Raw genomic sequence first — 72,089 nt, forward strand, 5'->3', positions numbered from 1 at the left:
TAGAGTTAACCCCCTGCGCCTACTTGAACAGTTTTTCAAGCTTATTGACTTTGAGCAGGGTCAGATCAAACTTGAACTCAAAAGGTGCCTCAGTCTGGTGAACTGGAGCTCTAGACATTTGGACTTGGATAGGATCTTCTTGGATGGGAAGAATAGGAACACCCTCAGCCGGTGGATCCTGAGCAGTATTATTTGCAGTGGTACCGGGCATAAGAGTAGCCATGTAAGGGCATAAGAAGCAGAAGCCGCAGCTGGTTGTTGTTGTTGTTGTTGTTGTTGTTGCAACCTATTCGTGCCCTTGGTTTGACAGGCCAGGTCGTGCTGGAGTGAATCCACTAATTGCTACAATCGGATTAGTAAGTCCTCTAGATTGATGATGGATATTGCACCATTATTGGAGTAAAAGACTCTGCTTGGAGTGTGCTTGGGGTGAACTGAATAGAGGTGATCTAACTGGTGAACCCTATCTAGCCCTTTTTCACCTTGCCATCGGCAAAAGTGAAGCAAACACTGGCTGCCCTTGAACTAAAATACGGCTGGCTGGGAGGGTTGCGAGTGGGAGAGTTACGGGGCAGCGAGTGGGAGGGTGGGGGGAGACGGGGAGAGGCAGAGATCGGGTGGAGGGGGAGAGGCAGCGAGCGGGAGGGTGGGGGGAGAGGGGGAAAGGCAGAGATCGGGTGAGAGAGAAGGAGAGAGGTAGCGTCTCTGCGAAAGGGGGGAGAGGGGGAGAGGCAGCAAGTGGGAGGGTTTAATATATGTACGTACATATTAACTGTTTCAATCCCAAAAGATTCTGTATATTGTTGTTCTCAGTGCTTATCTATATATGGAGGTCTATCTTGTTGTTTAGAAAATCGGTACAACAAAATCGGCTTGGTGAGAGAGAAGGAGAGAGGTAGCGTCTCTGCAACAGAGAAGAGATAAAGATGGAATGGGGAAGAAGACGTGGGTAGGTGGGAGAGAGCAGAGAAGGTCTGAGCGGGAATCAAATTGATCTGCACCCTTAATATATTTTTAGGATTGATCTTGGCCATTCAAATGAAGTGTATCTCTGATACATTTTATATATTTTCAAAAATCGTTCTGTCTTATTATATAGATTTTTTTATTTTTTTATTTCTCCGGGAATCTTACTTAGTACATTCTACACACATGATCAATTGTATGTGGGATCCTATAATTTGCATCTTTTGTGTTCCAAAACTGGAGAATTGTTTTCCTGGTTTTTTGCTTATTGTTAGATGGATTGGGATTGTTTGTCTTTCAGGAGTTGCTGACAGTTTAACAACAGCTTGCATGAAGATGTGAATCAGTGACCTTCCTATAAAATTAGCTTCAAGGACTGTCCATGTTTGGTTATTACCGGTGCATAGTATTTGTGACATTTTTGTTTAAAAATCATGTAGGAGTGCACTTTCTTTTTATTCAAAATTCCCATTTTAGGATGGAGAAAAAGATTGAGGAGCAGTGGAATGTATCTCATAATTTACATATTAATAGACCATATCCGTAGTTCCTCTGTGATTAGTGTTTGTTTGTTGAGCAATAGGTTGCACATGAGAAATGCGGGGGCATGGTCTCCCCTCTATTACTCCGTTCTTTTGTTTCTATTTCTATTATATGTATATACTAGCGTATGCATGTTGTTCTAGATTTTTTGTCGTTTGCATTTCTAAATTTGATATCATAAGAATATGTACAAGAATCCAATTCCAGATTACTTTTTTATGACCTCTCTTATAGATTGGTGTACTGAAATATTATAAATGATTTGTCTTTAGGATTCACTAAATTCTAATGGGTTCCTTATTTTAATAGTCCGATATACACACATATAAAAATACTAAGAAACTTGAACGGATCTTATGAAAGGGTAGATCTGGAGCACATGAAGCAGAAAATTGGAGAGGAAAAAAAATAAATGATTTTCAATTTGAAGAGCTTTGAGTTTATAAAAATTGAAAGAAAATCTACTAATGTTGAAATGTTCATTCGTAGGTAAGATGTATCTCATAGATGAAAGAGAATGAGTGGTGAATTAATGGACAAAGTGTGGGTTCTGTGTTTTTAACCATTAAATTGATTTTTTTTTTTTTGATGTCTCTGTTCTGTTTGTTCTTTTATTTATATAGATTTTTTTTTATTTATTTATTTTTAATGTAGCTTATGGATTTGGATTTAATTTTTTAAAAAGTTTTAGGTTTGAAATAATGGTTGATCTTTATAAAATAAGTTTTGATTTTAGAAATATATTTTTATTTTCAGTTGGATTTACGAAATGGATTTAATTTCTTAATGGAAAATGAGTGTTGATTTTTTATGATTTTGAACAAAGTTTTTGAAATGGATGTTGATTTTTTTTTTGATTTAACAAAATCAAATCACAAATTTAAGATAAAATAGAGTGAAAAAAAATACAGAGAGAGGAAGATCGAACAAAGGAAATAAAGGGTTTGTTATTTGAGCACTGAGAGGAGATGTAGTGTTTGTTAAGAGATGAGAGAGGATGAGAGGAGGAAATGAGAAAGGGAGACGTTACAGAGAGAGAGAGAGAGAGAGAGATAAGTATTTTAAATATTATACTTTTTTAGATGGTGAAATTCTATAAAAAGTTTAATAAAAATTTCAAATACAAATTAATATTTTGATTTAAAATTTTACTAATGAATTTGATAAATTATATTTTAACTTAAACAAACCGCCATTGTATGATATCTTAAATTGATTTATTATAATTGATTTCTATAACAATGAAATTATTATCATTTTGAATTGATTTTTTTGTAAAAGATGTGATACTAATATTAATAATTTATGTTAATTGATTTTTTTAAAATATGTGTATCAATATTATTTATGCCGTGCCTTCAGGCACGGGCATATGCTAGTAAATAAATAAATAAGAAGAAGGAGGAAGATTTCCATATGAAATAGACCGGTTAAAGATTCTAATAAAAAACATGAAAAGTGCTCAAAACTGAAAATGAAGAATGAAAAATGAAAATCTAGAGAGCAGGTATGTCCATGTGAATATATATATATATATGCATAGATAAACAGAGTACCCTATCTTCTCAAACAATTAATTTATGAAGATAAGTAGACTAAGATATCAAGACTTTCTTTAAATAAAATTAAATAAAAAGAAATAAAAACAACATAAAATTGGTAATATAGGGCTTACAGAGGATGATAATTCCAGCAACCCATTTGCCAGTTCTTTCTCGGATTGCCGGTTGGCCTTGCAAATCAACACTTCCATCAAGAGTACACTCTTCTTCTTCTCCCTTGAACTTACCCTAAAATCCCAACAACATTTAAAAAAAAAATAGAGGAAAAAAATTAAATCAGATAGTTTAATTTCAATTCTTTTTTCCTTTCCCTTACATCCCTTTTGCCTTTTTTTGCCCCACCATTTCCTCCGATTTCTTTTCTCTTTTTGGGGGTTTTGAGAAAGAAAACCTAGAAAAATTAAAATGAGAAACCACAATTATTCCCAAAATCAACCGGGCAAAATAGAAAAGAAAAGAAAAGAAAAAAAATGGTGTCAATTTAAATTCATACTGATTATGCAAAGTAATCCCAACACTATTTAAATTTATTATAAATTTAATCCCAATGCGGATTAAATTGAAGTTTAATCCCAACACTATTGAATTTAATCCCAACAATATTTAAATTTAAATTTATTCCCAACACTATTTAAATTTAATCCCAACACTATTTAAATTTAGATTTAATCCCAACACTATTTAAATTTAAATTTAATCCCAACACTATTTGAATTTAATCCCAACACTATTTAAATATTTTTTAATCCCAACACTATTTAAATTTAATCCCGAGATGTAGATTCCTCTATAATATTGTTCATTTGGTAAAGAACAATCAACTGACTGCCAACACAATACAATCATTACAGTCACAAACATATTTATAAATAAAAAAAATTAAAAAATAAAAAGCATAGATCAGCTGGGAAGAGTCAAACACAACTGTCACCCCAATCCATTTTGATAGCAGCAGCAACAGCAAGCTCATGAAAAAGGAAGACACTCGTCTTCACAACAACAGTTGGGATGTGATAACCACAACACCAAAACCATGTTCCCAAAATGTTTTCTGATAATAAAATTTGAAACTAACCGCATTTCCTTGTATCACATTGTTATCCCAAATTAACATTTGAAATTAACCACAACACCAAAACCAAGAATACTATACACAACTCAAAAGCCTGAGAAAATTAACTCTTTTCATCATAACAAATAAATGTATAACAATGGTAATGATTTTGTGTTGTAAACAGCACTCTAATTTACATTGCATCATTCTGTGAAAAATTACAATAGGAAGGATACAAACTCAAGTATTACAATTTCTATCCTTCGGATAGCAAACAATCGAAATGTGGCTAGAGTGAAAGGGAGATATATTATGATGCAGCACTATTTCATGAAATATATTATGAAATATAAGGAAGCTAGTTAAATATTTTTTAATCCCAACACTATTTCATTACAAAAATTCAATTAAATCAAAAACAGTTCACCAAACAAAACACCAACCTTTTTACCTGTTTTCTGAAAACAAAAACAGAAAATGAAAACAAAAACAGGCCTGTGGGATTGCAAGGCTTGCAATGGTGAGACCAGAGATGACATCAGACCTTAGAAGATTTAGACTATAATTGGGTCCCCATTGAAAAACAGGGAAGAAAAATTGAAGACCAAGAAGCAATTAAATTTGAACATTCACGTCACCAAAGAAGATAAAATAAAAAAAAAAAAACAAAAACAAAAACCTAGATTATAGTAATCTAAATTCAACCAACTAAATGTGAGAATTAACATTATGATGGAATGATCGTTATTCCGTTCTATCTTCATTCTAGTGAACCAAACACTACCTTAACATCTCAAACACATGCACAAAGATGGTATTTTGATGGCTTTTTGTAACCTATCACTAATATTTATCATTCAATACATGCATTCGAACTAACCTACACATGCTGATGCTGGTGAAGTAATAAGGAGAAAGTTTCATCAACTTTAATGAAAAAGACAGAAGTGAAACAGGTAATTATGATACTATGAAATCAACATATCAAAATTGCGAAAACTAACCATTTTTAAAACTTCTAGGAATGGTGCTCTGATATGAGAATCGAGCTTCCAAAAGGTTATTCTGACCACACCAAACAATTAATTAATTAATTAATTAATTAAAATAAATCAAACATAGCTCTAAACAATAAATTAAGAATGAATTTCTAGTTGACTACAGCTTCAAACCAGAAATTTTTTTTAATTTTTTTTTTTTTTTAAAATAGTAGGAAGAGCATCTCCAATCCTTCTTAAAGAGCTAAAAAAGCGATCCAATCATTTCATCAAACTTGTATCAAATCAAAAGAATAAGACCAAATCCTTGGCCAAATTTCTAATAGTCACACACTTCAACTCAAATTTGATGAAATTATAAAAAGAGAACAGATTTCAGTGTTAAATAACTGATCAAGCTTTTAACCATATTTTCACTCAAATTTGATGAGGGGAAAAAAAAGGATTGGATCAAGATTACAAAAACCCAATTGGAATTTCGAAAAATAACACACACATACACAAAATATCAAAGAATGATTATTGATTTTCTTTACTGTTTGCAATCAAAAGAAAAACCAAGAACTAATGAAATTTACAGTAATACAGGAATTGAGAGAAAGGAACGTACAGATCTTTGCTTTAGCTGAATTAGGAGAAGAACCCTAAAAAATTGAAACACCAAGAAGCAAGTTAAATTTCAAGCAAAGTCTGAAATCACAATTCAAAGCAAACTCAAAATTGCAAGAGAAGAAACGAACCTGGAGAGCTCCAATCAGGGTTCGAAGCAAAGAGAGAAAGAAAACACGGCAGCGGCGGCTGGCTGGGAGGGTTGCGAGTGGGAGGGTTGCGGGGCAGCGAATGGGAGGGCGGGGGGAGACGGGGAGAGGCAGAGATCGGGTGGAGGGGGAGAGGCAGCGAGCGGGAGGGTGGGGGGAGAGGGGGAAAGGCAGAGATCGGGTGAGAGAGAAGGAGAGAGGTAGCGTCTCTGCGAAAGGGGGGAGAGGGAGAGAGGCAGCGAGTGGGAGGGTTTAATATATGTACGTACATATTAACTGTTTCAATCCCAAAAGATTCTGTATATTGTTGTTCTCAGTGCTTATCTATATATGGAGGTCTATCTTGTTGTTCAGAAAATCGGTACAACAAAATCGGCTTGGTGAGAGAGAAGGAGAGAGGTAGCGTCTCTGCAACAGAGAAGAGATAAAGATGGAATGGGGAAGAAGACGTGGGTAGGTGGGAGAGAGCAGAGAAGGTCTGAGCGGGAATCAAATTGATCTGCACCCTTAATATATTTTTAGGATTGATGTTGGCCATTCAAATGAAGTGTATCTCTGATACATTTTATATATTTTCAAAAATCGTTCTGTCTTATTATATAGATGTATCATCAAACAAACACTTCACAAATGAGCTCCAACTAATTTTTGTTAAGTAAAATCATGCAATCAAACGGCAACAAATTGCTAGAAAAAAATTAGTTTGTCTGGTAATATGGCACTGGAGTAATTCAAATTCTTTAGCATTGTATTACCGAAAGCTATCAGTGTAAAGAGACAAAGCTGAAAGGGTTTGAAGAATTTTTAGTTTAGGATTCGTTTGGATAGTATAATGAGTTTAACGAGAATCACATTTTTTTTTTAGTCGTGTAATAAAGTAGAGGATGCAAATAGATATACTAGTGGTATAAGTAGAATAACTCTTTTAAAATTGTAAACACAAAACGTGTTAATCACAAATCACCCTTCCATCCAAATCTAACTAGTTGCATTTTTTAATTTATATATAATTTTTCTTGTAATTTTAATAGAATAGGATTCGCTACAATGTTTTATAAAATCATTTACTAATTTCCTATTTCATCAGTATTTTATAATATATATTGAGATGATCTCTAACTATTTCAAATTATAATTAATAATATCAATTTTAATAACTTAATTATACAATATATATATATATATATATATGTGTGTGTGTGTCACTTATTTTATTTTTTATTTTAAAAATTAAAGAGATATGCATACTTTTTATTTACTTGATTAGGTCAACTAACAAAATGACTTAAAATGATGGTCTAATAAGTTAAATACAAGTTCTAATTCATAGTTTAAAATTTTAGAAAAGAATGAAAAAATGACTTGGTAGATTTATGTAATGTTATCCTCTATGAAATATTATTTTCACAATGTTTGTGTAAAAAATTAAGTCAATTTTTTTATATACACACCTCGGCCTCTTAAATAATATTTCTGGCTCCGCCCTAAGTGCAAGGATAATAGTGTTTTAGACTTCAGGAAGATACCTACCTTACCACAAAGTATATTTTGACCTTAACTGCTCACCTAAACTACTATTACAAAATTATATCATGGTTGACTATGATAGAAAATCCTAAGCGCCTTACATTACCACTGAGTATATTTTGATATTAACTACTCACCTAAACTATCATTACAAAATTATATCATGGTTGACTATGATAGAAAATTCTAGTCCGATTTTAATATCTATGATTTTATTTATGTAAAATTTTTGATATAGTTATTAGATATACTGGTTATCTCTTAATCTGATTTTTTTTTTCTTTTTTTTTCAAGTTTATTTAACTATTTGGATTTCAGAATATTAATGTCATGTTTAGAGAATGAATTTAGATAGAAATTTGAAAAAGAAAAGTAAAAAAAGAAAATATATGAGAAATGTAAGTAAAATGTAGTATAGTACATTATTCATATTTTACCTAATATATATATATATATATATATTTTTAAATTCTTATCATAGATTTATAATCTAAATACAATCCAATAAATTGTGGCTGGAACAGCAGTACCATAACACGCAACTTCAATCCGAAAATCACAACTCAGTCAAATCGTATGTGAAATCAAATTAAAGATTAAGTTTTGTGCAATGAATTACCTCAAAGAAAGAAAGAAAGAAAGAAAGTACCACACACTTTCAATTTGTGAAAAACTAATCAATTTATTTGATTTGAGTTTTTTGAATTATGTTTTTTGAAAATTGAATTTTTTGATTTTCATATTTTTTTGATTTTAGTGAATATTTTTAAAATTTTAAACATTTTTTTATATTTTTTTAGATGCACCTTATTTAGATGTATCTAAAAAATAAAAAATTTATGAAAAAATATTTTAAAAAATTAATAAATACATAAAAATACAAAAAATATATTGAATTCTCGTATTTTTTTTGTATTTTTGGTATTTAGTGAATTTTTAAAAGTTTTTTCACAAATTTTTTACTTTTTAGATATATTTATGTTAGGTATGATTAAAAAGTAAAAAAAAAAAAATTGCTTAAAATATTAAAAAAATTCAGTAAAAACAAAAAAATACGAAAAACAAGGAAATAGAGTTTTTTGAAAAGTGTTTTTGAAAAAATGGAACCAAGGAACCATGAAAATAAGTTATATGAAGGCAAATTTAGTTAAAACATTTTTATTGGATCCTTTATTTTGTGAAGATAACAGTTTAATTTGTTTATTTTTCATAAATTTCTTAAGGAGAAAACACATAATTAAGTAAAAAAAAAAGTAAATATATATATATATATATATATATTTTTCTTTCTTAGATAATGAGAAGGAGATTTGCGCCGAACAAGTGGGCCGAGTTACGGCAAGGTGGGATATGGTGTTGGGCCCTGCGAGTGCCAAAGACCCTGTGCTTGACCGAACTAAACCAACGCGACTTCCCAGCCTATTACGTTAGGCCGGGCAGACCGTCGACCAGAATGCGGAGGCAAGCAGACGTTCGACTGAGCTATGATTCTACGGAACCCGATATTTGGTTAGAACCGCACGGATGTGTTGGGCCGAGCGACAGACAGTCCGGACTAACGTAGGGTCGAGATGTCCTACGAGATATTAGGGTGAAGCCGAGATGACGAACCATGCATCTTGTGCCCAGTCAATTTAGATGGATCGGTTTTGATATAGCTCGGCCGTTCCTGTCCGTTGTAATCTGTCTCTCTCAGTGATGGCCCGGTTGAGTAAGCTACCTGGACTAGTGGTAAAGAAAGGGAAATACACTCCTGGTATGCGTCAATACCGTTTGGCGGTTTTACAAACACTGTTTGGAGGTTTTGGTCTCTACACGTGCAAGGAAGGTAGAGGAGAGCATAGCCACCTGCCTAGAGAAGGACAACAGAGGTAGTGCACCCACAATCTCTGAGGCTGCATGGCCAGCCTAGAAAAGGAGAAACATGAAGACGTTAGAGGTAAGCAATCTGAAGGAATTCCCAACTCTCTCTCTCTCTAGAGTGTTCTCTCTATTCTTCTTCTTCTTCTCTAAGTGTGTTGACTTGATCGTTGGAGGGTTTATTCGGCAGCACACCGCCAAGCTGCTCACTATCTTTTGGTTTTCAGGTTAAGCGACGTTACATGAAGCTTGGGTTTAAGGAGTACAGAGAACTGAGAATATTTCACCCTCGTACAATTGGCGTCGTCTGCGGAAAAAACTTTAGCAGACAAACCTTGCTCTTCGAGCTTCTTCAACCGTTTCCCATGGCAAACAATGATAAAACACCGCTGTCTGTTGTCGACGGTATCACACCAGAGTCTGTCCGACGGAGAGATGGCCCTCTTGCTATTCCAACTATGGCGGGCCTGGAGACCTCTTCCAGAGGTGCGCGAGTCAAACGCACAAGGAGAACTGAACATTCCAAGAGTCCAGAGGGTCGCCGACGACGAGAAGAGTCACATGCTCAGTGCCTGGAGCACAAACTCAGAGACCAGGACGCCCTCATTCGGAAGATGGCGGCCGAAATGGAGACGTTGAAGTGCCAAATCAAGGGGAATGGTGTTGCTGGAGTGGGCAACCACGATGAGCGCACCCCACCTCGTTGCTCTGAGAGTCATCGCTAAGATGAGATGCCCTCTCTCTCTATCACTAGAAGCTTTGGAGTTGGAGACTCCGACCCACTAATGGAGAGATCTTACACTCGTGACAGCAGTTATCGTCTCTCGCGTCCGTCAACGACGTCGAGATACTCTTACTCCGCTCGTTTAGGGGACTTGAGAGATGTGTTAGAGGAGCGAGCTCGCCGTAGAGAGACCCAAAGATTGCCGGCGCTGCAAAGGTTGAGTCTCCAAATCCATTGCAGTGAGGAAGTGGCGATGCCAACGCCTAGAATGATGGCCCTAATGCCGATAGACAGAGAGCTGGAAAGACTTTCTGCTACCCCACTATCCCTAGAGATCGAGAGCACACCACTCCTTGCCGGATTCCACCAACCCAAGTTCACGCTATACAACGGCAAGACGGATCCGTATATGCATGTGAGTCATTATCGGCAAGTAATGGCAGGCCACTGGCGCAATGACGCCTTGATGTGTCTCATATTCCCAGCGAGTTTGGGAGAACTGGGCTTGAAGTGGTTCGAAAGGCTCTCGGAATGGAGCATCGAGGGGTGGCAATAACTAGCAGAGGCCTTTGTCACCAGGTTAAAAACCAACACTCGAACACCGAAGGAGGTCGACCACCTCCTGAGCATCAAGATGGAGTTTGGAGGTTCTTTGAAGGCATACAATGCCAAGTATTGGGAAACCTACAATGATATCCTCGATTGTCCCACCAATGTAGCGATCGCCCAATACAAGCAAGGTCTTCCAGTCGGGCATAGGCTGCGAGATTCGCTTACGATGCATTAGCCCACAACCATGGAGTCCTTAATGCAGCAAATCTACGAACATATCCGAGTAGAGGATGATGCCACCAACGCTACCACAACCGCAACCGCAACCGAGAAGGCAATCTAGTTGCGGCGGACATAAGAATGGCTGGGAAGGTTCACTCGGTGGGGCAGGAGGACAACCGCCCTAATGATCGAGCTAGAGACCAACATCGTAGTTCAAACCGCAATGATAGAAACGAAAGTCGCGGAAACAACCTAGCTAACACTCCTCGTAATGAAGAGGAAGATGCCAAGAGGAAGTTAAAAGCACGAACTGGGATCACCACTGTCTTTAAGATCCCAATTTATTGCATCCTCAGTGAAATCCAAGGTGAGCCATACGTATGTTGGCCGGCCAAATTGGGGGACACGCAAAGGGGCTTCAACTCGAGGTACCGCTGCACCTTCCATGAAGAAAGGGGGCACCGAACAGAGGATTGCGTGCCGCTTAAACAACACTTGGAGGAGTTGGTTGTAGCTGGGGATTTGGATCAGTACCTTGACAGAGGAATGAGGGCTTCTCCACAAGGACAAGCCTAGCCAAATGGTCTTGCCGCCTTGGATGCGGTGCCCCAAGGAGTAATCAATGTTATTCACGGCATCATCGAGCCAGCGTGGGTTTGCGAGCTGAGGAGGATGATCAAGAAGGCCGAACACATGAGGGAAATGCTCTTTGTTCAGCCCACCGTGAAGAAGGAGAAGACCGAGATAAAGGATATCTTGACCTTTTCAAGCAAGGACTTGGAAAGAATTCAAACGCCTCATAATGACGCCTTAGTTGTGACACTTCGCGTCAAAGACTTCGACATCAAAAGAATTCTGATCGACCAAGGGAGTTCGGTCAAGATCACGTACTATGATGCGTTCAAACAGATAAAGTTGGAGGACAAAGACTTGGCTCCAGTAACGTCTTATTTGGTTGGCTTCAACTCTCAACCAGAATGGCCAATTGGAAAGATCATATTACTAGTCAAAGCTGGGTTAGTCACGAAGCAAGTGGAATTCTGGTTGCTTAAGGTCCCATCAACCTACAACCTAATCTTGGGAAGGGGATGGTTGCACGCCATACAAGCAGTAGCTTCAACTTATCACTAGGTTTTGCGCTTTCCTACACTAGCCGGACAAGTAGAAGAGGTTTGGGGAGACTAAGTAATGGCAAAACAATGCTTTGTCACAGTGAATGGTAGCCGGGCTACCAAAGGCTTTGGCTAAATGATAGAAGGGCCAGAAGGGAAGGAAGTCTTAGAAGATGTGGGAAGAAAAGCCGAAGAGAAATCGATTGAAGATTTGGTGGAAGTGCGCGTTGATAAGAATAATCCAAATAAGTTCTTTCTGTTGGGATCATCTTTGTCCAGCGCCGAGCGGCTCGATTATGTCAACTTTTTGGTTTCCAAGATTGAAGCCTTTGCGTGGACGCCTTATGATATGCCTGGCATCGACCCTAGCTTCATTTGCCACCAGTTGAATGTCTTTCCGAATGCACGACCGGTCATCCAGAGAACACGGCGCTTGGCCTTGCACCATGCTGAGATAGTGGTAGAAGAGGTCAAGAACTTGCTGGAAGTTGGGGCGATAGAAGAGGTACAATACCCCAGATGGATCTCTAACACGGTGGTAGTGTCGAAGAAGAATAGTAAATGGCGGGTGTGCGTCGATTATAAGATAGTCAATCGTGCATGCCCAAAGGACAGCTTCCTCCTTCTAAGAATCGACCAGCTGGTGGATCTAACCGCTGGCCATCAGAGGTTTAGATTCCTGGATGCATATCGCGGCTACCACCAGATCGCCGTGTACAAAGCAGACTGAGAGATCACTTCATTCACCACTCCAAGAGGCTTGTATTGCTACAAGGTCATGCTGTTCGGTCTCAAAAATGCCAAGGCAACTTTTTAGAGGATGGTAATCAAAATGTTTGCTCCCCTTCTTGGCCGCACTATGGATGCTTACATCGACGACATGGTGGTGAAGAGAAAAGACAAGTCTCAACACTTGGCCGATCTAGAAGAAATGTTTGCTGTACTCAAACATCACAAGTTGCATTTAAATGCTCCGAGTGTGCATTCGGAGTTGGAACCGGAAAATTTCTAGGATTTTTGGTCACCAACTGAGGAATTGAAGCCAACCCTTCCCATATCAAGGCAATACAAGAACTGGAGCGGCCAAACTCCATGAAGGACATGTAACATCTCGTCAGAATGGCAGCCGCGCTGAACCAATTTATCAGCCGGTCTTCAGATCGTTACAGGCCCTTCTTCAAAACTTTGAAAGCCAAGTTCTTTTGGGATGATGAGTGTGACCATGCACTGGCAGATCTAAAAGTATACCTTTCCTCAGCCCAATCCTAGTCACACCACAACTAGGCGAAGAGCTATATTTCTACTTGGTAGTTTCTTAGCACGCGATGAGCGTTGTCCTCGTCCGCGCTGAGGAGATCCAGTACACCTCCATCTTCTACGTTAGCAGGACATTGCTACTGACTGAATCAAGATATCTGCTACTTGAAAAACTAGCTCTGGCTCTCATGATGGCTTCTAGAAAGCTGGCGCACTATTTTCATGCCCATACGATAGTCGTGCTAACTGAATTTCCGTTCAAGGTGCTCTTTAAAAAGGCAGATTTCACCGGCAGAATTTTGAAGTGGGCCGTGGAATTAGGACAATATGATATCAAGTTTCAGCCGTGCACTGCTATCAAGGCTCAAGCCCATGCTGACTTCGCGGCAGAATTTTCCCCTCGAACATACCCTGTTTGCCTTGTCGATTTGGCTAGTACGGACTTGGCGTAGCCCACGGCTCCAATAGTAGGAATAAGTGATGGACAACAAGTGGCAGAATGGCAAGATAAAGCCGAGCAAGACGTGGGGAAACCGGCCAATTTATCAAAATACAAGCTCGGTAAAGGTGCAGGAAAGAATTAAGCTGAGCCGACCAGTACCTTGGAGTTGGCCAATACCTTGGAGCTGAGGAACTCTCAAAATCCCTTCGACTGTTGGAAGCTGTTCATTGGCGAGATGTGGAAGCTCTTCGTTGATGGGGCCTCCAATAGACATGGCGCCGGGCTAGGGGTTGTGTTGACATCCCCAGATGGGTTGACCATTGAGCATGCAATCACACTTAGTGTCCTAGCATCCAACAATGAGGCGGAGTATGAAGCCCTCCTCGCCAGGTTGAAGAGTGCTTTGAGAATGAAGGCATCAGAACTTATAGTATTCAGTGACTCCAAGCTGGTGGTCAATCAGGTCTCTGGGGAATATGAGGCCAGGGATGAAAGGATGGCTAAGTATCAAGCACTGGTATGCGTAGAGATCAAAAAGTTTGCCGTAATAAGAATGAAACAAATTAACTGTGAAGAAAACAATGCAGCTGACGAATTGGTCGGCTTAGCATCTATACAAACGACTTTTCCCAATCCTTTAATGATAGAATTCTTACCCCGACCGAGTATTGAGGAATCAAAGGCACCCGGAGTACTCTGTACCGACTTGGGACCGTCCTGGATGGATCCAATCATCACATTCCTGAAAGATCGAATTCTACCCACTGAAAAGAAGGAGGCCAACAAGACCAAGACCAAATCAGAGCGGTTTTGGCTCTCTCCATCCGGCGCCTTGTACAAGAAATCTTTCACTGGGCCATACCTAAAGTGTGTCCACCCCAGCAAAGTTGAAGCTTTCCTCTTTGAGATTCATGAAGGCATTTGCGGAAGCCATATTGGGGGCAGATCTTTGGCTTACCGAGCAATTTCCCAGAGTTATTGGTGGTCGTGCATGCAGGCCGACGTGTAGAATATGTTCGCAAATGCGAAAAATTTCAAAAATTCACTCACTAAATCCACCAACCAGCCAGAGAGTTGCTCCCCCTTATAAGTCCTTAGCCATTTGTGCTTTGGGGGCTGGACATTGTAGGACCACTTCCAACAGCTCCAGACAACCGCAAATTTTTCATCGCTACTACCAACTACTTCACTAAGTGGGTAGAGGCTGAGCCATTGGCTATAATCAAGGAAAATGATGTAAAAAAGTTTGTTTGGCAAAATGTCATCACTCGCTTCGGCATTCCAAAAGCCCTCATTTCGAATAATGGCACTCAGTCCGATAGGAAACTCTTTCGCAGGTTTTGCGAGGAGTTAAAGATTGAGTTTTACAACTCTACACTGGCCTAACCTCAATCAAATGGTCAAGCCGAAGCTTCAAACAAAACCATCTTGGACGGGCTAAAAAAATAACTCGAGAAGGCCAAAGGGAGGTGGGTTGAAGAACTCCCCAATATGCTCTGAGCATACCGCACTACACCAAGGTGCTCAATCGGGAAAACTCCATTTGCCTTGGCTTACGATATAGAGGTAGTCATGCCATTGGAAATCGACAAGCCAACCATCCAATCTGAAAGTTTTCAACTAGACTTAAACAATGAAGTTGTAGCCCTGGAACTTGACTTAGCTGAAGAAAGAAGGGAACAGGCTCTAATCCACATAGTCGCCTACCAACAAGAGTTCTCCAAGAAATACAACAAGACCATGTATCCTAGGGTATTCAAGGTCGGAGATTGGGTCTTGAAGAAAGTAATGGGCAGCACAGTGATCCCTGGGGAGGGCAAGTTAGGAGCAAATTGTGAGGGGCCATACAAGATAACTAGTCTTGCAGGCAAATGGGCATACCACCTGGAAGACTTAGATGGCAAAGCTATCCCCAGACCATGGAATGCGGCCAATCTCAAGATATTTTACTTTTGAAATGTAATCTTTTCTACTTCTTTGCTTTTTATAACTTGGCCTTTTGGCATTGGGTGTAATCTGTAACGTGTAATAGAAGGTAGCCCTACCTTTCTCTTATACTATGTTTTTCTGTACAAAAATGTTACAAGGATATTAAGCTACTATGACTGCCAGGGGCAAGTATTCCAAACCGAGCTGACTTTTGCAGTACGAGCAGTTGTCTGGTTATGGGCTGATTTTACTTGTAAAACTGAGCTGATCTTGCTCGCCCGCCCAAACAGTTGGTGTTTTGCCCAACATTGTATTTGAGTCGAGCCAATTTTGTTCATAATTATCCAAGTTGATTTTTGCTCATCGTTGTAAAGCTGATTTTGCTCATTACATCGAGCAGATTTTGCTCATGATTACTCAAGCTGTTTCTTGCTTGTTGATATAAAGCCGATTTTGCTCACTCACCGAGCTGACTTCGCTCGCTCGCATAAACAGTTTTAGTTTTGCCAAACTTATATTGTAGCCGAGCTGACCTTACTCGCTCTCTTAAACAGTTGGTGTTTTCGCCTAGCTCGTATTAGAACTGAGCTGACCTTGCTCGCCCGATCAAGCAGTTGGTGTTTGTAATATTTGAATTTTATAATAATCGGTGTTGCGCTACACAAATGTTTTTGACTGAGCTAAGTTTGCTCTTTAACCCAAAATGATTCACTCGCCTTCAAATAAGTTGGCGATTTGTCCACTACAAGGGTTGATTTTGCCCCAACCGAGCTGATTTTGCTCGTTAAAGTGTTTTTGCCCCTCGAGCTAGTTTTTGCTAGGGGTGAGCGCGGGTCGGTTGCGGCCACAGAACCTTCAATCCGCCATCCGTTCGCTAGATTGGTGGATTGGAGAAAATCAATCTGCATCCGTCTGCCAATCCGGTGGATGTGGATTGAGCAGATTGGCGGTTTGGCGGATGGATGCGAATCAGTTTGGCGGTTTGAAATTTTATAAATTTTCAACATAGTTCAACTTGTGCACTTGCTCATAAAAAAAAAAAAGTATTACAGTCAATGACTTAAAAAAGTATTACAATTACCGCATGGCTCATCCAAAGAAAGAAAGTTTGAAGCTTTAGAATATCACAATCATTGCATGCCTCATCTACATATTACAATCACAGCATGCTTCATCCACATAAAATACTACAATCTGTGGTTCTTAAAATATAAAAATAATTCAAACCATCAAAACCATGAACAGAGTAATAGTAGAGATTGTATGTCTCTATATTGTTACATTTATATATGTTTTTGAAAACAAAAACCAACCAGCATATATCATATTTTCTATTTATTACTTTTAGAGTTAGATTTAAAAACCAAAAAATATAGATAAATAATACGTTTATTTTTTTCAATTCAAAAAATATATTCAAGTTAAAAACTTTTTTTCAACAAAATATTTAAACTCTTTTTCAATTGAATACACAAACAAAATATTTAAACAAATTAAAAATACAAAGTCTTATAAATTACTAAGGGTGTTCGCTGTTTGGAGGTTCGGTTGCGGCCAAAAGAATTTCAAATCCGCCATACGTCCACCAAATTGACGGATTGGAGAAAATCAATTTGCAACCGCCCATTCGTCATCACGCATCCGTCCAAAATACGGCGGATCAGTTCGGTTCGGTTCGGTTCGGTCGGTTTTGGCGGATCAGTATATTCTCTGCTCACTCCCAGTTTTTGCTCGTTAGACCTCCAACCGAGTGAGCTGGCATTGCATTGTGCGGGTTTAAAGTGAAATCATCTCGGCCTAAAAAGTTCATTACACTCAGAATGCAACGAGAAGATTTTATCTTTGCTACACGAATGTTCGACCTGATGCTATGGAACCGAGCGATGAATATCTCGGCCAAATCAATGAAAATGATAACAACGCAAACAAAAATTAGAACATGTGGCGAGCAAAAACTTCATCATTTTTCATTAATGAAAAAGTATGGTTACAAAAGAGGGAATCATAGCCCGGTTACAAAAAAGAAAAAGAAAAAGATCAATCCAGGTGCACAGTGTTCACTTGGTCGGTCGCCCCTATCTCGACATCTTCTTCTTTCGCGCCGACCACCACATCCCCCTCTTGTTTGGGCTCCTCTTGTTCTTGGGCTCCTCTTTCCTTGGCCACCTCAGAAGAAGGGTTTTGATCGGTGTGTTGCACGGCGGAAGCTTCTGCCGTGACTACCAGCTTCGCCTCTTTTATTAGTTTTTGTTGCACGACACTGGCATAAGCTTACATGTGGACTAGAATGAAGGCGGCTGGTGGATTTTTGAATGCGTCAGAGTCTTGACCAAGGCCAAGTTGTTCCACGGCGGCTTTCCAACCGCATTGGAAAAAGATGTCCTTGATCCTCTCTACCTGCTATTTATAGGCTTTTTCTCCCTCCCTATAGTCGCGGTCTTCAACATCATCGACCTACTTCTCCAGCTCGGCCTTGTGGGCTTCACAGAGTTTGCATAGCTCAACGATATATCTAGCCTTCGTCACTTGGAAGGCTCTCTGTTTATCTTCATCCGCCCTGGCCAACCGCTTGGCCAACCGATCTCGTTCGGCCAGCACTGCCTCCTGAGATGACTTTAACTTCTCTAGCTCGGCGGTCTTGGCCTTGTTATCAACGATGGCCTCCAGCAGAGTTTGCTGCATGGAGATCATATGCTCGTAGGCCAGATAGTTCTTCTGTGTGACCTCCAAGAAAATAGGTGTCAGTGTATCAAAACCGAGCAACAAGTTTACAACAAAGGGGCTCGTTCATTTACCAGCATGATTGATTTTGCTGCCGAATAGAGACCTTTCAGGTCAGACAATTCTTCGTGCTTCTTTATGCCCACTGGGAGGAGTAATCCCTTGGTCATGTTAAAGCCGAGTGAGTAATCCTTGTCGGCATAGACCGAGTCAGCGGTGGTAACTGCTCAGCCTTTGTACTTCATCTCGGGCGACCAGACTGAGGGGGCACTAGAGCAGGCGGATTGCTCGGTGATTGGTTGATCAGTTTGCTCCCTCAGGTCGGCAGATAGGAGCTCGGCAAAATCTTCATCTACCAAATGTTACTCGGTTTGATTTCTTCTCGGCCTCTTCTTAGACCGACTGGCAGCTTGCTCGCTGGCGAGAGCCAGCACTGCCCTCTTGTCTTGCATGGCTGGCATGGAAGATTGTGCCATAGCTGTTTTTGCAGGCTGAGTGTCACTCGACTCGCCAGTGATCATTGATTTGATAGCCCAGATCTTGGCCATCTCCTGCTCGGCAGTTAAGGGAACTAGTTTGATCGGAGGAAGGTTTGGATCCAGCTATGGAGAAGGGCCATGAAGGAAGTCGGTCACCCTGCTCCTGCGCAGTGCCGTGTAACGGTAACTCAATTTGTAATCGAGCAACTTTTGAGGCTCTCACTTCTCAACTGGGTGCTGCAATGCAATCCTTATGGCTTTTTGGTTTGTGCGGGAGTTATCATCCGCTAAGAGTCTGTAGTCTGCAACAGGAAAGCAAGGGTTAGACCGGCAAAAACAAGAACAATTACAAAATTAAAAACATGCTGAGGTGCTCACCAGCACTCCCAAAGTCTTTTCTTATGTACCAGGCCGGTATGGGCACTTCGGTGTCCCTGTAATTACCGGATACCCACAAGAAATCGTCGTCGCTTGTCTCTTTATCCGGGTTACCCTCAATAAGTTTCGCTCGACCTTTCCTAACTTTGAGATACCCGCAAAATCCTCCTTTATTTTTGGTAAGAGTGTATTGATGGAATATCTCGATGAGGCCGAGATTCAGACTGAGTAACCTAGTCAACGCGGCTACGCCATTTATTATTTTGTATGTGTTGTTGGAGACTTAGGTAGGACACAGTCTAGTCTGCGATTCGCAGACTAAGGGTTGGACAGGGAAGCGTAAGCTGCCTTCCACAATAGACACGACTGTGAAGGGGCATTTGTCTAGCTCACCCCAGGGAGTGTCTCCTTTCTTAGCCAGCTCCAGGTGGACAACGTTTGGGATGTTGTACTCTCTATGGAAGTCAGCCATTGCCCCAAGAGAGCTGACCATAAAATGGTATTTCCCCATCTATCCCGGTTTTATTTGTATGGTGAATTGGTTGGTAGCTCAGTCAAAATTGAGCTGCTCAGATTATTATTTGCTCGGTCTTTGACCTCACCGATGTAATGTTGATGTTCCTGGTCGGTCCTAGTTCTGCATTATTAAAAATTAGTGCAAGTGTTAGCATGGTAATGAGTGCACGACTCTTAAAAACTCTCGAATACTGAACTTTTACACGGTTTTGGGTGTTAGATCGGTCATAAAATGTTAGGCCGGTTTTAGGCCAAGTCCTAATTACTTGGCGACTTATCTCGGATAGATGAGACCCCCAATTCTCCAGCGCGGTGGCCATCACATGGAAGATCCACAAACTATTTTTAGCTTAGTTCAATCCTATTTGAGGATCTAGATTGGGACCTAGCTCGGTTTTTTCCTAAAATCAACTTGTTCATCCTAAAATAGAGGCCAAATACAAAAGCTGAGGAAGATGAGGGGCATGATGGCCCCATATGCGTTCTGGGTTTCAATGTTACCTAATTTCTATAGATGCTAATCGATTTTGCCTCGTGAGAGGAGCATTGGCAATAGATCAACAGTCCCAAATGAAGAACACGAAAATGGTGATGAAAGTAAAAGGGACTTATAGATTTGAGTACCACATCAAGCTCCAATCTGCCTCGACCTTCATTGTGATGTTCGATGAGGTAGAAAACACTGGAAATAATGGAAGCGAGAGTAACAACGGCGACAACAATGGCGGAGCAAGCCGGGACTCAAAGGGTTTAGGGTTTTGCTCCAGGAAGATGAACAGTGATAAGGGGGAGAGGGGGGCCACACCTTTCGTATACATGAATGATGCGAAAGGGCGCCAACCTTTCGAATTTCGGAGATGATGGGACAGCTATAGGAATCCTCGAAGCCGATTAGGGAAAGCCACATGGCATTGAAAATATGGTTTGTCAGTACGACTAATTGATTAATGACAAGACTACTGGCGCAATCCTCAATGACCGACCAGATCGGATATCTCAGTCAGAATAGTAATCCCAACCATGCTCAGCTCGGATGGGATTAAAGGGCAATTGAGAGGAAGATTTGTGTCGAACAAGTGGGCCGAGTTACGGCAGGGCGGGATATGGTATTGGGCCTTGCATGGGCCAAAGACCTTGTGCCTGACCGAACTGAACCAACGCGGATCTTCGGCCCATTACGTTGGGCCAGGCAGACCATCAACCAGAATGTAGAGGCAAGCAGGCGCTCAACCAAACTATGATTCTGCGGAATCCAATATTTGGTTAGAACCGCACAGATGTGTTAGGCCGAGCTATAAACAGTTCGGACTAACGTAGGGCCGAGAATTCCTACGAGATATGTCACGCCCCAAACTAGCTCCTAAAAGTTTGGTCCATGACTGGACTGTACATAGGCCTCAAAATAGAATTTCAATCAAATATTTATTTAAATACGGGGCCTTAGTGGAAGCAATTATCAATATAAGATAACATTCATTGAGCTTGTGCATACATGCTGGCTTAAATAGATTTAAGCATTTAAATACACTTCCATATTTACATACATGATCACAGAATTTATGTAGATCTCACACACACTTACATAAGACTTAATGAGCCACAAAATTTCCAATACAAAATTAAAGCCTCAATGCGGAGGCGTAACCCAGTGGCTTGACAGATAGGTGGACTTCAATACAACTCTAGTATTGGTCCCTGAAGGTTCACCTACATAAATATACATAAAAACGGAGTGAGCAAAGCTCAGCGAATAATAGCAATGCAAGGAGGTTAAGTAAACGAGCATAGTCTTGGAGAACATAATATACATATAATAAACCCACCATAGTCTTATCCGTTACCATATTTCAAACCGGCCTCTGGCCCACATGTAATCCAGAACGGCCTTGGGCCCATGTATGATACGAAACGGCCTTAGGCCCACATGTAATACAGAACGACCTCGGGCCCACATAAAGACAGCTGTCACACTTTGGAGGGTAAGTAGGACATCGACATGCACACTACTTCCCTTGGCCTCTGGCCACAAATTATCATTGATCCGAGACAGATTAGGGTTGGTGAGACATCAGCATGTCATCACCTCCCTCATTTCCAGACTTGTCCACTTTTAGTGGCTGATAACTGAACGGCCTCAGGCCCACTATTAATAAGAACAGAATGCCCCTAGGTCCATATTGATGCCATCGTTCAATCATGTTCGTTAATTCAATCAAAGCATAATAGCAGTTGTATATGTCATTCCCAAGTAACAATGCATAAATCATAATCATAGGAAGTAAGTGAAACATATCGTTACACTACCATTACTCACAGTGATGGACTTTCGGTAGCAATGGGACGATGTCCTTATCTCGACCTACAACATAATGCACAAAGTATAGTATGAGAATAAAACCAATCTCTTTCTTTGCTCTTAATCAATTAGTCATGTGACTCCAAACACATTAGTCCTCAATAGGTTATAATCCATGTCTCAAAAAAATAAGAGAAATCGTTAGGAAAATGTTTTAGACGGAGGAATGGTCTAAAACAGTAAACAGAAAGTGAACAACGTTCACTAATTTGGGCATAACTATTTGTGTACTAAGAATTTGAGAGTGAGGCCACCACCATTGGAAGGTAGACTTCCGGGGCTTGAATTTAGGCTCACGAATCACCTAAACCGGAGTCCGGATGCAAAAGATATGCTTATTCGAAGTTGGCTGAACAGAGTTATCCCACACGTGCGGGAAACAGGGCCGCACGTGCGAGAATTGTGCCGCACGTGCGGGACAAGGTGCTTTTTTAGCAGAATCAATTTTTGGTGCTGGAGGGGGCTACCGCACGTGCCGGAAACCCAGCCGCACGTGCGGTTCTGGGCCAAAATTGCTGTTCGAAATTCCGGTTTGTTCTAACACTTGTTCCTTCCATTTTCAAAGCTTAATTTCAATCCTAATCACCCAAAAACATGTAAAATTGTTCCACAACATGATAAACTATCATCATTCAAGTGTAATTTCATTCCAAACAAATCAAACTTTGCCTTAATGTTCAAGATCAATGCTTGATCTTTCATACTCTTCAAAGTTCTCAAAACACAACTCACACATACACTTGATTCTTGCATGATCCTATTCTTTGGGCAATCTAAGGTTCATTCCATATGGTATTCATGAGGTTGAGCTCCAACCACAAACAAAATCATAGAACTCAAATTCTAATTCCTTAAATTTAGATCCATTAAATACATACGTAAAACCCTCACCCAAATGGGTTCAAATCCTCTATTATCATAATGATTTCATGAAATTGATGCCTTAAACATAAGGATTCAAGATAAATTGTCATACCTTAGTTCAATCTTCATCTTTCTCTTAGTTCTCTTCCATTTCCCCAAGCTTCCATGGTTGATCTCCTTCCTCTCTTTTCATCCTCTCCAAGTTTACCTTTAAGCTCCCATCAATGGTGAGCTCTCTCTCTCTCTGTCTCTCTCTTAGAGAAGCTTCCTCTCTCTTTTTCCATCTCTTTCTCTCGGTTCTCTCCCTCAGATATTTTGTTTGACTCCAAAATGATGAGTTCAACAACTCATATGGCATATCTCTATATATATATCACACATAAGCTTATCACAATAGGGAGAGCCAAACACGGCCTTACGAATCGCACAAAATCAAATTTCAATTTAACTTTCCAGATGACTCTAAAATTATGCTGATCATAAATATGTCCTATGTTCTGGTTTCTGAAATCTCTAAGGCCTTCAATTTACAGTGTAAAATTAACCAGCCAAACATACCTTAACGAATCAGACAAAATAAATTTCAAATTAATTTTCCCAAATAACTCTAAAAATTCCCATTAACATATACAAATATTCAATTTTGATTTCTGAACCCATGAAGGTCGGTAATTTAAATTTTAAAGTCGTACCTCCATAGATCATTTCTCAATTCAAACAGATATCATTAAATTGCAGAACATTAATCCACAAGTGCATAAAGGTAATTTCTGATACGGATTTTGGGGTCGTTACAAGATAGCAGGGCGAAGTCAAGATGATGAACCACGCATCCTGCGCCCAGTCAATTCAGATGGATCGGTTTGGTATAGCTCGACTGTTCCTGTCCGTTGTAATCTGTCTCTCTGAGTAATGGCCCGGTTGAGTAAGCTACCTGGACTAGTGGTAAAGAAGGGGAAATCCACTCCTGGTATGCGTCAATACCGTTTGGTGGTTTGACAAACACTGTTTAGAGGTTTTGGTTTCTACACGTGTAAGGAAAGTAAAGGGGAGCACAACCACCTGCCTAGAGAAGGACAGCAGAGGTAGTGCACCCACAATCTTTGAGGCTGCATGGCCAGCCTAGAAAAGGAGAAACATGGAGACATTAGAGGTAAGCAATCTGAAGGAATTCCCAACTCTCTCTCTCTCTCTCTAGAGTGCTCTCTCTATTATTCTTCTTCTTCTCCAAGTGTGCTGACTTGATCGTCGGAGGGTTTATCCAACAGCACACCGTCGGGTAGCTCACCATCTTTTGGTTTTCAGGTTAAGCGACGTTACGTGAAGCTTAGGTTTAAGGAGTATGGAGAACTGAGAATATTTCATCATCGTACAAATAATATTGCCAGAGTAATATGTTACTGTCAAATAGAGTAATTGTCAAACAGAGTAACATGTTACTGTAACATAGAGAAACATATTGTTACTATTTACATCAATTTCAACTGTAATAATTTTAAAAAAATATATTTCATAGTCAACATGAATATTATTTGATAGATCTTCATGAGAGAATTCTAAAAATATTAATTTTATTAAAAACTGATATCTACATGAAAAGTTATATTATTTTTAAGTTTAATATTTTGATAATAGTGATATTTGTTGCATTTTTGAAGAAAAACTTTTTGCACTAGTTCTTAATGCATTAAAATTTTATTAGGATAAGATTTTGATCAAATCCCCCTTATATTAACTAATTTCCCTCCAGTAATTACTAGAATAAACTCAATTCTCAAAGGAGGAACAAGCTGAGTCCGAAATTCATTCCTGCCAAGACAAAATATTTCTGAGAAACTCTCTAGAAGCAAAGCCATTAACTTTGACATATTTTGCCTTCGAAAAGTCCATCTCCGGATGCTACATCAATCCCAAAAAGAAATTTACCAAACCAATCTTTCTAGAGAGAGAGAGAGAGATATAGAGAGAGGTTTAAGTGCTTGCCTCACACATGAATTTCTTAAGCAACTCTTGTTTCTGCATCTCATCACTTGTTGGAAGGCCTATTGACTTCTGTCGTTGGTCAAACTGTAGGGGGCCACACAAGGGCAACAAAATCAAAAATCTTGAACTCCCATTGATTGAAGCAAAGATACAAGGAAGCAAAGTTTTCAAAGGCTTTACCGAGAGCTGTCTCACCTTGAGACTAAGGTTAAATGCATCAAGACTTCAATATTTTGGTTATATTTCCCAAAGATTTGCACATCAAAATCTAAAACATGCACTTTAGGTGCACCTTATATGCCTTTTTGCGCATAAGCATACAAGGAGTACCTACAAAGAGGTTGCTTTAGATTCAGTTGAACGGGCCGGGGAGAGGGGGGATGTAACGCCCCAAAATTTAAACACAATAAACCATCCATACTATTAATAAATTACAACGATGTAAAACTATAATATTCTGAAATAAGTATCATTCCATTTCATATAATTCAGTGATGTAAAAGGTAGCACATGCAGTTATACATTCACAAATTCTAACGTGAATTTATAGCATGTGTTACAAGTTAAAGATATGAAATAAGAGTTAAAACAAATAAGAAATGCCACAAAGGCTTACAACTTTCCAAGATAATACTTGGTTACAATAAAAGTGAGTTTCAAACTCAATATAGGTAAAGTCATAGGCTTGTACAAAAGAATTACAACAAGTAAACAAAATGAAATTCTTTCTCTAATTCCTTCTAAGATATTGCCTTGGTGGATCACCTAAAAATAGTTTTTCACATAGGGTGAGCCAAAACCCAGTAGAGATACTATAACACAGTTTATAAATCTTAACAAAGATATAAGGTGAATACATATGCAATACTCGTGCCATAACATTTTCATTTCTTTTTCCAAAACCAAGCAATGTCAAGCTTATATCTAAATTCATGATATCATTTCCTTTATAATAGAAAACAGGTCAATGAATACAACACTGTTAATCTCTAGGACATGTCTGCAAGTAAGCTACAAGTATTACCAAATTGTCATTTTTACCGGTATCACTACTACAAAAATAGTTAAAGATCACACTTTGACAAAAAAGAAGATCTCACTTTTATTGGAAGTGTGATAAAAAAAATTAGATTGATATTTTAATCACACTTAATTTGATTGAGTGTGATAATATTTATTTTTTATGTCACTTTTCAATTAAGTGTGATTATATATATATATTTTTAATCACACCTTCTAATTAAAGTGTGATTATATATACACTACTACTTTTTAATCACACTTTTTAAACAAGTATGATTATATATATATATTTTTTAATCACACATTCTAATTAAAGTGTGATTATTTATATATTTTTTAATCACACCTTCTAATTAAAGTGTGATTATATATACACTACTACTTTTTAATCACACTTTTTAAATAGGTGTGATTATATAGATATTTTTTAACCACACATTCTAATTAAAGTGTGATTATTTATATATTTTTTAATCACACCTTCTAATTAAAGTGTGATTATATATACACTACTACTTTTTAATCACACTTTTTAAATAAGTGTGATTATATATATATATTTTTTAATCACACATTTTAATTAAAGGGACACTGAATTGATAACATTAAAAGGACACTGAATTTGCCTTTTATTGTTTGACTAAATTGATCTGTGATACTGCATGCTGCAAGAATTAAGTGGTGAGTTTGTTGATACTGCTTGCCGCAAGAATTAAGTGGTGAGTTTTTCTAAATCACCGTGGTTAATTGTTGTTCTTTCAGGAGGAAGACAAGGCAAGATTGGTCCAGGAAACGGGGTTGCAATTGAAATAGATAAATAATTGGTTCATTAATCAGAGGAAAAGGAATTGGCACAGCAATTCTTCCACTTCTACAGTCTTGAAGAGCAAGCGCAAAAGGTATGCCAATTCGAGCACATGTAATTTCATCATTTTATATTTGTCGAGGGCTTTCGCCAATCTTAGTTTGAAATAAAGTAATGCAGGTGACAACAGCGGTGATCGTTTCATGTGAGTGAAGGACAAATTCGTAATACAATCAACAATATTTCTTCATGCCTCCACTCCAGTGATAATCCAGAATCAGTACATGTATCTACATAACAAAATAGGACAGTATAGTGCTGCTTGTGAACATTACAGCGTGCAAATGAGAGAATAGGTACACAGGTATGTATGCACAAAAGACTGCAGATGGTATACTGTATGTGCTGTGATATCATTAGGAAGTTCAATTATTAGAATATATGACAAAACTGAGTTGGGTAGCATCATATGTTGGCGGTTCATGATTTTGTTTACGTTCTACATATCTGTGAGTAAGAATAGAGACGGGTTGTGGGTGTATAGTTTAATAATCTCTTTCATAGCAATCATAAATTTTCTAGCAGTGTTTAGTAATGTAGTCTTAATAGTTGTTGCATCTGTTGAATGTATTTAGTAGTTACAATATTTTTCTTCTTTCCCTTTTGGCATATTTTGACACTATTAGAAGTCGTCAAGTGTCCTCTTAGTCCAATTTTCCTTCATTGTAACAGTTGTATTTTTAGTTTGGGAAAAAATTGAGGCATCATGTCTGATATGGGTATGTGTATATATATATGGTTATGATAGGAAAGAGCGGATGATGTTAGTGATGGTGTTTTTTATTTGATGATGATGTTTATATAGGGAGCAAGGGTGAAGAAATTTTTTCATGGTGGGGTGTAAAAGTCTCAAGTTAAATCAGTGATGGTTAAATTGGAAATTTTCTTCATTAGATGTTAACATACCAGCAGGACCACAAGCTCATGTTCGGTCTACTTTTTTCCCTTAAATCCTTGACTGCAAAAATGGATCCAACAAGGTTTGTTTTGCTTCTTCAAGTTTTGAATTTCAAACATAATATGTTTGCGTGAGTATTTTGATTTCCCATAGAAATTAAAAAAATTTATTTGATTATATAAAACAGAAAATGTTTCGGTTGTGCAAAGAAAACTAATAATTTGACATGCATATACTGATTGTTTTGGGATCCATAAGATGGTATTAGAAACACTATAACTGGTTCTAATGCCATATGTGATATGTTGATTCCTGTAACAGAAAACTCTTCATGTATCATCTATTGGCCTTATTAACTCCATATTTATTCTTAGCTTGGAGATTGATTAAATTTTTGTTGAAATTTGCATATGTTTGTTAGACATATTTTGTTTGGTATTGCAGTCTCACACTGTAATAGATTCATGATTGATCACTTGTTTGGATTTGGAGCTAATTTTTTCATTGAGGTCCAAATGTTGTGCCAGACATTGTTTTTAATTATTTTGGTTGTGGTTGGTGTTCAATGATTGTATGATTTACATGGGACTCTTTTGGACTATTTTAATTATTAAATGTCTTGTTTCTCAAATAATATTGTCATTTTCTACAAGTGCATATCTTGAGTTTTAGATCACTTTTTTGTTTTATTATTAAATTATTCTAGCTTAAGAAAGTTTGAAATCATTCATGCCTTGATGATTTATTTTGGCTTCTACAAGGGTATCAATATCTTTTGTAGCTTTATACTATTTGTGTGGAGAATCAAAATAATTATGTCATTTTTGGTGGCTGTGGGGAAAGGATTGGGCCAGTTTAACAACTGGATAAATTACATTATTTTTGGTGTGATCTAAATGTAAGTTTATAAATTAATTAGTAAGTTTATTCATATGCTTCTAGCGGTTTTTAAATTAATTTGTTTTTTTATTTTTTAGGTTAGAAATTTCTTGGAGAGATGCAAAATATGGTCAAAGAATTCAAGAACTTACTTTTTTCAAGTTTTTTATTTTTTATTTTTTAATGTATGTAATCACAGTTAATTTTTTTTTATTAATTTCTTTGTATATACTTTTAAACATTTAACTTTCATTTATGAAATATATGATATTATTTCATTCAATATATGGTTGTGATTTAAAATATAGTATATAGTGTGTATTACATTATTCAAATGCGCGTGCAAAAATAATATTGATTATTCTTTAAATATGTCAATTTTTTTTTTATCACAGGTTTTATTAGTTATTAATCATACTTAAAAGGTGTGATCTAAATGTTTTTAATCACACTTAAAAGGTGTGATCTAAAGTTTTTAATCACACTTAAAAGGTGTGATCTAAATGTTTTTAACTACACTTAAAAGGTGTGATCTAAATTTTTTTAATCACACTTAAAAGGTGTGATCTAAATGTTTTTAATCACACTTAAAAGGTGTGAACTAAAGTTTTTAATCACACTTAAAAGGTGTGAACTAAATGTTTTTAACCACACTTAAAAGGTGTGATCTACTTAAAAGGTGTGATCTAAATGTTTTTAACCACACTTAAAAGGTGTGATCTAAATGTTTTTAATCACACTTAAAAGGTGTGATCTAAATATTATTAATCACACTTAAAAGATGTGATGAAAGTATTTTTTAATGACACTTAAAAAGTGTGATTAAAAATGACCATTTTTAATCACACTCCTAAAGACCACACTTTAATAAAACTTAAAAGGTGTGATTAAAAAACATACATCACACCAAAAAAGTGTGATCTTTATCTATATTTGTAGTAGTGTATTAACCAGAAGGCTCGACATCTAACCACGCGGGTTTCTTGTCTTTCATTGAGGATACACAGGCCAATTTAATATCACAGCTACACTCCTACCCAGATTCACCAAAGTATTCACCAATTTTCTCAAAACAATCACATTTTCAAATGTGTTAAATATTTAACAATGGTCAGTGCAATGGATGAAAAAATAGTTTCAATCCTTCTAATTCTCATGCAATTTCTACAACAATTATAGTTATCCTCCACTGATATCCCAAAACAGATATCTCTAAACAGATAATAAATTTTCATAAAGATAAACTTTTCAAATTTCAAGATGTGAGTGGTAATACATATCTAACTCCACTATCCTCATCAATATCAATCTAATTCCACATTTCCAACATCAATTCCAATTATTTATTCAAAATCAACATTTGAGATATTTAGGGCAAAACTCCATTTTCTTTCAAAATCAATTCCAAGTATCAAAACCACTAATTTTATCACAATTTCACATCATTTTCAATTCTACCACCATTTTCAAGAGTCCATTTGAAAACCCCTTTCTTGAGTTTTAACCCAAAACCCTAGATTTGATTAAAAATTCCCAAATTACAATATTGTTTCAAAGCACAAATAACTAAGTTAACAATCATAAGAAAGCGCGGAGAAATCCCTATCTCAAGCTTAGAAGACAAGAGAGAGAGAGAGAGAGAGAGAGAGAGAGAGAGAGAGAGGAGAAACTTAAAAAATGCCGAAACCCAACTTTGTTCCGATTAGAACGAAGCTCTAGATAAGCTCTAGATGAGCTCTACCTTTTTAACAAAGGGACTAGGATTGAGAAATTAATGGGTGGGAGTGTATTTGTAGAGAGAATGTGAGTTTTAGAGAGAAACTCTAGAACTATGATTTTTAGAATGTTTAGAGAGAGAGAGATATGAAAAAGTGAGCCAAAAATTGACTTTTACAGATTGATATATGCGCAGACCACTCAAGCGAAGGAAGTGTCGCTCGAGCGACCAGACACAATAAGTGAGACCGTTCGAGCGAAAAATAGAAACTCCCAGAAATTTTACAGATAGAGGACCATCGCTCAAGCTCAAGAAGGACCGCTCGAGCCAACACCGCTCGATCGTAGAATGCCAACTCCCAGTATCTCTGCAGGCCTACAAAAGTACAAGGAGTTCTCAAAGACCGCTCGAGCGTAAGAAGTGTCGCTCGAGTGAAGAAGCAAAAATCTGGGCATGAAACATTTTGAAAAAACTAACTCCCAACCTGTTCTAAACGCAACCAAGATACTCCAATAACCAAACTCAATGAGGAATAAGGAGAAATAAGACATGAACAATCACATAAGACAATGAAACCCGAATCCAAAACATCAACGGGTCAGGTCTAAACTAGAATCGCTATAGGAAAGGAATCTCATATTGACAACTCAGTTCAAATGATACGATACGAAACAAATGAGTTAAAAGGAATTTCTTGTAAAATGGAAAAAAAAAAAAAAAAAAAAACTTAATTATATAAAGAACAAATATAGCAACAATTTCATGCACTACACAATATTCAAATGAGCCAATTTTCCCATTATAATAACCAAAGTTGAGGTGAAAGGCATTAGTGACCTACCATCATTTTTTTCCAGTGGAAGGTGACTCTCGATCTAGATCAGATAGCTTGCTGTTTTCAGGTTCTACCTTCTGGGTATCAAGTTCAGGATCGCCTTTCACCCCGACACTTCCACCATTCCATTTGGTTCTGTTTGGTCAGAAGTACAGAGATGGATTTCTGGTCCTCTGCATGAAATATTAATTGTCAACAATACAAAAATTAGTACAATATCAACATCAATAATCTGGCCAAAGGATCAACAAAAATGGAACATAATCAGTATTGCATTCCTCAGTAAACCATTGAAATGATCCATATACTGTTGTCAGCTACAATCATGCACTTGTTAGCCTACATGCACGTGCAGTGCCTTAATGCTTGTTTGTGGACAAACATACCTAAGCTCCAGATGCAATCTTCAACCTTGACAGACTGAAATAGTTTACCCTGGAAAAAAAAAAAAAAAAAGAAGCATGAACTATACTCAGAATACAAAAACTTTAAAATGATGGTACTCTGCCAAAGGAAACATCTATGAATGTCAAAAAGATAAAAACTTACATCAATTATTGGAGGATGACCTTTGAGTCCAACTTTCAGATGGTTCTTCTTTATCTCACAAGCTATAAACCTCGACTTAGTTCCAGGAGGGACTGGAATATTAATGGTTACTTCTTGCACAGACTGAACCCAAGAATAATTATTCAGATCAAGACCTTTGCCTTTGTTGGGAGCTGGTGAGGTATTAAAATGAAAGATTAGTTACACCAAAATATCACCACTTTAGACGAAAGTACATGCATAAAACAGACATCATTTAGCGGGAGGCACCCATGTTGTGTGTTGATAACACCATCTCCACAGAAATTAAACTGATAATTTTTTTGCCAATGAGGAAAATTACGTGTGGAAAAACACAATCACTTCAGGCATATTCTGGCCACCTACAAACCATTAGACTTGCTATGATGTGGCTGTGAGATATTCTTGGATATATTAATTAGTCTATGATGGTAGTTTAGTCATAAGACATAATCACAATCACTTCAGGCATATTCTGGCCACCTACACAAACCATCATACTTGCTATGATGTGGCTGTGAGATTTTCTATGATATGTATTATGACTAAACTACCCTCATAGACTAATTAATATATCATAGAATATCTCACAGTGGCAAGGCTTTAGTGGGGGTGAAGACACTCAAATATGAAAGTATGCAACTAGGAGTTACCCCCTCAAATTCACTAAACCTTCGGCGTTAACTACTTTTGTGAGAACTAAAGGTATGGAAGTAGCACCAAACAACCTAGAAAGGCTCAAAAAATTAATCAACCTCTTTGCATACGCTAAAAGCTCACTGCTTTTCAACCTCTCTGCTCAAGTTCTCATATGTGTAGAGAAACAATGTGTTGTATTTTCACTCAAAACTATGCATCAGAAGCATCAAAGACAAAGTCCTTTCTCGCCATGTTGCCACTCTTCAAACTATGCCTAGGAGACTAGGGGGGAGAAAGTGGCATTCCACACACTGGCCTACATTCCAAATTGATCCTGTTCTAGGTAGAACTGAAGTCAAACTCTCCTAACATAAATTTTCATGGTCAGAATTTAAAGAGAGATCATAGTGGTTTCATGCCAACCCAAAAATTTCACATTTAAACACAGTTTAGAACTTTTTCTATGCTGTATATTTTAATCCATCACCTTGCTATTCTTCCATTGTTCTTGTGATTGTTCAGATTGTCATATCTGTCGTAACCTCTTTACAAGTCAGTTTTGCAGCTGAAACTCAAAAAACTAACTCTAAGAATATACATTCACTCAAGTGTTCTAGATGCTGATTTGTCTATGCATCACTCAAGTCGTAGAATACCATTATTCTATTCAGTGTCAATACATCACACAGATCACTCATCACTTTAAGCGGGGCTAACTAACATCTATAATGGGCAATAAACAAATCTGCGTTCAACTGCTGTGTTTGTTTCGCTATAACTATTCCGCATTCCAAAATTTTCTTTTACTTTTCATAATTGAGAAGATGATGCACTTTCTTCGAGCAAATAAAAGAAACATTAAGTAGTGCTATGTATGAGAATATATTGTGTGTATTTTCTATATGATTGTGGTTGTACAAATAGAGTCCTATTAAAGGTATGATTGTGTTAGAGTCATATTAGAGATATAATTGTATTTTCCTTTTTGATTTAGGATTTAGGGCTATATAATCTAAGGTCTTATTGTAATCTTTGATACAATTGAATATACATAAAAACTTTTAAAAATCTTACATGGTATCAGAGCCACCACCAGAACCCTAGAAATTGTCTTCCTCTTCAGTCTCTGTGTGAGTTGTGAGTCATCTTCCCCCTTGATCAAATCTGGTTCTCGAAGCTCTTTGATCAAAGTTCTTTGATCGATCAAAGTTCCCTTAACCTTGGCGAGAACCAAATCACCGAGACGCAACTCATTCTTCCCCTTCGCTCCTTTCGCTCCACGTTTATGCGTCGGAGCCATTGACGCTGCAAAACCCTAGCGGGCACCACCAACCACGTCGTAATCGTCTTCTTCTTCGTCGTGAGGAGAGCGTTCAGAGTCGCAATCGTACCAAACAAAAAATCCGAAGAAAACTCAAACAAATCCATCTGGTTCGCAACTCCTCTCGCTGGTTTGTAACTTTTGGCTTCAATCTCCTTCTTCCTTGATATCGGCTTCAATCTCTCTCTCTCTCTCTCTCTCTCTTCTCTGATGTGGTTCTCTCGGCTTCAGATTGGTTCTTTCGGCTTCAAAGCTCTAGTTAATATTTGTGGGTTAAGGTAAAAAAAAAAATATGGTTATTGTATTTTACATTTAGACCTAACACTCTTCTGATTATTACACTATGGTTTTAGATTTATTGGCCTTACCCCATCAGATTTCTGTGTATTACCCTTCGACCCCTGGTTTGGCTATTTTGTTGAATATTGGGTTTATTACACTTTAACCCCTCAGTTTTCTAGTTATTACGATGTCTCTGGCTTTTGATGAGTGTGCCTTCTGTCATCAGAAGGGCTATTGGAAGTACCACTGTCCCAAGAAAGGACGTCAGCCTGCCTCATTTTTTCAGCAATCTCAGAACCAATTCTGGGCTCCTCCCACTGCTTATGTTGCATCTGCTCCGACTCTTGATCCTAACTTGGCTTCCTTGACTGCTCAGATTAGTCAACTTCAGCATATATTGTCTACCTCCCAACCATCTCCATCTGCCTTCGTTGTTTCATCTCTTTATTCAGATTTTCTTGGGTCTTCTTCAGGTATCTCTTCGTCTGTCTGGCTTTTTGACTTTGGTGCCTCTCATCATATAACTCCTCATATCTCTTTACTTCAGAATTGTACTCTCCCTTCCTTTCCTATTAATGTTAATGTTGCTAATGGGTCTGGTATGTCAGCTATATCTGTTGGGTTTGTGCTACCGTCTGCTATGTCTGTAGTCTCTATTCTATCTGTCTTATATGTTTCTCAGTTATCTGTCAATTTATTATCTATTAGTCAACTTGATGCCTCTGGTTTTGATGTTATCTTTTCTTTTTCTATCTGTTCTGTGCAGGATTGGATGTCCAAGTAGTAGATTGGGACTGGCTGTAGAGTTGGAGACCTCTATGTGGTGGAGAGCTTGCATCCACATATGATTACCGACTGCCTTTTCTTCTTTTCAGTTAGATTATCTGTCCAGTCCTTTCTATTTGTGGCATTCCAGATTAGGACATTTGTTTGCTGACCACTTACGGTCTTTAGCTCAGTCAGGTATATTGGGTAAAGTTTCTCCTAAACAACTTACCGAGTGTCGGGGGGGTAAACTTGCTAAAATGACAGTCTTACCTTTTCGCAGCAGTACTTCTATATCTGTTATACCGTTTTCTTTAGTTCATACTGATGTCTAGAGCCCTTCTCACTAAGGGGGGTTCTACATACTATGTGTCATTGGTTGATGATTGCACCCATTACACTTGGGTTTATCTTATAACTCATAGGTCTGACTTCTACTAGATATATTATACCTTTCAGTCTATGATCACTACACAATTTGGGGCCACAATTAAAATACTTCGGTTTGACTTGGGTAGGGAATACTTTAAAACTGGATTCTGTGAGTATTTGGCCAAATTGGGCACCATTCACTAAACCTTATGTACTGATACCCCTACCTAAAATGGTCATGCTGAGCGTAAACACTGTCATCTCCTTGAGATAGCTCAATCTTTTCTTCTTTCTGTCTCTGTTCTGGTACTATTCTGGGTTGAGGCAATTTTTACCGCTGCTTTCCTCCTTAATCGCATGTTGACTCCCTCACTCTCCTGTCAATCCCCTTATAAGGCTTTGTATTCCCAACCTCCCAATTATTCCCTCTTGCGTGTCTTTGGGTCTACTTGTTTTGTCATTCTTCCCCATAAAGATAGGACCAAACTCGGTGTCTGGTCTGTCTTATGTGTTTTTTTGGATTACAGTCTTACTCAGAAAGGCTACCGTTGTTACGATCTTGTCTCCCGTCGCCTTTATGTCTCCCGTCATGTTGCCTTTGTCGAACATTTGTCTTACTTTCAGCTTCCCCCTCTCACTGCTCCAGTTTCCAAAGAAGATTTGGTTCACATTGACCCATTTCCTTCTGAGGTTTCGTCTGATAAGTACATCTCCACTGTTCCCCTTGAGCTTGTTTCATCTTCTCCTCCTACATGTCTGGCTGCTTCTCCTCCTTCGGCTTCCTCTCCTCCTTTGGCTTCTTCTCTTTCTCTGTTGTTAGTTTATTCTCATCGCAAGGCTCCTCCTCCATCGGTTGTCTTTGCCCCTGCTGGTACTCTCCCTACTTCTGACGACTCTGATCCAATTGTACATCGATATCCTCATCGAGCACGTCATCCTCCAAACAGGTTGGGTTGGTCTAATACTTATTTTTCTGCTTCCTATCATACCTTTTTGTCTGTTATTCACTCTTTTGTAGAACCTTAGTCTTACAAAGAGACCTGTCAGGATCCTTATTGGGTTCAAGCTATGGAGGATGAGTTGTCTGCTTTACAGAAAACTAGTACTTGGGAGTTGGTTCATTTGCCTACTGGTAAGAACCTGGTTGGTTGCAAATGGGTCTACAAAGTCAAAGGCTCATTCTAATGGTTCTCTTGAGCGTTACAAAGCTCGTCTGGTTGTCAAAGGTTTCTCTTAGGAGTATGGTATTAACTATAAGGAGACATTTGCTCCTGTTGCCAAAATGACTGCTGTCCGTACTTTGATCTCTATTGCTGCTGTTCGTTCTTGGCCTCTTTATCAAATGGATGTTAAGAATGCTTTTCATAGTGGTCATCTCACTGAGGAGGTTTACATGCGTCCTTCCCCGGACCTTCACCATCCCTCTAGTCAGGTTTGTCATCTTCGGCGTGCTCTATATGGTCTACAACAGTCTCCTCGTGCTTGGTATGATCACTTTCAGACTACTGTTACCAAGCTCGGGTTTCATTCTTCTGCTTTCGACTCTGCTTTATTTATGTGACATACCTCGGCTAGTTTTGTTGCTCTCTTACTCTACGTGGATGATATGATCATCACTGGCTCAGACTCTTCTACTGTCTCTGAGGTTAAGCAGCATCTCTCCCGCACCTTCGCAATGATGGATCTGGGTCCATTACGGTATTTTCTTGGTATTGAGGTTACTTACTCTCCCAAGGACTATTTTCTGTCTCAGGCTAAGTATGCTAATAAAGTCATTCATCGCGCTGGTCTTATGAATACTAAGGTTTCTAATACACTTATTGAGCTTAATGTGAAGCTTAACTCTATTGATGGTGTCTCTCTGGATGATCCCACTTTATATTGTGAGCTTGTGGGTTGTTTAGTTTATCTAACTGTCACTCGCCCTGATCTTGCTTATGTTGTTCATGTGGTTAGACAGTTTGTTTCTCCTCTTCGCTCTACCCGTTGGTCTGCTTTGGTTCGCGTTCTTCGCTATCTTAGGGGTACCATCTTTCAAGGCTTATTGTTGTCCTCTACTTCTTCTTTGGACTTGGTGGCCTATGCTGACTCTGATTGGGTTGGTGATGTTACTGATTGTAAGTCTGCGCCTAGTTTCTGTATGTTTCTTGGAGATTCCTTGATCTCTTAGAAAAGCAAGAAACAATCAGTCGTTGCTCGTTCTACTGCCGAAGTTAAGTATCGTGCTATGGCTCATGCCACTGCTGAGATTGTTTGGCTTCGGTGTCTCTTGTCTGATTTGGGTGTCTGTAGACACCCCATTTTTGACCATCCTTAAGACTTGGACATCATCGTTTGAACACTCGTTGATTATCCATGCTCGTGTTCGTTTTGAGTTCCCGAAGGTCTCGACTGCGCGCCTTGCCTTAAGATCTCTTAACTCGTCTGTTTTGTGCTTGGTTGTGGACCAAGGACTTGTGTTTTTACTTCTGAGGAAAGGGGGGGTGGCTTGTTGGCCATCCCCACACCCCATCGGCTATGGCATGATGCCATCGGCCTTGTTTCCTTGCTATCGGCCATAAATGTTGGCCGGTCGACACTTTTGTTGGTCGGTCGGCACTTATTTTGGTCGATCGGCCATATTTTCTGGCTGAGGCCTTTTCTTTGCCTTTTTCAGACATTGTGCATGCCAGCTGTGCCAGCTGGTAAGCACAGACTCTCCCCTTCATACACGTGTATGGAGGGATTTGAACCAGAACTTAGCTTTTCTAAGATGCTTTGAATTTGATTTCCTATAAGAGGGGAGCCTCCCCTCCCTTTCCAGAGGTTCATCAAAATTGATATAGAAGATATATATATATCTCTCTCTATATCTCCCTTTCTCTATATATTTGTGTATGTGTTTGTGACCTAAAGTGTGTTTTTGTTCATACTTTTGCACTAGAGCACCTAGTAGAATACCTTACTTTGGTTGCTGAGGCACTAGGAAGTTGGTTTCAGAGTTCTTGGGTTGGTTTTGATTCAAGGGAGTGGCTGGAGTTGTGTTCTTGAAGGCGTTCTTCAAGAGCGAGCAACTAACCTTTTGTTTCCCCATTTTAGCTTAAGCTTTTAGACCTATTTGCATATTGTTTCAAGCTTAACTATAAACTAAAAAAAAGTTCTGTTTTTATATGCTTAAGATGATTGTTTAAGGTCTCTTTTGGGTTGGGGGTTGTCTACCTCCTCTTAGGCCTTGTTTGGCATTATTTTGGATCATCCTTTTTTGCCTTTGTCCTTGCTTTGGCTTGACCTTTCTACCACTAAAATCCAGAAGATTTTCAGTGGTGGAAAGGTGGTTTTAGAGTCTTGTATAGGAGAGGGACACCCCTCTCTCCTTGTGTCTCATTTGCTTGTGTTAATGGCTTGTAATGGTAGCATATTTACTTAACACGTTTTTGCTTCATTTCAGCAAGTATTTGGTGTTATTTGGTCATGCCATACCTCTATTTTAAGTTGGTTTGATAGCCTCTTACATGCATCATGCACTTGTTTAGCAATCCTCTTATTTGTCTTAACATGCACCTTGCATTTAGACCATCATGCTTGCACACTTTGGCTCAACTCAAAGGAACTTTTAGTCATATTTCAGCATGCTAAAGCTCTGTTTCATGTTGTTTGATCATACATACATTGCTTTGTATAGCTACCATACATCCTAGCTTGTTAGCTTCGAGTGTCCAAGCCATTAGCATACACTACTTGGACCTTTTTCCATGATTTGGCATCATCCCATATGTGATTTCAGTCCATGTAGTGCAGCCATACACTTGTATTTGTCGTCATTTCAAAGCCTTGAAGAGTTGATGTTTTATGCCTCATGATTGGATCATTGTGCATGCCATCATATTTAGGTCTTTAAGATGCCATCTCAGTGGATTTTCGGGCTTATTTTAACATAATGTAACTCTGTTTTTAATTGTTTAAGTCATGCCATGCTTGGTTGTAATAGGTATAGTGTAACACCCCATTTGTAGCCTTACATGCTTCATGTTTTGTGCTCACCTTTCTAACATGTTTTGGCCTCATTCCATGCATGTTCTAGCCTTGTCTTGGTCTGCCTTGGGACTGTTTTAAGTCACCTTGGTCCTTTGGGGCTCACTTGTTATGGCCATAGTGTAAACCACTTTGCTAGCCTTAAGCCTTGAGCTTTATTGCATGCTACGCTTGCATTGTTTGGTTGATTTGGCATCATTCCTAATATCATTTCAGAGCTCTTCTCGTTGCCTCATTATCGTGTTTGTCACTTCTTGCTCATGCTTGAGAGTTGTATCCTTACGCGTAGGTGATAGGCCATTACATTCGCATGCTTATTGTGCATCTCATTCCATCATTTCTTGGCACTTTGGCCACTGTTTTGGTATGGCTGAGGCCTATCAATTTTCAGTATAAGTTCGTGGATCACGCGGTTTGTGTATTGTTGTATGCTTATCGCATTGCATGTTGTTGCATACTTATTGTTGGTATCATTGTTGCATGCCTATCACATTGTATGTTTGCATATCTAGGTTGCATAGTCGTATTGCATACTTATTGTATATCATGTTGTTTACATGTTAGGTTGCATTGCATTGCATTTTTCATGCTCATGTTACATTACCTTGCATTTCCGTGTTGCATTGTACTTGGTTGCATGCATTGCATTGTATTTGGTTTGGGTTGTCAAACTAAACACGAGGAACGAGGAACGTTTGTACTTGAAGTGACGAAACGTGCCTCAATCCTCGGTCGTCGACGCTCTTGATCAAGCATGATAAAGTTCTAGGCATTCATATGTTTTTGTTGCATTCATTCCACATTGATTTGAACACTTGGCTCCTTTGGCCATCATGCGTTGAAATGCGCGATTGATGGTCCGAGGGTCGAGAACCATACTCCCTTGAGTTCATGACATGATAGGAAGGGTGGTTGTGCACACATTGCCTTGAAAATGCATTGCCATGCTCTGTTTGTCCTCTGCTGCAGCAAAACAACATTCTGCAGGAAGATATGGCCAGCCGGCCATCTTCAGTGCCGATTGACTAAACATTGTTGGCCGAGATCCTCACAAATGGTCGATGACCAATTCCACATGGCCGATGTTCCTATATTTTGGCCGGTGACATTCCACAGTGCTCAGGGAGTGGATCAAAAGCGTCCTTGGGACTTGTGTAGTTTTCAGAGGTGTAAAACAGTGCAAACAGAGGCAACATGTGGCATGGCAACGGGTTTCCGAACGAGGCGATCGAGCATGCATCATTCAATCATTCCGAGGCGGAGCTGCGGCGGCCTCTTTTGTTTCATAGCTTAGTTAATTTGTTTAAATTAGTTAAGGGTTTCGTAATATTTAATTAGCTAGGGCAGTTGATTAATTATTCGGTTTGTATTATTTATTCGGACCCTCCGTCGAGAGGACGAATTTTGTAATAAGTGTGCGTGAGTGTGTGAATGTCTTCTAACCCCACGTCTTTCTCTCTTTTACTTACCTGCTTTCAATGGATAGTTTTAGGTCATGTTTCAATTAGCATCCTTATGCTCGCATGCTTGCATCATTCATCTGTATTGCATGCACTAGGCTCATCGCATCATACTAACTGCATAGTATTTCAATTCCAACTTGAATACGTGTATCGAGTTGTCGCATTTCACATGCCATTCTTAGATTGACTAAGCCTATTCTAGTTTCATTTTTGCATGTGTTGCATTATCCATCTTAACATGAACTAGGATCATGCATTTGATTACTAACTAGCTATTGTTTTGGCTTGGAGTACTAGGTAAGCGTTTACGCTTTAGCATACCGCATGTGTGTAAGTGTTGCCATGATAGCATGCTTGCCATGAGGCTATTTGCTTATGTGATATAACTGCCCAAATGCCTGTGGGTGAAGGTTGTACTACCTGAATTGGAATAATTCATTGAATGCGAGTTTTAAGCCCATTCTGCGGGGTGGCAAAAATCATGTTTTCTAAGCTCACCCAAGGGTGGGAAATTCACGTCTTAGCCTACTTGCGAGTAGCACCATCAAGCCATTTTCAAATAAATAAACATGAAATATTTTGTTCCGATTTAGGCGATCCGGTCTATACTTGTGTGTTGTGCGCATCACATAGTAATTTTAGGCTAATAACTGGAATAAGAACGCATATGTTTTCAAAACAAAATATCATGCTTAGTACAGGCCGATCTTCGATTAGGCAAGCAGGGGTGCTCATTGCATGACCTTCCCCTCTCGTACCCAAGTTCCCGAGCCGAGGCAACTTTGGTGATGATGGACACGTGGCCTTAGGCAACGAGTCAGGGTTTCCTAAATTTTTCCAAAATGAAATATTTAGGTGGCGACTCTGTATCTGGCAAAACAGTCCATGTTTGGCACTTCTTTCTGAAAATCAATTTTCCAAAACGATTTGCCAGATTTGAACTCTTTGGTGATTTATCAGTCTTGCATTGCACTTTGCGGGATCAGATTAAGAACCGTGCCATTTGAGTCCGAACTGTAGTAAGCCCAAATGAACAAAACGGGATCCCCCCCGGGACGTTCGGGCGCGTCTACAGTTTCTGGTGACTCTACTGGGTAGTTTAGAGAGCTTGACTCGAACTCATGATATTTTGTTTTGATTACACTTATGTGTCTCTTTGCATTGCATTTGCATTGGTGCGCCTAGGACACCGTGTTTGCCGTACGCTATTCCTGAACGGTTTGCTGGAGGCATGCTTTGAGAAGCGTGCCATAAGGCTGACCGATTGCGGGCTCTGCCACGACGGGAACACAAACCTCGGTTTTCATTGAGGCATCCTCTTTGACCATTCGACGTAGTGCATAGTCGGAATCCATAGTGACTATTCCAAACTAGGACAGGTTGCTTACCCGATTATAGGTTGTTTGAAACCGCTGCGTGCGTAATGAAACCCTAGCTCCTGACAAAATAGGACAGGGAAACCCAACCCCAACATAGGGATGTTTTGCTCTCATTTGCTTGCTATGTGCTTTTAGAGTGTGCCTCTATGGGGAATGCATGTATCAGTTTGCAAGTCTGGGCATCAGGCCTGAGGGCATCAGTGTTTTGAGAATCAGTTATATCTGCGGGCATCATATTCAGATTTGAGCCAGTGATTTTGGGAAAGGTGATTAGTGGTTGAGAACAGTTCATTCAGCTTGTGTTTGCCAACTGTGTGTTGTCTTTATTTAAGCTGTTGTGCTGTCCGTTTTTTTGTTCATTGTTTCCTTATTATTGTTTTATTTATCTTTTTGCAAGGTAGTTTAGCACCATTGATTCTGACCAGGCAGATATCCCCTGAGCACTCTGGGTTAGAGGTCGTAGAATTAATCAATCTAGGGATCTGATAGACGGACAAGCAATGTTCTTTTCTTTACCCCCGGTTACCAGACGAAGGTCAAAAAGGCATAGTGTATCGGTATAGCGGTCGTCAGATCAGTGGTCTACCCTGCTAGTGAATAGTCAGGCTGAGGTCTCAGTTTCCATTGCGGGGATAGATATACCAGTTATTCAGCTAGATCAGCATAACATGGCAGGAATGGAGGAGATGATGCGTCAGCTCCAGGAAAGTATGAGAACTATGCAGCTGGACGCTGCCCGTCAAACAGAATTTTCCAAACAACAGGCCGAGGTCATGGCCCAACAAGCAGAGTTAATCGCCAGGTTACAGCAGCAAACCGGAGCATCTGCTTCACACCAAGTTCCTCCCCCACCAAGAGTTCCAATACTTGGGGTGACACCAAATATCCAGGAAGATACGGACGTTCCAACAGGGCCGGCTCCCCCCTCAATCCTACCCCAGCTATCCAAAACACCTACCAACCTACCGAATTCTCCTTTTGAGTTTGAGGTGGACCCCACAGCATTGAAAGTGAGCAAGCTTGAAAAGATGTTCAAGAAATATCAGGGTGTGAAGTCCATTCCAGATATTGAGGATAGGTACACCGACTCGGCCGTGACGCTGTCAGATCGGTTTAAAATGCCGCACATCGACCGCTTTGACGGGTCTGGGGATCCTATGGTGCATTTACGGTTGTTTTCAGATATACTGAGGCCGATGGGCCTCTCCAGGTTGCAGAAGCTTTCTTTGTTTGGTAGGACCTTGTTGGGTGTAGCGGCCATCTGGTATGCAAAACTGGAAGATTCCATCAAGAGAAACTGTGAGGAGATGGCCGAGGCCTTCATAGATCAATACTCCTATAATACACAGATCGAGGTCACAACCCGTGATCCTGAGAAAACTAGGCAAGAGCCGAAGGAGAGCTTCTCCAATTTTGTGACTTGGTGGAGGGCTAAAGCCTCAATGATGACCATCAGTCTTGTGGACAAGGATCAGATAGGGATGGTTGTGCGCAACCTCCAGCCCAAGCTTATGCAGAAGATGATCGTTCTCCCCCTTCCCACCTTTTCAGATCTACACAAGATAGGGGTTCAGATCGAGGACGCGATGAAACAAGGGCTCATTGATCATGAGAGAGAACAGCCCAAGAGGGCATTCAACCGCAGTACAAATGCAGGCACAAGCAGTGCTGCAGCTGCCAGAGCTTCGGATGTGAGTATGGTTACCACCACTACTACGCCAAGAACCCTTTTAGCTACACCATTCACCGGTGCGTCTGGAAGTAGCTCACAAACAACCAAATTCGCACCCCGAGGCCAAAGAACCTTCACCCCGCTATACATGTCTCTGTCTAAAGCTTTGGGGGTTTTGACTAGGAAAGGGCACCTGAAGCCCCTAGAGCCGCAACCCTTACCAAGTAATCTCCCACCAACCCATAACCCGGCGAAGTATTGCGCCTTTCACCAACAGCCCGGTCACAACACTAACCAGTGCTTTAGATTGCGTCATGAGATTCAAGATCTCATCGACAATAGGGTGATCGTGCCTCCAGAGAAACCAAATGTCACAACTAACTCTCTTCCACCACATAACCAAGCTCCACATCCCAAACGTATCAATATGATCCAAACTGGGGTTGTGTCATACGACCCTAGTATATATATCACCCCTTCTCACCTACCCAAGCCGGAGGTGTTCATTCCTGACAATACTGACTTGTACGTGTTGGACATCTCCTAAACCCAACCTGAGACGGCGGTGGTAGCTATCGAAGATAGAAGTGGGTCGACTACGGGAGCAGATGAGAATGATTATACAGAGCCTGAGGAGTCAGCAAGCTTCATATACAACCTGAGCGGTTACATTACCTCAGCGGGCCAGGCTATGCCGAGAATGGAATTGCTCGTGGGGGCAGAGGTTTGTGTAGTACAGGAAGATGGACTTAATCAGAGGCTGGATGACCTGGCAGAACTAGAGGAGGACATCGTGAACCTTCAATTCTTCAACGAACGGGATCCGGGAGACGTGACTGTCAACAGGCTTGGTTTGGAAGGGTCAGCAGAAGCTACTGGGTGGCTCAGTGACAAGCCGGATGTTGTTGAGCAGCCTCAGTCAGAACAGAGTCTGTTAGGGACAGGGACATCAACAGTTGCCGAAAGGGCCGGGAATCAGTTTAAATCGCCGGAGAGCACCGGTGTAAAGAATTTTGCTCAAAATACAAGCAGTTTGGGAATAGAAGAAATCGAACGGTAGGTTGTACTGAAGCAGTTTGAGCGAGAAAGGATTGAAGATTCTGAGGGAGCCAGAAAAGGCAAGGCCCTTGTGAGGACAGAACATACTGCGGGCACGGGAACGGAAGGTGCTGTGGGCACAAAAATAGTTGTGACGGAGCCGGACAAGTGTCTGTCGGCTGCCGATGGCATGTGGTGGGAAGATAATGACCTATGTCTTATCCACACAGATGAGGACTGGGGGAGTAACCAGCCGGATGATACCTGGTACATTGGCGAAGTTGATCACATGACTAGGAGCAGGCGGTATTTCAAGCCCCTGAACTTAGATCAACTAGAGGCGTCCAGAAAGGACAAGGAGGCGGAGAAGTAGAAGGATAAATTGCTCGAAGAGGAGGCTGTGCTGAAACAACTGAAGAAGATACAAGCAGACATCTTCATCTGGGGACTGCTTATGGCTTCAAGAGTACATAGACTAGATGTCCTTTCTGACAAGGAACTGCCACCTGAGGGCGCAAACCATAATAAACCACTCTACATCTCCGTGGAATGTAGAGACAACTGGATACCGGTAGTTCTTGTCGACACAGGATCCGCCATTAACGTGTGCCCGTCGAGGACGACATATGCAATCGGGTTGAAGCCCGCGGACTTTGTGCCAACTGCCCAGGTGATAAGGGCTTATGACAATACTAATAGAGAAGTGACGGGGACTGTGCAGATTCAGACCAAGGTTGGTCCAGGACAACGTTGACCTTTTCTGACAAGGAACTGCCACCTGAGGGCGCAAACCATAATAAACCACTCTACATCTCCGTGGAATGTAGAGACAAGTGGATACCGATAGTTCTTGTTGACACAGGATCCGCCATTAACGTGTGCCCGTCGAGGACGACATATGCAATCGGGTTGAAGCCCGCGGACTTTGTGCCAACTGCCCAGGTGGTAAGGGCTTATGACAATACTAATAGAGAAGTGATGGGGACTGTGCAGATTCAGACCAAGGTTGGTCCAGGACAGCATGAGATTGACTTTTATGTCTTGGACGTTCCCGCGACCTTTAATCTACTCCTAGGGCGGCCGTGGCTACACCAGGTAAATACGGTCTCTTCCATCCTGCATCAAATGTTGAAGTACCCCCACGGGAAAGGGGTGGTCATTGTTTTTGGAAATTTGTCAATCCATCCGCCTCCAGAAGTGTCTACACCGATTTTGGAAATTGAGCATGGCACGGAGGATGTGTTCCTCTCAGGATTTACCCTAGCCAAGGCCCAGGTCGTACAGAACATTTTGGCTGTTGATGAGGGGTTGTATGTCAGTGCACAGTCTGTGTACCTCATGAACAAGCTCCAACATATCCCTGGGATGGGATTAGGAAAGTGTAACAGGAAAGGCATTGCAGTATCGGCTGAAGTGCCGCATAACCTAGATACCTTTGGTTTGGGTTATCTGCCCACCAAAGAGGACTGGGTAAGAAAAGGCAAAGAAATGGCTGGGAGAGCCAGAGCCAAGCAGGCCGGGAGGCATTTTGAGTTGATGCATCAGCCTATCGAGGGCACCCTGAACGGATGCTTCGTCCGGGAGGGGGAAGACTTTCCATTATGCAGCTTCCCAGAGCCATGGTTGAATGCCGAGAAGAGACGCCTGCCGGGTTTTGAGATCTTCTTCGACTTACAGTTGTCCGGGGATGATGTTGCGGAGGAGCAGACAGACCCATCAGCTGAGGTTGAGCAGTGTAAGGAAGTGGATTCCGAGAGCACCGAGATTGAAATGGGGGTAACAGTGTCTTGTCTACTATCAGATCCTCCGATCGTACATGAGTGCTTGAGGTATGGCCTCTCAGTGTCCATGATTGGGAATGAAACGGCTGCGAGCCTATCTTCAAGCATTCTGGATGCGTCCATTGCACCCTCCCTCGTCTAGCAGTACGAGGAGGGATTCTTATCTAGAAGCACCGGGTCAGGTAATGAGCCGAAATCTGATTCCATTGAGTCTGCAGAGTCATAATCAGGTTCCAGCTCGTCTGAGTCTGAGTCCGGTATTCCTGGGGGTGACAACCCGGATGCCACAGCCCTGTCTAGGTCGTCTTTTTCTTTTCCTTTGAGTCTGTTGTAACAGAGGAATCAGGCGACTTGGAAGTGATTAATGAGAATAAAATGGCTGTGGCTTTTGAGTATTTTTCTGTGCCTTTGATTTATTGCATTAATTTAGACTGTCAAAATTTTGATGAAAACGACGGGGAAGAAATTCCTCCGATTTTGAAATATTTGCTAGAGCAAGAGAATGAGAGGTTTGTAAAACCGCTGATTGATGAAATCACCCAAATTAATGTTGGTACTGAGAAGGACCCGCGGCTGGTCCAAATCGGGTCCACGTTGTCTTCGGAGGAGCGCGAACGCTTAGTCGCTTTATTAAAAGATTTCAAAGATGTTTTTGCGTGGTCCTACGAAGAAATGCCTGGGATCGATCCTGAGATTGTACAGCACCGAATCCCTCTTGACCCAGAGGCCCGACCTGTTAAGTAGACACGCAGAAGGATCCGCTCGGACTGGGCTCTCAAGATCAAAGAAGAGGTCACCAAGCAAATCAACGCCGGGTTCCTACTGCTATCTGAATACCCAACTTGGTTGGCCAACATAGTTCCAGTACCGAAGAAGGATGGCAGGATTCGGGTATGCGTAGATTTCAGGGATTTAAATAAATCCAGTCCGAATGACGACTTTCCTCTGCCGCATATCGACGAGTTGGTGGACTTCACCGTGGGGCATGCATTGCTTTCGTTCATGGATGGCTTTTCAGGCTACAACCAGATTGTCATGGCACCTGAAGACCAGGAAAAGACTGCTTTTACCACCCCATGGGGGACCTACTGTTACAGAGTGATGCCGTTTAGGCTGAAGAATGCTGGAGCTACATAACAACAGGCCGTGACCACGATATTGCATGACATGATCCACAAAGAGGTTGAGGTGTACGTGGACGACATGATTGTCAAGTCCAAAGAAAGAGAGGGCCACTACACCGCCTTGCAAAAGTTCTTCCAAAGGATCAAAGAATTTCGGTTGTGGCTGAATCCTCAGAAATGTACATTTGGTGTGACAGCAGGGAAAATGCTGGGGTTCTTGATTACATAGAGAGGTATCGAAGGCGACCCTTCCAAAATCAAGGCCACCTTAGAAATGCTACCACCAAAGACTGAAAAGGAGGTGCAAGGCTTTCTAGGTAAAGTGCAATTCATAAGACGGTTTATTGCTAAATTAACCTTGACTTGTGAACCACTCTTTGGTCTCCTGAAGAAAGGAACGAAGTTCCAATGGGACGGTCGATGCCAAGCTGCTTTTGAACAGATCAAGCAATACTTACAGAACCCACCCGTGTTGTCATCGCCCAAGCTGGGGAAACCGTTGATTTTGTACCTTTTAGTAACTGAAACTACAATGGACTGCATGCTTGCACAGGAGTCTGAGGACAAGGTGGAGAGAGCTATCTACTACCTGAGCAAGAAGATGCTGGATTACAAGACCCGTTACACTCCGCTGGAAAAGGCTTGCTTAGCCTTGGTATGGGCTACCAAGAAGCTGCGGCACTACCTGTTAGCTCATTCTGTAATGTTGGTTTCAAGATTAGATCCCATCAAATATCTCTTCGAGAAACCGGCACTTGCGGGTAAGCTAGCTCGTTGGTTGCTTCTGCTTTCCGAATTCGATCTGAAGTATGTGATGCGCAAGTCAGTGAAGGGGAGAGCGGTAGCAGAGTTCCTAGCCGATCACCCAGTTGAAGGGGATGAAGCAGTTGAGTACCTATTCCCAGACGAGGCCATTCTGCATGTCGAAGAAAAATTTTGGACGATGTACTTTGACGGAGCGTCAAACCAATACGGGTATGGGATAGGGGTGTTGCTGATAGCACCCTATAATTCTCGTATTCCTTTAGCATTCAAACTCTGGTTCAAAGTCTCGAACAATGAGGCAGAGTATGAAGCGTGTATTGCCAGACTAGAAGTAGCTCTGGAACTAGGGGCCAAACGGTTGGACGTCATCGGGGACTCGAACCTTGTTGCATCTCAAGAAAAAGGAGATTGGAAAGTCAAAGAAGAAAAGATGAGAATATACCACCAGACGTTGGACTTGCTGATTCCTCGGTTTGAGAAGCTGAACTTCGCTCATCTACTAAGAGAGAACAACAGGTTCGTAGATTCACTAGCAACTCTATCTTCTATGATAGACATCCCTTTCGGAGTCCGGATGCTTCCGATCATCATCGAATAGAAATTTACGCCAGCTTGTGAGCTGATTACTGCCATAGATGAGGTACAAGATGAGAATCCTTGGTATTACAATGTTTGGAACTTCTTGAAAAACGAGACGTATCCACCAGGGGCAAATGCCAAGGACAAAAGGGCAATTAGAAGAATGGCTGCTCAGTTTATCGTCTGCGGGGGAAAACTGTATAAGAGAGGTAATCTCGGGATGCATAAGCTGTGTGTTGATACTGAAGAATTGAAGCGCTTGATGGAGGCCATCCATGGAGGAGAGTGCGGAGCGCAAATGAACGGGGTGATGCTAGCCCGAAAGATCCTTAGACAGGGTTATTACTGGTCCACCATGGAGGAGGATTGTATTGGCTTTGTTTGGCGATGCCACAAATGTCAGATCCATGCAAACCGCATGAATATTCCGCCGTCAAAGTTGTAGAACATGACGTCGCCATGGCCATTTTCAGTCTGGGGGATTGATGTGATCGGGGCTGTCACTCCAAAGAAGTCCAATGGGCATGAGTTCATTCTGGTCGCGATAGACAATTTCACAAAGTGGGTTGAGGCCCAATCTTATGCGGTGTTGAAGGCATTGCATGTTACGAAATTCATCAGGAACAACATCATCTGTCACTATGGGGTCCCGAACGAGATCATTTTAGATAATGGTTCCCACTTCAAGAAGGAAGTGATCGACTTGTTGGAAAAATGCAACGTGGCTTTTCACAAGTCATCTACATATCGGCCACAGACCAACGGAGCAATCGAGGCCGCCAACAACAACATCAAACACATTTTGCAGAAGATGGTGGAAACCTACCGGGACTGGCCAGACAAGTTGCCATTTGCTCTGTGGGGCTACCGGACGTCAATTAGAACTTCTACTGGAGCAACTCTGTATTCATTGGTTTATAGGATGGAGGTCGTTCTACTTATCGAAATTGAAGTTCCGTCATTATGGGTACTGGCTGAGTGTCAGATAGCTGAGGCAGATTGGCAGCAGAGTAGGTTCGAGGAACTCATGCTCTTTGAAGAGCTAAGACTGAAAGCACTGTAGCATGTTCAGGGTTATCAACGTAGAATTACCAGGGCTTTCAACAAGAAGGTTAAGTCCAGGAATTTGAAAGAAGGAGATTTGGTGCTCAAAGACAACCGAGCTCCCATCCACGACCCTAGGGGCAAGTTCAGACCTAATTGGATTGGTCCTTACATCATTAAGTCTATCTAGTCAGGTGGAGCTGTGGTTCTAATGGACCTAGATGGCCTAGAGTTCTCCCAACCGATCAACATGGACAAGTTGAAGAAATATTTTCTCTAAGAGGCTCGCTAGGCCGAAAACCCGAAAGGGCGACCTAGGCAAAAGTTAGAGCATAGAAAATTTGAAATTATAAAAACTGAGCTCGCAAGGTTGAAAACCCGCAAAGGGCGGCCTAGGCAAAAGTGAGAGCGTAAAAGGTGAGGGTTAATACATGAGTGAACCTGAGCTCAAATACGTAAGGCTTGATTCCCATGTTTGGGATACGTAGGTAACTTCGTCCTGAAGTCCAACGATAATCACTTCCCCGATCAACTTTGTCCATTTGATCATCTCGGTCATCTTTGTCTATTCAGCATTCAAGAGTTCGGTTGTAATCTCCGGTGTAGTGCTATTTAGACTAGGGGCAACTTTCCAGTTGCTGTGCGCCTCAGACCGAAAATGTTGCAGGGTACTCAATCCCCTCCTCTGGGCAAGTCTGATCATGTCCGAGTTGGTGTCGGAACCGGAACGGAAAGTAAAACACGCAGTGTGTCAGGCCAATCAACTGGATCTCGGACTGACGGGTCATGCTATAGCTCATTGCCGGTAAATTGAGCCAAGGGCAGTGCCAAGCAATGCGATCCGCAGACAAATTACACATCCAGTTGTACCACCATCCTTCATCCGGAGCATCGACTAGACGTCGTCGGGAGAAATAGCTACGAGCTGAATATGCCGGACACGAGTCCACAACTCTCAACTTGTTCATCAACCACACCTGGGAAGGGATAAAAGTAAGAGAATAAAGAATAGAGAGATGTACGTTGAGAGAAAAAGTGTGCAAAAGGTTTTGAGAGAAAAATCGAGCCTGAGGGCCGAGTGATGTGAGCAATATATGTGAGATGGGGTGGAAAAAATTACCTGCAATAGTAGTGGACTCCCTGTAAACCTAGCCGTCTCCCGACGATGAAAATCGTCTAAGCCCATCAATGTCTTGGCCAATGTCATGGCGATGTAGCTTTTGCCCTCTTTCAAGCCCTCGGCGACCTCAATCAAACGAGTGCTAAACCCGCCGGAGCCCGGGGCTAGTAAGAAATGAGATAGCATGCATAAGTAGAGCGCATGTCGTCGATAACCCTGCCAATGATGGTCGCCGTGGTCACCAGCATCAGAAAACGGACAAACCAAGCTCGGAGTGTCCAACTCTCCATCATGAATCAATGACCGACCGTCATGCACAGTAAGGCCGCACATCCGTCCTAAGGCTTGGACGTGGCCGAATCGGAACTGAGCCAAGATTTCCTCGTCGCGTTCGGATGTGCGACGAAACTACAACTAAAGACGTCTGTTATCAGATTCCAAAACCTTGCCGCGACATGGAGGAACAGAAAACGCAGCGGGGGTGCGACCCAGCGTGAATAGTGCATTTATGCCGAAATCCCGAAAATTCAGCCTTTTCGAGCCATCCAAGTTGGCAATCCAAGTTGTGAGATTTTGGGCAAGAAACTCTTCCATTTGGTGCAAATTAGTGTTGAAATAAGGAAAACTACGAAGCTGGGGCTTTTTATAGAAGATAAGGTGTTGAGTGGAAGATAGGTGTCAACATTCTAGAGGTGCTTGCCATTTTTGGCCGATCGGCCAAAAATAATGCCGACCGACCATCCTTTTTGGCCAATCGGCTAAGAATGATGGCTGATGGCCATTTCTTGTGGTCGGTGGCCTTTTCATTTGGCCGATGGCCTTTCCCTTTGGTTGATGGCCTTCCTTCTTGTTCCCTGAGCTGTTTATGTATTGAACATGCTAAGAATTTGTGACTGGCACCACTTCCAATGCCTTCTAGTGATGATTTTGCAATGTCACGCCTGCGTTACTTCGATTTGTTTATCGAGTTGTTGTACATTTGCTTCTCGAGTTGTATTTCACATTCTTTAGAGCGTAAAAGTTAGAGCACAGAAAATTTGAAATTATAAAAACTGAGCTCGCAAGGTTGAAAACCCGCAAAGGGCGGCCTAGGCAAAAGTTAGAGCGTAAAAGGTGAGGGTTAATACATGAGTGAACCTGAGCCGAATTACGTAAGGCTTGATTCCCATGTTTGGGATACGTAGGCAACTTCATCCTGAAGTCCAGCGATAATCACTTCCCCTATCAACTTTGTCCATTTGATCATCTCGGTCATCTTTGTCTATTCAGCATTGAAGAGTTCAGTTTTGATCTCCGGTGTAGTGTTATTCATAGTATGGGCAACTTTCCAGTTGTTGGAATCCGAGGTTGTGCATCTCAGTGACAGATCTCAGGTGTGTCCAGTTCTGATCCATATTGAAAATGGTTTTGAAAAGTTTTAATAAAAGTTAATTTTGCTCAAATTAATCTTTTTTTACAACTTAGATCATTTTTGGACCAATCGAAAAATTTTCAGCACCACAACCTTCAATTTTATTGATTTCAATACAGAGTTCTCCTGCTCTTTAATACAAATTGAAGTTGCTTTTCATTACATTCATAAAGAAAACTTGAAAGTTCTGATTAAAGCAAATAAATTCAGGACATAGTAAGGTGTTCCCGCGTCCTCTCCCAGAGCTGGTGGAAGCCTCTGATGCCAAGCTGGGCCCGATATGTGCCTTTTCATTAAGCCAATCTAAGCACTCATCAGAGAGGGTGTAGCTGAAAGTAGGAGCGGGGGCCAGAATCTCTCTCGTCCTCCATGCTGCAGCATACCGAGCTAGCTGTGCGAACCAGATCGAAAATGTAACAGGGTACTCAATCCCCTCCTCAGGGCAAGTCTGATCATGTCCGAATTGGCGCCGGAATCGGAACAGAAAGTAAAACACGCAGTGTGTCAGGCCAACCAATTGGATCCCGAGCTGACGGGTCATGCTATAGCTCATTGCCGGTAAATTGAGCCAAGGGCAGCGCTAAGCAATGCGATCTGCGGAAAAATTGCACATCCAGTTGTACCACCATCCTTCATCCGGAGCATCGACTAGACGTCGTCGGGAGAAATAGCTATGGGCTGAATATGCCAGACACGAGTCCACAACTCTTAACTTGTTCATCAACCACACCTGGGGAGGGATGAAAAATGAGAGAATAAAGAATAGAGAGATGTACGTTGAGAGAAAAAGTGAGCAAAAGGTTTTGAGAGAAAAATCGAGCCTGAGGGCCGAGTGGTGTGAGCAATATATGTGAGATGGGGTGTGAAAAATTACTTGCAATAGTAGTGGACTCCCTGCAAACCTAGCCGTCTCCCGACGATGAAAAGCGTCTAAGCCCATCAATGTCTCGGCCAATGTCATGGCGATGTAGCTTTTGCCCTCTTTCAAGCCCTCGGTGACCTCAATCAAATGAGTGCTAAACCCGCCGGAGCCCCGGGCTAGTAAGAAAAGAGATAGCATGCATAAGCAGAGCGCATGTCGTCGATAACCCTGCCAATGATGGTCGCCGCGGTCACCAACATCAGAAAACTGACAAACCAAGCTCGAAGTGTCCAACTCTCCATCATGAATCAATGACCGACCGTCATGCACAGTAAGGTCGCACATCCGTCCTAAGGCTTGGACGTGGCCGAACTGGAACTGAGGCAAGATTTCCTCGTCGCGCTCGGATGTGCGACGAAACTAAAACTAAAGACGTGTGTTACCGGATTCCAAAACCTTGCCGCGGCATGGAGGAACAGAAAATGCAGCGGGGTGCGTGAATAGTGCATTTATGCCGAAACCCTAGAAATTCAGCCTTTTCGAGCCATCCAAGTTGGCAATTCAAGTTGTGAGATTTTGGGCAAGAAACTCTTCCATTTGGTGCAAATCAATGTTGAAATGAGGAAAACTACGAAGCTAGGGCTTTTTATAGAAGATAAGGTGTTGAGTGGAAGACATGTGTCAACATTCTGGAGGTGCTTGGCATTTTTGGCCGATCGGCCAAAATAATGCCGACCGACCATCCTTTTTGGCCGATCAGCTAAGAATGATGGCCGATGGCCATTTCTTGTGGCCGGTGGCGTTTCCCTTTGGCCGATGGCCTTCCTTCTTGTTCCCTGAGCTGTTTATGTATTGAACATGCTAAGAATTTGTGACTGGCATCACTTCCAATGCCTTCTGGTGATGATTTTGCATAGTCACGCCTGCGTTACTTCGATTTGTTTATCGAGTTGTTGTGCATTTGCTTCTCGAGTTGTATTTCACATTCTTTAGAGCGTAAAAGTTAGAGCACAGAAAATTTGAAATTATAAAAACTGAGCTCGCAAGGTTGAAAACCCGCAAAGGGCGGCCTAGGCAAAAGTTAGAGCATAAAAGGTGAGGGTTAATACATGAGTGAACCTGAGCCGAACTACATAAGGCTTGATTCCTATGTTTGGGATACGTAGGCAACTTCGTCCTGAAGTCCAGCCATAATCACTTCACCGATCAACTTTGTCCATTTGATCATCTCGGTCATCTTTGTCTATTCAGCATTCAAGAGTTCGGTTTTGATCTCCGGTGTAGTGCTATTTAGACTAGGGGCAACTTTCCAGTTGCTGGAATCCGGGGTTGTGCATCTCAGTGACAGATCTCAGGCGTATCCAGTTCTGATCCATATTGAAAATGGTTTTGACAAGTTTTAATAAAAGTTGATTTTGCTTAAATTAATCTTTTTTTATTAACTTAAACCATTTTTGGACCAATCGGAAAATTTTCCGTACCACAACCTTCAATTTTATTGATTTCAATACAGAGTTCTCCTGCTCTTTAATACAAATTGAAATTGCTTTTCATTACATTCATAAAGAAAACTTGAAAGTTCTGATTAAAGCAAATAAATTCAGGACATAGTCAGTTGTTCCCGTGTCCTCTCCCAGAGCAGGTAGAAGCCTCTGATGCCAAGCTGGGCCCCATATGTGCCTCTTCATTGAGCTAATCTAAGCACTAATCAGAGAGGGTGTAGCTGAAAGTAGGAGCGGGGGCCAGAATCTCTCTCGTCCTCCATGCTGCGGCATACCGAGCTAGTTGTGCGCCTCAGACCGAAAATTTAGTAGGGTACTCAATCCCCTCCTCTGGGCAAGTCTGATCATGTCCGAGCTGGCGCCGGAATCGGAACGAAAAGTAAAACACGCAGTGTGTCAGGCCAATGAACTGGATCCCGGGCTGATGGGTCATGCTATAGCTCATTGCCGGTAAATTAAGCCGAGGGCAGTGCCAAGCAATGCGATCCGCGGACAAATTGCACATCCAGCTGTACCACCATCCTTCATCCGGAGCATCGACTAGACGTCGTCGGGAGAAATAGCGACGAGCTGAATATGCCGGACACGAGTCCACAACTCTCAACTTGTTCATCAACCACACCTGGAAAGGGATGAAAAATGAGAGAATAAAGAATAGAGCGATGTACGTTGAGAGAAAAAGTGAGCAGAAGGTTTTGAGAAAAAAATCGAGCCTAAGGGCCGAGTGATGTGAGCAATATATGTGAGATGAGGTGGAAAAAATTACCTGCAATAGTAGTGGACTCCTTGTAAACCTAGCCGTCTCCCGACGATGAAAAGCGTCTAAGCCCATCAATGTCTCGGCCAATGTCATGGCGATGCAGCTTTTGCCCTCTTTCAGGCCCTCGGCGACCTCAATCAAACGAGTGCTAAACCCGCTGGAGCCCAGGGCTAGTAAGAAATGAGATAGCATGCATAAGCAGAGCGCATGTCGTCGATAACCCTGCCAATGATGGTTGCCGCGGTCACCAGCATCAGAAAACGGACAAACCAAGCTTGGAGTGTCCAACTCTCCATCATGAATCATAGGCCGACCGTCATGCACAGTAAGGCCGCACATCCGTCCTAAGGCTTGGATGTGGCCGAACCGGAACTGAGGCAAGATTTCCTTGTCGCGCTCGGATGTGCGACGAAACTAAAACTAAAGATGTGTGTTACCGGATTCCAAAACCTTGCAGCGGCTTGGAGGAACGGAAAATGCAGCGGGATGCGACCCAGCGTGAATAGTGCATTTATGCCGAAATCCTGGAAATTCAGCCTTTTCGAGCCATCCAAGTTGGCAATCCAAGTTATGAGATTTTGGGCAAGAAACTCTTCCATTTGGTGCAAATCAGTGTTGAAATGAGGAAAACTACGAAGCTGGGGCTTTTATAGAAGATAAGGTGTTGAGTCAACATTCTGGAGGTGCTTGCCATTTTGGGCCGATCGGCCAAAAATAATGCCGATTGACCATCCTTTTTGGCCGATCGGCAAAGAATGATGGCCGATGGCCATTTCTTGTGGCTAGTGGCCTTTCCCTTTGGCCGATGGCCTTCCTTCTTGTTCCCTGAGCTGTTTATGTATTAAACAAGCTAAGAATTTGTGACTGGCACCACTTCCAATGCCTTCTGGTGATGATTTTGCAAAGTCAGGTCTGCGTTACTTCAATTTGTTTATCGAGTTATTGTACATTTGCTTATTGACTTGTATTTCACATTCTTTAGAGCGTAAAAGTTAGAGCACAGAAAATTTGAAATTATAAAAACTGAGCTCGCAAGGTTGAAATCCCGCAAAGGGCGGCCTAGGCAAAAGTTAGAGCGTAAAAGGTGAGGGTTAATACATGAGTGAACCTGTGCCAAACTACGTAAGGCTTGATTCCCATGTTTGGGATACGTAGGCAACTTTGTCCTGAAGTCCAGCCATAATCACTTCCCCGATCAACTTTGTCCATTTGATCTTCTCGGTCATCTTTGTCTATTCAGCATTCAAGAGTTCGGTTTTGATCTCCAGTGTAGTGCTATTCAAACTAGGGGCAACTTTCCAGTTGCTGGAATCCGGGGTTGTGCATCTCAGTGACAGATCTCAGGCATGTCCTGTTCTAATCCATATCAAAAATGGTTTTGACAAGTTTTAATAAAAGTTGATTTTGCTCAAATTAATCTTTTTTTACAACTTAGACCATTTTTGGACCAACCGGAAAATTTTCAGTACCATAACCTTCAATTTTATTGATTTCAATACAGAGTTCTCCTGCTCTTTAATACAAATTGAAGTTGCTTTTTATTACATTCAGAAAGAAAACTTAAAAGTTCTGATTAAAGCAAATAAATTCAGGACATAGTCAGGTGTTCTCGCGTCCTCTCCTAGAGCTGGTGGAAGCCTCTTATGCCAAGCTGGGCCCGATATGTGCCTCTTCATTGAGCCAATCTAAGCACTCATCAAAGTGGGAGTAGCTGAAAGTAGGAGCGGGGACCAGAAGCTCTCTCGTCCTCCATGCTGCAGCATACCGAGCTAGTTGTGCGCCTCAGACCGAAAATGTTGCAGGGTACTCAATCCCCTCCTCTGGGCAAGTCTGATCATGTCCGAACTGGCGCCGGAACCGGAACGGAAAGTAAAACACGCAGGGTGTCAGGCCAATCAACTGGATCCCGGGCTGACGGGTCATGCTATAGCTCATTGCCGATAAATTGAGCCATGGGCAGTGCCAAGCAATGCGATCTGCGGACAAATTGCACATCCAGCTGTACCACCATCCTTCATCCGAAGAATCAACTAGACGTCGTCGGGAGAAATAGCTACAAGCTGAATATGCCGGATACGAGTCCACAACTCTCAACTTGTTCATCAACCACACCTGGGGAGGGATGAAAAATGAGAGAATAAAGAATAGAGAGATGTACGTTGAGAGAAAAAGTGAGCAAAAGGTTTTGAGAGAAAATTCGAGCCTGAAGGCCGAGTGGTGTGAGCAATATATGTGAGATGGGGTGTGAAAAATTACCTGCAATAGTAGTGGACTCCCTGCAAACCTAGCCGTCTCCGGACGATGAAAAGCGTCTAAGCCCATCAATGTCTCAGCCAATGTCATGGCGATGCAGCTTTTGCCCTCTTTCAAGCCCTCGGTGACCTCAATCAAACGAGTGCTAAACCCGCCGGAGCCTGGGGCTAGTAAGAAATGAGATAACATGCATAAGCAGAGCGCATGTCGTCGATAACCCTGCCAATGATGGTCACCGCGGTCACCAGCATCAGAAAACTGACAAACCAAGCTCGGAGTGTCCAACTCTCCATCATGAATCAATGACCAACCGGTCATGCACAGTAAGGCCGCACATCCGTCCTAAGGCTTGGACGTGGCCGAACCGGAACTGAGGCAAGATTTCCTCGTCGCGCTCGGATGTGCGACGAAACTAAAACTAAAGTCATGTGTTACCGGATTCCAAAACCTTGTCGCGGCATGGAGGAACAGAAAACGCAGCGGGGTGCGTGAATAGTGCATTTATGCCGAAACCCTAGAAATTCAGCCTTTTCGAGCCATCCAAGTTACAATCCAAGTTGTGAGATTTTGGGCAAGAAACTCTTCCATTTGCTGCAAATCATTGTTAAAATGACGAAAACTACGAAGCTGGGGTTTTTATAGAAGATAAGGTGTTGAGTGGAAGACAGGTGTCAGCATTCTGGAGGTGCTTGCCATTTTTGGCCGATCGGCCAAAAATAATGCTGAATGACCATCCTTTTTGGCCGATCGGCTAAGAATGATGGCCGATGGCCATTTCTTGTGGCCGGTAGCCTTTTCCTTTGGCCGATGGCCTTCCTTCTTGTTCCCTGAGCTGTTCATGTATTGAACATGCTAAGAATTTGTGACTGGCATGACTTCCAATGCCTTCTGGTGATGATTTTGCAAAGTCAAGCTTGCGTTACTTTGATTTGTTTATCGAGTTGTTGTACATTTGCTTATCGAGTTGTATTTCACATTCTTTAAGTCTTTGCTTTGCTTATTGAGTTGTATTTACACTTGGTTAGCTTATCTAGTTCTTTGTTTTGATTATCGAGTTATTTTTGTCGTTAGTCGGTTCACTACCTGATTATTATGATGCAAGTGCTTAATTTTCAAACAAAAGTTCAATCTAATTTACATTATTATGTAATGCGATGCGATGCGATGCGATGCATAGAATGTACAAATGCAACACTTTTTGAACAAAATAGCTGTTTCATTTCTATCATGTTTTTTGCAAAAAGTACATAATTTTGAGGAAAGTAAAACCTGCCTGCGGCAGTACAATGTGCTCAAACTACCAGTAAAAAGAAAAGTAAAGCAAAAAAAAAAAAAAAAAAAAAGAAGAGAGGAGAAAAACAACAAAACGTCTGAACAGAGCAAAGAAAAGAAAAAATAGTAGAATGTCTGGATCAATTTCGATGGCCTCAAGTGTGGGAGTCGATCCTGGTCCTCTTCCTGGATGAGGGTCCAGGGTCACCACCGCCATCTCCATAGTCAGAATCTGAGCTGTCTCCGGCCTTGCCCTGGGACGATGCCGCCTCCCCGTCAGAATCATCGGGGGAGGGCTCTCGCGAACTGCTCTTAGCATGAGCGTGCCTATGTCTGCCCCCGCTATGGAATGTCATCCCCCACCTGGCTCCCCCTCCTCCTCAAGTAGGAACAGATGGTCCAGCTGGAACACCTCCCGCGACCGGAATCTAGAATGGGGCCTGAAAAGGACAAATGGAAAATGCATCAGTTATGCTACACAAAGCAGAGTATGAATACCGAATACAGTGTATGAGTATAGTGTATTAATGTTGTGAGCAGTGTATCAGTACAGAATGCAGTGTATGAGTACAGTGTATGAATGTCGTGAACAACGTTGTGAGCAGTATGTGGGTTACAGTGTATCAGTGCCGTGAGTGTTGTGTATCAAGTGCCGTGTTAATAGTGTGATGCATAAGATTATGTATGAAACATATTATGCAGAGTTTGAGACTGCGGTTGAAAGAACTTGCCGGGATGCCATAGATGGTCAACAGGTTGATGCTTTGCTACAGCATCCCCATCACAGAGGCAGTTAATTCCAGAGACTAGCGAGTGTACTCCACGGAAGCCTGCAAAAGGGTTAAAAGCATCAGTATTCTGCCAAATATCAAAAGAAAAGAAATGAAATGGCTGTTCAGAATGCAAAGTGTGGTAGTACATACTGGGGCTGAGCCATAGACTCCGACAAGCTCATGATCAGCCGGAGGAGGAGCGATGGTTATCCGGTAAGTCTCCCCACCCTGTCCTCGGCATGTCATCGTCGTAGGTAGCTCTGGCCATCTAGCTCCCTGCCCTCTCTGGGACCCACTTCTGCCTCGGGCCGGAGGTGCCCCTGCTTCTGCTGCTAACGCCGCTGGCTTCTTTCTCTCGACTCGGCGAGCACCAGTCAGAGGCCGCATGAGATAAGCCTGGATGTACTCGGCGTAATCGCCCTCATCTCTAAAGCGCTCATAGCTCCAACCAATCGTGTAGTCTATCATCTCCTCTAAGGTATACCTCTCAGTGTGCCTCATGTGGGTAGGAAGAGGTGCTGGAACTGTCTGCTCTGGCATGCCCAAGGTCTGCCGCAGGAAGCGCTTCCCAAAGTACCAAGTGCGGTAGACCGGTCCCTCTAACAAGACCCTGAATCGAGCAGTCTCTCGAGCACCGGCATACCGCTCCCGAACTGCGTCAGGCAACGGGGCCCAAGGCTGCCTGGTGATCTGAAAATAATACACAGTTTGTTATCTACTGTTATTGAGAGTACAATATAAAGCGAAGCTTAAATAAACTGTAATGTTTGACATACCTCCGCTGTGGTGATGGTGTCAAAGTAGCGGCGGAAGAACACGAAGGACTCCCGTGGCCTCCGCTTGCATCTCACATCGAAGCGGTGGGAAAACGGAACCATGGGGGGCTTCTCCACATCTGGCACTGGGGCGAGCCTAGGAAAATAGGCATACACCCACAACTACAGAATGTAACAGAGCAGATATGAGTATGCTTATCAGATAAAGCAGTATACAGATAAAGCAGAGTGCAGTATGTGCACTGTATTGTGCAGTGTGTGTAGTGTAAAACCAGTGTAAAGCAGATTGCGTGTGCACAGTGTGTGTGATGTATAGATAATGAAAAACATAATTGAAAAAACAGAAAAGGGAACGTGTACCTCCCAGGCTCGCCAGTAGCCTCCAAGCAACTGCCCGCTGCGACGGGAGGATGAGCTCATATATCCGTAAAGGGTGGCCAAGCCTGCGCTACCCTAGTCGTAGCTGCGGATCCGCGTCACGTCCACAAGTGCGCTCAGTAGGTAAAGGGCGACAGTGTTCGCCTGGTCGGCGAAGAGCGTGGTCCCCAACAAGAACATGATGAAGCCACGAGCATACTGCTCCTCCTCCTCCCGAGTAGTAGGCGCTGGATCCGGAAGTGATCCTCGAACCATGAGTACCTCACAAACCCTGGCCGGGCAAGAGATGGCTGAGTGCCAAGCAAGTAGAGCTGAGCAGCGTCCCACTCATCCATATTCGTATCAAAGGGGATCAGATCACCCCCTACTCCGATTCCTGTGAGCATAGAGAAGTCAAATGGAGTCATCGTCATCTCCCCGGTGGCAGAAAGGTGGAAGGAGTCGGTGGTGTCCCACCACCTCTCCACCAAAGCAGCAAGAAGGGGCCTGCTCGCAGTGAGGCGTAAGAGTCCCATGCAGAAGGTCCCAAAGCCGGCCTGTTCGACAATATGGCGAACCGCATCGGGTAGCTCCATGTACCATCCTCGAGCAACGATATTCCCATACCCCCGGAAGGCATGTGAATCTCCCCGTGTTCAAAGACAAACAGATGCGAAGCAGTGTCAGATGTACAGTGTTTGAATGCCTTCAAAATTGGGAAAAATGCAGTGTGGGTGCATATGTTCAAATTTACACAGATATTGGGTGGGCTAAACATATGGTGTAACAGTCTGTTTGGGTTATTCAGTTGAAAATATAGTGTGTACACATGTGTTTGGGTGCGCTCAGAATTGATGAAAATGCAGTGCGGGTGCATGTGTCCAGATTTAAACAGATATCGGGTGTGGGTGTGCTCACAGTGAACTACAGCATATGATGTATCAGTGTGTTTGAATTGTTCAGTTGAGAATGCAGCGCGGGTGCATGTGTTCAGATTTAAACAGATATCAGGTGTGGGTGTGCTCACAGTGAACTACAGCATATGATGTATCCGTGTGTTTGAATTGTTCAGTTGAGAATGCAGCGTGTGTGCATGTGTTCAGATTTAAACAGATATCGGGTGTGGGTGTACTCACAGTGAACTACAGCATGTGATGTATCAGTGTGTCTGAGTTAAGCAGTTGAAGAACAGAATCGACTATCGCAGTTATATGTTCTACATTACAGAAAATGAAACAGAGGAAGAATATACCTCAGCGGCGCCGTAAGATAGACGTGACTCTGGCTCGCGCAACAAAAGCTCTAGTGGCGTGCCCCCCGCATAGCTCCTGAAGTGGTGGATGCCATCGGGAGGCAACACGTGTATCGCCGGCCTATAAGTTGCCGAATCGAATGGCTGGATGGGAAAAGGTAGGAGCTCGACCTCGGTGTCCACGTCCATCTCCAGGGGAGTCCCACCACGTGGAATGTCGTCTGCCATCTCAAAAGGAGCGTGAAAATTGCCGAGAATGTGAAAAACGGGCAAGAATGCGAAAGGTCAACCCAAAAGTCAACCTCGAGAGGATGAAAAATGAGAGAAAAGGTCGGAGTGTGAAAAAGGCACGAAAACCAAGTAAACTTGGGGGGGAAACAAACCCCAAGTAGTGGAAATCAAGAAAGAAACACCGAAAATCGAGTTTTGTTTGGTTTAAAGTGTGCGAAACGAGAAGGGTTTCGCGAATCAAACAACAAAAAAGCTTAAAAACAAGAGAAAAACGAGGATCGAAGGCGGGAAAATCACCTAGAGAGAAAGAGGAAGGATTTTCGAGCTTGGAGAAGTGAAAATATGGGGTTTGGAACCCCATATTTAAAGACCCATGGCCAAAGGACAAAACTGCCCCCAAAACTGCCATTTTTGGCCGGCCGGCCAAATATTTGGCTGATGAGATCCTTTTGTGGCCAATGGATGGCCGATGGCCTCCCCTTGTGGTCGATGCACCTCCTACACCCTTATCTGGGTCAGTTAGGTTGTTTGAGACCTTCATTCTTCAAGACAGTGCAAGAAAGTAGACTTTGAAGCTCAACCGGCCTTTGTGTTAACCTCGAATCGTGCCTTCCGAGTGCGATGCTCGGTACGCGCAAGGTGTATCCATTTTTGTATCCTTTTGTATCTTACGAGATTCAGAAACTGCTTTAAATGCATTGCATTACAATGTTTTGTCTTGTTTATGATAATCGTGCATCTCTCGCATTGTTATGCACATACTACATGCGTTGTCACGCACACCGTTCTTGCATTGTTATGCACTGTTCACTTGTATTGTTATGCACTATTCATATGCGTTGTAGTGCACACAATCACTTGCATTGTTATGCACTTTTCACTTACATCGTTATGAACTTTTCACCCGCGTTGTTACGCGTCTTTCAACTTGCATTGCTATACGTATTGGAATTGTATCTTGACGTGACGTTGATACGTGTTGTTACTATATTGTACCAGTCAAGTTTCTTTCTTATGCAAGGCACGATATTGTATGTACGATTCATTTGAGGCTGGTGCAACCAAATGACACTGTATGTGCAATTTATTCAGAGGAATTCTAGGTAAGACCCTTCTTGTCCTTTGAGTTCGTTCTGTTTCAGTTAGAAACACCCCGGCGCGCTTGATGTGATTTGTTGAGTGTTGCGCCTCCCTTCTCTTGCGTGTGATACGCTGAGAATTGCCTCAATTCTCTTGCGTGTGATACGTTGAGAATTGCCTCCCTTCTCTTGCGTGTGATACGCTGAGAATTGTTTTCCCTTCTCTTGTGTGTAACACGCTGAGAATTGCCTCCCTTCTCTTGCGTGTGATACCCTGAGAATTGCCTTCCTTCTCTTACGTGTGATACGTTGAGAATTGCCTCTCTTCTTTTGCGTGTGATACGCTGAGAATTGCCTTCCATCTCTTGTGTGTGATACGCTGAGAATTGCCTCCCTTCTCTTGTGTGTCATACGCTGAGAATTGCCACCATTCTCTTGCGTGTGATACGTTGAGAATTGCCTTCCTTCTCTTGCGTGTGATACGTTGAGAATTGTTTCCCTTCTCTTGTGTGTTATACGCTGGGATGCGTGTTATACGCTGAGAATTGCTTTCCCTTCTCTTGCGTGTGACACGCTGAGAATTGCCTTCCTTCCTTTGCGTGTGATACGCTGAGAATTGTTTCCCTTCTCTTGCACGTGATACGCTGAGAATTGCCTCCCTTCTCTTGTATGCGATACGCTGAGAAATATTGTGTTTGAGCCTCCGAGCTTTCTCGGTAATCACTTTTAGTATTCTCCGCGCGAGACGCGGTGAGAATTGCATAATTTTCTTACGTCCTTTCTACATGAAATGTAGTTTGATTCTTATTCGCTTGCTTAAATCGTTGCATGTTATGCTTCATTACAGCTCTCTTTGCATGATCATAAGTTATGCTCTGCGTTGTGCATGTCATTTGCATCTTGGCCCTGCCTGCGGGCACATCTCTTTGTTATCTTGTATGTTTGTCTAAGTCTTTGACCTTGTCGAAAATGGGCCATCTCTGGGCTTTGACATTCACTCCCGTCATCTTATGACTTTCGAGTTCTCTCAAAGAGGGGCAATTGTAGACACCCCATTTTTGACCATCCTTAAGACTTGGACGTCATCGTTTGAACACTCGATGATCATCCATGCTCGTGTTCGTTTTGAGTTCCCAAAGGTCTCGGCTGCGCGCCTCGCCTTAAGATCTCTTAACTCGTCTGTTTTGTGCTTGGTTGTGGACCAAAGACTTGTGTTTTACTTCTGAGGAAAGGGGGGGTGGCTTGTTGGCCATCCCCACACCCCATCGGCTATGGCATGATGCCATCGGCCTTGTTTCCTTGCCATCGGCCATAAATGTTCGCCGGTCGACACTTTTGTTGGTCGGTCAGCACTTATTTTGGTCGATCGGCCATATTTTCTGGCCGAGGCCTTTTCTTTGCCTTTTTTAGGCATTGTGCATGCCAGCTGTGCCAGCTGGTGAGCACAGACTCTCCCCTCCATACACGTGTATGGAGGGATTTGAACCAAAACTTAGCTTCTCTAAGAAGCTTTGAATTGGATTTCCTATAAGAGGGGAGCCTCCCCTCCCTTTCCAGAGGTTCAACAAAATTGATATAGAAGATATATATATATATATCTCTATATCTCCCTCTCTCTATATATTTGTGTGTGTGTTCATGACCTAAAGTGTGTTTTTGTTCATACTTTGCACTAGAGCACCTAGTAGAATACCTTCCTTTGGTTGCTGAGGCACTACGAAGTTGGTTTCAAAGTTCTTGGGTTGGTTTTGATTCAAGGGAGTGGCTGGAGTTGTATTCTTGAAGGTGTTCTTCAAGGGTGAGCAACTAACCTTTTGTTTTTCCATTTTGGCTTAAGCTTTTAGGCCTATTTGCATATTGTTTCAAGCTTAACTATAAACCGAAAAAAGTTCTGTTTTTATATGCTTAAGATGATTGTTTAAGGTCTCTTTTGGGTTGGGGGTTGTCTACCCCCTCTTAGGCCTTGTTTGGCATTATTTTGGGTCATCTTTTTTGGCCTTTGTTCTTGCTTTGGCTTGACCTTTCTACCACTGAAATCTAGAGGATTTTCAGTGGTGGAAAAGTGATTTTAGAGTCTTGTATAGGAGAGGGACACCCCTCTCTCCTTGTGTCTCATTTGCTTGTGTTTATGGCTTGTAATGGTAGCATGTTTGCTTAACATTTTTTTGCTTCATTTCAGCAAGTATTTGGTGTTATTTGGTCATGCTATACCTCTATTTTAAGTTGGTTTGATAGCCTCTTACGTGCATCATGCTCTTGTTTAGCAATCCTTTTATTTGCCTTAACATGCACCTTGCATTTAGACCATCATGCTTGCACACTTTGGCTCAACTCAAAGGAACTTTTAATCATATTTCAGCATGCTAAAGCTCTGTTTCATGTTGTTTGATCATACATACATTGCTTTGTATAGCTACCATACATCCTAGCTTGTTAGCTTCGAGTGTCCAAGCCATTAGCATACACTACTTAGACCTTTTTCATGATTTGGCATAATCCCATATGTGATTTCGGTCCATGTAGTGTAGCCATACACTTGCATTTGTCGTCCTTTCAAAGTCTTGAAGAGTTGATGTTTTATGCCTCATAATTGGACCATTGGGCATGCCATCATATTTAGGTCTTTAAGATGCCATCTCAGTGGGTTTTTGGGCTTATTTTAACATAATGTAACTCTGTTTTTCATTGTTTAAGTCATGCCATGCTTGGTTGTAATAGGTATAGTGTAACACCCCTTTGTAGCCTTACATGCTTCGTGTTTTATGCTCACCTTTCTAACATGCTTTGGCCTCATTCCATGCATGTTCTAGCCTTGTCTTGGTCTGCCTTGGGACTGTTTTAAGTCACCTTGGTCCTTTGGGGCTCACTTGTTATGGCCATAGTGTAAACCACTTTGCTAGCCTTAAGCCTTGAGCTTTATTGCATGCTATACTTGCGTTGTTTGGTTGATTTGGTATCATTCCTAATATCATTTCAGAGCTCATCTCATTGCCGCATTATCATGTGTGTCACTTCTTGCTCATGCTTGAGAGTTGTATCCTTACGCCTAGGTGATAGGCCATTACATTCACATGCTTATTGTGCATCTCATTCCATCATTTCTTGGCACTTTGGCCACTATTTTGATATGGCTGAGGCCTATCCATTTTCAGTATAAGTCCATGGATCATGCGGTTTGTGTATTGTTGTATGCTTATCGCATGGCATGTTGTTACATACTTATTGTTGGTATTATTGTTGTATGCCTATCACATTGTATGTTTGCATATCTAGGTTGCATAGTCGTATTGCATACTTATTATATATCATGTTGTTTACATGTTAGGTTGCATTGCATTGTATTTGTCATGCTCATGTTACATTGCCTTGCATTTCCATGTTGCATTGTACTTGGTTGCATGCATTGCATTGTGTTTGGTTTGGGGTGTCAAACCAAACACGAGGAACGAGGAACGTTCGTACTTGAAGTGACGAAACGTGTCTCAATCCTCGGACGTTGACGCTCTTGATCAAGCATGATAGAGTTCTAGGTATTGATATGTTTTTGTTGCATTCATTCCACATTGATTTGCACACTTGGCTCCTTTGACCATCATGCATTGAAATGCGCGATTGATGGTCCGAGGGTCGAGAACCATACTCCCTTGAGTTCTTGAGATGATAGGAAGGGTGGTTGTACACATATTGCCTTGAAAATGCATTGCCATGCTCTGTTTGTCCTCTGTTGCAGCAAAACAGCATTCTGCAGGAAGATATGGTCGGCCGACCATCTTCAGTGTCGATCAACTAAACATTGTTGGCCGAGATCCTCACAAATGGTCGATGACCAATTCCACATGGCCGATGTTCCTATATTTTGGCCGGTGACATCCCACAGTGCTCAGGGAGTGGTTCGGAAGCGTCCTTGGGACTTGTGCAGTTTTCAGAGGTGTAAAACAGTACAAACAGAGGCAACATGTGGCATGGCAACGGGTTTCCGAGCGAGGCGATCGAGCATGCACCATTCAATCATTCCGAGGCGGAGCTGCGGCGGCCTCTTTAGTTTCATAGCTTAGTTAATTTGTTTAAATTAGTTAAGGGTTTTGTAATATTTAATTAGCTAGGGTAGTTGATTAATTATTTGGTTTGTATTATTTATTCGGACCCTCCGTCGAGAGGGCGAATTTTGTAATAAGTGTGCGTGAGTGTATGAATGTCTTCCAACCCCACGTCTTTCTCTCTTTTACTTACTTGCTTTCAATGGTTAGTTTTAGGTTCTGTTTCAATTAGCATCCTTATGCTCGTATGTTTGCATCATTCATCTGTATTGCATGCACCGGGCTCGGCGCATCATACTAACTGCGTAGTATTTTAATTCCAACTTGAATACATGTATCGAGTTGTCGCATTTCACATGCCATTCTTAGATTGGACGAGCCTATTCTAGTTGCATTTTTGCATGTGTTACATTAGTCATCTTAACATGAACTAGGATCATACATTTGATTACTAAGTAGCTATTATTTAGGCTCGGAGTACTAGGTAAGCGTTTACGCTTCAGCATACCGCATGTGTGTAAGTGTTGCCATGATAGCATGGTTGCCATGATAGCATGCTTGCCATGAGGCTATTTGCTTATGTGATATAACTGCCTGAATACCTGTGGGTGAAGGTTGGATTACCTGAATTGGAATAATTCATTGAATGCGAGTTTTAAGCCCATTCTGCGGGGTGGCAAAAATCATGTTTTCTAAGCCCACCCGAGGGTGGCAAATCCATGTCTTAGCCTACTTGCGAGTAGCACCATCAAACCATTTTCAAATAAACAAACATGAAATGTTTTGTTCCGATTTAGGCAATCCGGTCTATACTTGTGTGTTGTGCGCATCACATAGTAATTTTAGGCTAATAACTAGAATAAGAACGCATATGTTTTCAAAACAAAATATCATGCTTAGTACAGGCCGATCTTCGATTAGGCGAGCGGGGGTGCTCATTGCATGACCTTCCCCTCTTGTACCCAAGTTCCCGAGCCGAGGCAACTTTGGTGATGACGGACACGTGGCCTTAGGCAACGAGTCAGGGTTTCCTAAATTCCCCCAAAATAAAATATTTAGGTGGCGACTCTGTATCTGACAAAGCAGTCCATGTTTGACACTTCTTTCTTAAAATCAGTTTTTCAAAACGATTTGTCGGATTTGGACTCTTTGGTGATTTATCAGTCTTGCATTGCACTTTGTGAGATCAGATTAAGAACCGTGACATTTGAGTCCGAACTGTAGTAAGCCCAAATGAACAAAACAGGATCCCCCCCTCGGGACGTTCGGGCGCGTCTACAGCGTCTCTCAATCTTCTCCGATCTCTCTCTATTGTGACAACCGCAGTGTTTTTCAAATTGCCCACAATGCTGTCTTTCATGAGCGGACAAAACATATTGAGATTAATTGTCACTTTGTTCGCCAGCATCTGCAGTCTGTCTCTATCTCGCTTCTTTTTATCCCTTCGGCTTTATAACTTGCGGACTTCTTTACCAAGACTCACACTACCGCTCGGTTTCCATTTCTTCTTAGCAAGCTCTCAGTGTTGTCTGCTAAAACACCTTGAGTTTGAGCAGATGTGTGAGAATATATTGTGTGTATTTTCTATATGATTGTGGTTGTACAAATAGAGTCCTATTAGAGGCATGATTGTGTTAGAGTCATATTAGAGACATAATTGTATTTTTCTTTTTGGTTTAGGATTTAGGGCTATATAATCTAAGGTCTGATTGTAATTTTTGACACAATTGAATATACAGAAAAACTTTCAGGAATCTTACACTATGATCTTTACTTCTCCCAAACTATCTTAAGTAGCAAATAACACAATATACCAAAGGAAAATGTTTAAGACCCCCTAAAAAGTTCCACAATTGTACCTACAATAATGTGATATTACACGTGTCAACTTTTGATTTGTTATGCATCTAATAATATTGGGACTCACCTTCTTATCACATCATTATGGGTGGATTTGTTGGTTAAAACTTTAAAAGTGTGGGCCTGTAACATTATTCTATACCAAAATGTGCTTTCATTTTATGGCCTGTCAACGCAAATGGCTACAAAATATAAACTTCTGGAGTGGGGAATGGAGCAGAAACTCATTGTCCTCTCAGTAACCATTATCTCAAGTAGCGAATAGCACACATAATATACCAAAATGTGCCTTCATTTTACGGCTTGCAGTTCAAGGCAAATGGCTATACAAAAGATAGACTTTAGGAGTCTGGGGTAGACACTAATTGCCCTCTAGCCGTTATGCAAAGCCACACCAACACTTATTCTTCTCTTGTCCTTACGCTGCAGCTGCTGTAGGGAAAGGGATTTTGTGGAAGAATGAAGTTGATATAAATCCTCAAAACTGGGAGAGCAGAGAAATTTGCCTTTTCTTTACTCTGTATATATGTCTAGTTTTATGTGACTTCTGTCATTATCTTGTTGGCCGTAACCTTGCGGGGTGTGCAAGGGATTTTAGTTTTGTTGACTACAACCCGATGATGTTGTCAGTTTATTTTTTTGGTTATTCTAGGTGGATATCATGGTGGACCGCTGCTAATCGTTCTTTATTTCTAGGTTTAGCTCTGTCCAGGTTTGTTATTCTGATTTTGATATGCGTTGTTGCTGTCCGTTTTTCTTTTTTTGTTGGTGTTGTATTGTCTTTGGTAGGGCTGGGGGTCTGCCCCCTTATAGTTGTGTTTGTTTCTTGTTTTTATTTTATGACTTACTTACTCAAAAAAAAAAAAAGGAAAAAGAAAGATTCATTGGACCTAGTCAAGTGTAAAAGGACACTATAAAAAATTAAAATTTTAGAAACAAAAATTTAGAAATAAAATTATTTTTTAGGAATAAAATATTTTTATTGTGAAAAGTGTGATTATATTTTTAGTAATGAAAATTGGACATTAATGATGAATTATTATCTTTTTAAGACTAAATTTTTTGTTTAAAAAAATATATCATTTTGAGACTAAATTATTTTGTCCTTAAAAATGTATTTATTAGTGATATTTTAAAAATTTTATCGCTAAAAATCTTATTTAGATTTTTGCAGACGACCTTTTGATGACTATTTTTATGACGATAGAAATTGATTTCAAAATATATTTTGTAATAAAATTTTTATTTTTATAAATCAAAAAATTTAATTTCTACAACTCTTATATGTTGTTATTGGGAGATGACTTTCAAAAACACAGTTTACAAACTGTCATTAGCTGTGGCATTATATCACATATGGAAAGAAAGAAATAATAGGGCCAAGTCAAAGAGGAAGAGATACATCAGAAATTGTTAATATCAGAGACCAAGACGTCAGAGCAAGGATGATATCTTGCAGGCAGATAGCGAGCAATCATGCAAATTAGCTAGTATGTTTAGCCTGGAATATCCCTACGACTATTTTGAAAATCTAGGCAATGTTTTTCTGTTAATATACAAGAGCTCCCATGGATAGTGGCAGAGATAATAGCAAATGTAAATAGTCCACGAGGCATTCACCCTTTAAAATAGGTGTTGCATCTTTGTCAAATATATAAACACTTTAAAAATATGTATAGGACCCTTTACATGTCGTGTTCTTTTATTTAATTAATTTATTTTTAAGGAATACGTTAGGGACATTTCAGAAACATATTAGGAACATGTCAAGTTATCTTTTCTCTTATTTTATTTAGTATTTTTGATAAATGTTAAATGTTAAATATTGAATGTTTATTAGTTTTTTTTTTTAAATTTAAATATTTAATAGATCATTCATAAAAAAAATCTAACCGTAAGTGTTAATTTAAAAATATATTTTTTAAATAAAAAATAGAATTAGAATTAGTTTTTATTAGTATTGAGTGTTTGTAGATGTAATATTAATTTAAATAGTAAATAAAAATATATAAAAACATATGTTATTGTCTTGTCCCACCATATTCGTGTCTCTATTTTTTTAAAATTATCGTGTCTCATATCCGTATTTGTATCTTTGTCCGTATCCATATTCGTGTAGTAGTCATCTCTGTTGAGATAGTGAGATTACTTTCAGTTTTAATATTAGGAAACATGATTAGAATATTATAATCAAGTTCTTATTATTGTTATTCGAATTCGTTTTATTACAGTTTAATATTTTATTCCAAGGAAAAAGCTTGGGACTCTTAATTTGTAGATTCCTATGATCTTCAAATATATATGATTCTCAAATATATATGACTGGTCCATGTGTGTTTTTATTTATTTTTTTGTTTATTATTTATTTTTTTTCCCTCTATCTTTCACATAAGATGATGTGGGGATTGTAAGAATCAAATTTTTGTGGGGTGTCAGTCATGGCTCCTTATTCCATATCCTTTGCAGTGACTAAGCCATATAATGACCAGCCGCGTCAATTGCCCAACTCAAATTGTAAAAAATTTACTCTTACCTATACTTTTAAAGAAAGTTTTCATACAAGCTCCTCTGAAGTTTCATATATGTCCTCTAATTTTTTTTTTTTTAACCATTCTTTTCAATAAAATCATTGCAATTTGCCCCTTTTAAATATTATATTAAGTCCCTTTTATTTATTTTACATTTTTACTCTCTCTTTCCCTCATTTCTTTCTGTAGTC

General features: G+C 41.1%; 2 long non-coding RNA genes and 1 pseudogene across 3 annotated transcripts; 1 reads left to right on the forward strand and 2 right to left on the reverse strand.

The window, feature by feature from the left end:
• Window positions 1–2,939: 2,939 nt before the first annotated feature.
• Window positions 2,940–5,199, reverse strand: LOC145789954 (uncharacterized). The gene is made up of 3 exons (XR_014328488.1): window positions 5,130–5,199; window positions 3,388–3,462; window positions 2,940–3,299 (listed from the first exon to the last, which is right to left on the reverse strand). It is a non-coding gene; the product is annotated as an uncharacterized LOC145789954 (long non-coding RNA).
• Window positions 5,200–24,623: 19,424 nt separating this feature from the next.
• LOC114270778 (protein BOBBER 1-like) lies at window positions 24,624–33,529 on the reverse strand (annotated as a pseudogene).
• Window positions 26,443–27,458, forward strand: LOC145789955 (uncharacterized). Of its 2 annotated transcripts, none has more exons than XR_014328489.1 (2): window positions 26,443–26,725; window positions 26,804–27,458. It is a non-coding gene; the product is annotated as an uncharacterized LOC145789955 (long non-coding RNA). The 2 variants fall into 2 exon arrangements; XR_014328490.1 differs by having other exon boundaries at window positions 26,812–27,458.
• Window positions 33,530–72,089: the final 38,560 nt, after the last annotated feature.

Source organism: Camellia sinensis, chromosome 1 (genome assembly GCF_055761805.1).
Source record: "Camellia sinensis isolate YWXY chromosome 1, ASM5576180v1, whole genome shotgun sequence".
In the NCBI taxonomy this organism is placed as follows: Eukaryota; Viridiplantae; Streptophyta; class Magnoliopsida; order Ericales; family Theaceae; genus Camellia; species Camellia sinensis.